Source organism: Zonotrichia leucophrys, chromosome 11 (genome assembly GCF_028769735.1).
Source record: "Zonotrichia leucophrys gambelii isolate GWCS_2022_RI chromosome 11, RI_Zleu_2.0, whole genome shotgun sequence".
Classification (NCBI taxonomy): domain Eukaryota; kingdom Metazoa; phylum Chordata; class Aves; order Passeriformes; family Passerellidae; genus Zonotrichia; species Zonotrichia leucophrys.
The window spans coordinates 3,126,717-3,184,547 of record NC_088181.1 but is presented as its reverse complement, the minus strand read 5'-3'; the positions used below and the strand labels follow the sequence as shown (position 1 = coordinate 3,184,547).

The 57,831-nt window shown below is 44.1% G+C and overlaps 2 protein-coding genes across 7 annotated transcripts; one reads left to right on the top strand and one right to left on the bottom strand.

Moving 5' to 3' along the window:
* Positions 1-3,527: 3,527 nt before the first annotated feature.
* ZDHHC7 (zinc finger DHHC-type palmitoyltransferase 7) lies at positions 3,528-27,741 on the bottom strand. The gene is made up of 8 exons (XM_064723379.1): positions 27,602-27,741; positions 21,291-21,376; positions 18,069-18,397; positions 14,859-14,983; positions 8,159-8,255; positions 7,827-7,908; positions 6,583-6,713; positions 3,528-5,603 (listed from the first exon to the last, which is right to left on the bottom strand). Exons 3-8 carry the CDS (start codon positions 18,378-18,380, stop codon positions 5,427-5,429), a joined length of 924 nt encoding a protein of 307 aa, XP_064579449.1. The 5' UTR covers positions 18,381-18,397; positions 21,291-21,376; positions 27,602-27,741; the 3' UTR covers positions 3,528-5,426.
* A 4,588-nt stretch (positions 27,742-32,329) lies between these two features.
* Positions 32,330-49,298, top strand: LOC135452717 (uncharacterized). 6 transcript variants are annotated; one of them, XR_010441680.1, is made up of 12 exons: positions 32,330-32,609; positions 33,307-33,441; positions 34,246-34,370; positions 34,671-34,739; positions 34,920-35,033; positions 35,735-35,850; positions 36,189-36,244; positions 37,592-37,644; positions 38,351-38,478; positions 39,637-39,793; positions 41,197-41,400; positions 42,132-42,367. XR_010441680.1 is itself a non-coding variant. In XM_064723089.1 (11 exons), exons 1-11 carry the CDS (start codon positions 32,409-32,411, stop codon positions 49,200-49,202), a joined length of 1,080 nt encoding a protein of 359 aa, XP_064579159.1. In that variant the 5' UTR covers positions 32,330-32,408; the 3' UTR covers positions 49,203-49,298. The 6 variants fall into 6 exon arrangements, 5 of the variants coding, with proteins under 5 accessions (XP_064579159.1, XP_064579158.1, XP_064579157.1 ...); XM_064723089.1 differs by lacking the exons at positions 39,637-39,793; positions 41,197-41,400; positions 42,132-42,367 and adding exons at positions 49,023-49,086; positions 49,184-49,298; XM_064723088.1 differs by lacking the exons at positions 39,637-39,793; positions 41,197-41,400; positions 42,132-42,367 and adding exons at positions 49,023-49,086; positions 49,181-49,239.
* The last annotated feature ends 8,533 nt before the right edge of the window (positions 49,299-57,831 follow it).

Genomic DNA, 57,831 nt, shown 5'->3' with positions numbered 1-57,831 from the left:
TTCCTCAGCAGGGCCAGGACTGGCAGCTCTTTGGGTTGTCAGAGGTTGTGACCATGGCCTGTGACCCTTCGCTGTCCCCGTCAGTCCCAGAGCCTTGCACAGCTCCTGTGTGCACAGAGCAGGGCCTCAATTGGGATTAAAAGGTCTATTCCAGCATAAATTCAATTAATTGCACTCCCATTTCTCCTGTTAAGCTGTAAGAAAAATATCATCACAATCCTTTTGAAGGCCAAGGCCTTATTCCCCCACAGAGGCCTTGTTCCCAGTAGGGCAGCCCCTTAATGCTGCCCAGTTCTTTTTTATGATCAGAAATGCCAACATTTTGCTATTTTCCATAATTTCCAGTATATCCAGAGTCCATTTGTGAGCCAGTGGATGGACTCTACCTTGTGAGCACATCTAACAGCAGCAAGGATCTCTGCCTCTCACCATGGCTGCTGCTCTGGTAAACCCCAAATCAAGGCTGACTTATCCCAAACCCTGCTTGTTATCTCCTGCAAACAAGAAGCAAGTGCCCCAAAATACCTTTTCCCAGTACACAGATGTGATTTTTCTGTAGTTTTGTATTTCTTTGTAATGTCTGCAGTGTGGCTCTAAATTAGCCAAGAAAAGGAACAGGCAAGTCTGTGAGCCACTTTTTAAAAAAGGGTTTGTATTTAAAAACAAGGTGCTTCTGCCTTGATGTAAAATTTAATCAGCAGTTCAACAACAAATTAAATAATCTCAGTGGTGACTACACAGCCCCATGAGTTCCCAAATCAACTCCATAGCACTGTCACTGTGCTATGGAGTTGATTTAAATGAATGGAACCTTATTACAAAGCAAATTATCAGATTTCCACAAAACCTAAACTCATTTGTGCACCAACCTGTACCAAACAGCCACTGAGGGATCAGGAGTGGCCATCCTGAGCCCGGGGACACCATGGAGAATTCCTGGTCCAACCCTCTGCACAAATTGCTGTTCCACCCCTCCCTGCTGATGGCAAATTGTGCTGGTGGAGCCCAGAGGGGCTTTGGGGAGCCCCTGGAGCTGCTCAGGAAGCACCTGGAGCTGCAGGAAACACAATCCCAGCCCTGAAAGGGAACCTGGGAGGAGCAGCAGGACTTCCAGAGGAGCAGGAGAATTTCAGTGTTACCATTCTGCAGCACCAGAGAGAGCTGGGAGCCATCAGAGAGCAGCTCGAGTTTCACCTGGATCAGAATGTTTTGTTTTTCTCCTGCCTCTGATGAATTTGAGCTGACATTTTATGCTGATAGGCCTGATTTGAAACAGCTCTATCTGGAGAGCAGGTTCCACTGCAGGCATTCCTGCTGCATGACAGATGCAACTGTTGTGAGCCAGCTCTGCTTCCAGTGCCTCCAGCAGCTCCATCCCATTCCTCTTCCAGACATTAAATGTACATTTATACTCATTAATGGTAAGAAAATAAATCTATGGGGGAAATAAATTCCATATTCTCGTATTTCATCCGGACAGTTTGCCTTTTTCCCTTGAATTCAAAACCAAGTTTCCAAGGTTCTCCACTGATTTCTCCAATACAGATATCTATTTTTCATATTTTTCATTAAAAAGAATCACCTCTGGCTGCAAAGCCTGGCTTTCTCTGGATACTGATGGAATTCACAAACTAGGAAGAAAATAAAGTTGTCAGTGCACCAGTGGATATCAGACTCAGGCCTCAGTGTTCAGCTGGTCTGGTGAAGGTTTGCAGCAACAATAATTCACTGTATAAAGGCCCAAAATAAGAGTTTTGTTGTGACTCTTCCTGGCTTCCCTATCTCAAACCCCACTTAATTAAACCAATATTTTTATGCAAACACACCTTGCAAGTGACTATTTTATTGCAATCATGGTTTGTTAACAAAAGAGGTTCAAAGCCATAATTTAGTAATATTTCCCTTGTCAGGTGCCAGCTACTTACCAGAATGGGGGACCTCAGGCAAGAAAATATTGAAATATTTCTGAGTTATCCCTTTCCTAGCCAAATCTAATATTTGGCATCTTTAACACTGAATTTGGGTCCAATATTAACTTTATGCTGCACTGTAATATAAGGAGAAATTGCAGAAATATTTTGGAGGTGCAGAGTTTTGTTTCTGTTATTAAAAAGCAGCCTGTGCTTGCTTTGATGCCTGCTGGATCATTTCCAGGGCTCTGGTTGGGGATGACAAGAGTGAAGTGCAGGACAGGAGCAGATGTGCTACTGGAACACAGGCAGGAAAAAGAATTTAAAATATATTCAGAACATAAAAAACTATGACTAAGTGAAGGAAGGAGAATAAAAAAAATTAACAATCTCATCAATGAAGAAGCACCAGCACATTAAAATTAATATTGACCTGTAACCCTGTTCAGAAGAAAAAAAATATACAAAACCAATATAATTAATTAATATATTATAATATATTATAATTATTATAATTAATAATAATTACTTAATATATTAACAAAAATAATAAATATACAGAACCAATGCTGGTGCACTTCATTTTAGTGTTATTAACAGATTCCAGAATCATTTTACAGCCCAATTTCTATATTTCAAAACTCCTTAAGCCATTTTCTTTCTTTCTCTTGGGCCTGAAGCCAACAGAGAGAAGCAGAACAATTATAGAAATTCATCATTTCTGCAAGGACAGGCATAAAGAAATCCATAAATGAATTCTTGCTAAGGCCAAGACTTCAGAAAGGATGTCTGGAACAATACTGACATTACTACTAGAAATTAAACAAGAAAATAAAAAGGAGATAAATTGGCAGGATCCATCTGCTGGGATGTCTGTTCCCTTCAGAGAATAAACAAACTCTTCCTTAAAATACATAAACACAACCAAATCATTAACCTGCTCCAAAATAGCAGCAGCACTGGCACAAAGTCCGTGTTCATGGATTTGGAGCTCTTTTCTCCATAGAAACATTAGAGTGTGATACAGACCCAGAAAATATCTCAAAGTGGTTTTTGGAATGATTGCAAAGGGGAAGTGAACAGCTTTGAGTCTCCCCATCCTTTGCTGCCATTTGTTCCTCCTCCCCCTTGTTTGGGTGGACGCTCCCACCCTGCTGCTCTCCAGGCTCAGAACTCTCTTTGCTCCAGAAGCTGCAAAAACAGAGGAAAATCCAACATTTGCACAGAAAATTTGGAGACTCAAACCAGTATTTATCCCAAATTCCCTGGAAGTGCAAAGGTTGGAATATTGAGGTGAGTTTTCAGACTGGAAGTGTTTTCCCACTCACCTCAGACAAACTGGCTGGGAACAAGATGAGCTTTAAGGTCCCTTCCCATGTAAATCTTTCCATGGTTCTTTAATAAAATAAGCAACTACACCAGAGGATGAAGAAAAGGGAATGATCAAGAAGGGCTAAAAAAGTGTAGCTTAAAATTCTTAATAAGCAGAGGAACCTCTTTAATTTGGAGCAGTTAATTAATATAAATACAAATTAATTACCAAAGGATTCAAGACTATTTCCCTGAAGCTGCTTCAATCTAAATATATGTGAAAAAAAAAAACCTGACATGTAGAGAAGTTAATCAACTAAGACTTCAATTCATTAGTTTATTCTTTTTTACATAAAAAAAAAAATTACAAGGTAAGGATTTGAAAAGCCGAGTAAACCGGATTTCACACGCACACATTTGCCAAGTCACAGGGTCCAACCACCTGGAGTGCTATTTTGCTATTTTCTGATTTTCCCATTGAACAATTTACACAGTAAGAGCCTCAGGACAAAGCCAGACACCTTTTTTTCCTCCCCAATCTTTAAGATGTGCAACTGAATCTGCACAGAATCCTGTGGAATTTCCAGCTTCCCCCTCAGTTTTGTTCACAGGACTGCAATTCCAGTGGATTTCCACCCAGGAAGGCTCCAGCATTCCACACCACCACCCTCCCCCGAAAGCAAAGTGAAAACACCCCAGAGGATTGCACGGTTTTGTTCACAGGGCACAGGCAAGAAATGGATCCCTCAGTGCCTTCAGCCACGCCATGGAACAGAAACTGATGGAGCTGGGAGCAGGATGCACGAGGAGATGGAGCAGCAGGGCACTGAGAAAGGAAACAGCTCCTGCAGGGCACAAAGGGTGGAATGCAGAGCTCTGAGCTGCTGCAGGTGGGACAGGTCACCAGTGCCACTGGCTGAGCAAAAGCAAGAACAGGACAATTTTAAGGCAAGTCCCAAAACAGGGAGCTATTTACTTTCTAGGCACGATTTCAAGCTATGCATCAAGGCTCCTGCTTTATCCTTTATATGGTCAGTCATTTATAGGTTAACAATAATACAAAAAATAGTCTAAATGTCATTTTTAAAGAATCAACTTTTAGCTGGATTTTTATTACTTGCAGCTTGCATTTCATTACTTGCAGATTTATGAACATTTTTTAGCACTACTGTTGTTTGTCAGGCCCACATAAAGCAGTTCTAGATCTATATTGCTCTCGTTTCTTCAAAGTAGTTTTGGTTGGAAATGGTTAAATTCAAAAGAATATTGCAGATGTTTCTACATTTAAGATGTGCTGTACTTGAGAAAGGAGGGAAGTTGCCTCTTTCTCTGCTGTCTTTGTCCAAGGGATCATGAACAGCTTTCCCTCTATGAAGGGTCTGTACAGTAAAAAAGGGGCAGAGCAAGACCCTACAAGGACAAAGTGTTTGCAGTGAATGACCCCCAGTTTGTCACTCAGTGTCACCTCACACTGCAGGACACTGGTGCCACTCATCCCTGCACAGTGCACACCTGAGTTCCTCTGCAATCAAAGCAGGTGGAACTGGAAATGCACATCCCAGGGCAGGAATTGAAGCCCAGATAGTGAAAATTGAGCCTTTCCCTAAATGCCAGATGGGATGGGCACTGCCAAACACAGGCCATGCTTTAGGGAGCCTGGGCAGGGTGTGACAGTGCTGGGCAGCACCTGCACATGTGTGGGACACACAGGGACAGCTCTGCTGAAAGAGAAAGGAGAACAGAACAAAGCACAATTCCCTGAAATCTGCACTGACAAGGAAGGCTGTGTCTCACTGGAGATCAACTTCCACCAGAAGGCTCCTCCTAATGATTGACAACTGCATCCAAGGACTTAGACTCATTATAAAAACACACAGGTAATTAATTCCCCAGACATTTATCAAATAAAAAGGGTTTAAAACAAAAAAATAGGGAAGTAATCTCAGAAAATAAATTACAGTAGCATGACAACATTTGGCTTCTTTAGTGTGACCACGTGCTTATCCTGCTGTGAAGATCATGGCAGATCCAGTTCCTGTCTCAGAATTAATGAGATGTCTGTGACGATAAACGTAGAAAACTCTGCTTGCTACAAGCAAATGTCTGATATCAGTTTCACCTGGTCACAGATTATATGCAGACAGCCTTCTCTGGCCCCAAAATAAATACTATATAGGATTCTTGCAAGTTCCAGCATCTTTAGACTCAAACAGAAAACTCAGGTCCTCCTTTCTTCCCTCGCAGCAGAAGCCTCCTGATGCGGAATCCTGCGAAGGGGTTGATCCACAGCAGGGAGGGCTGGCCCCCAAACACAGATTTCATCCCTTCCCAGCGCAGCCTGCGCTCCCACGTTGGCTTTTCACTCTTCAGTCTCTCAATCTCCTGCAAATAAACACAGGCAGGCATGTCCAAGGTTTAGTTTAATCCAATATAAAACCTGGTCGTAAAAACCGGGCTTGCATTTTTATTGTGCTGTTTCATTGTGCCTCAGCTGATTAGTTTCTTACTGTAATTTATTAATTATTAAGGGAGAAGTTAGAAAGTGTTTTAGCCCTGTGGATACAGGGCAGAAGATTTAGAACATTAAATATGCACAAGAAGGTTGATATCTCCACCTCTTTTCCCCAAAACTCCCAGGAAAGCTGATGGATCCACGTGCAATATCCTTCACTACAAGCTGTTTACTCAGTTGATGAAAGCAGACAATGAGGCTCCTGCTCCACAATTACTGCAGACAGGATTACTCTCCCAATGCATTATTTTGATGGTCATTTTTTGTGCTTCCCACTAATGAAGGCTCAATATTTACCAGTTGTTTTGCACTTACTCCTCAGTACAGAAATACACTTGTAAACATGAGAAAATATTGAACAGTCACAGGATTTAATTTCCTTGTGTTTCCAAGCAATTATTCTCTCCATGTGTGACACTGCAGATCTAAGCACAAGGGAGCCAATGGCCCAAACTCTGTTTTATCCTCTGATCAAATGTATCACAAAGAGGTGAGAGTGATTTTCAGAGTAAACCTGAGAAAAGCAGACACTTCCCATGGCACCCAGCAGGAATTTCTACCAGCTGAGAAGGGAAAGTCAAACCTCAACTCAGAAGCTTTGCATTCTTTGTCATTTTTAAACTAAATTATAAAATGTCAAAAAAGCAAATAGTGCAACAACTTCTGTTAGAAAGCAACCCCCAGTAACCCATTCCAATCTTCCCCCAACTGTAGAAAATAAAAATGATGAATTATTGAAGTTTGCAGCTTTCTCTGTAATAAGAGCCTCTCCTCATGCAAATAAAACCACATCTAATCACATCTTCCCAGAATAAATGTTACAGAATACAAAAAAGTCAAGGTTTTTACCGTTTCATCATTGCATATTGAGTGGATTTGGGTGCCAAACATGACTGCAGTGAAAGTGAGAAACAGAAAACCCTCAAGGCACAAGAAGATCATCAGGATCACAGTTACAGGTGGGGAGAAGTCACTGCACTCTGTGAAAATGAAATATTGTGGTTACAAAAAAAAACCAACAGCAAATTATACAGCTGTCCTGTAAGTGTCCTACATGTCTGACACTTGAAATAATATTTCACATTTAAAACAAACTTCTGATTTTGCAGCAGCTTTATTTGCTGATCAAGAAAATAAAGAATTTTATGACAGTAACACTTCTGGCTTCCTATAAAGCACATGGTAACTATTTCTGCAATCCTGCCTCAGGATTTCAAGGCTATCAAATAAATGTTTGCATGTGAGGGGACTGAAGAACTCAGAACTGAAAATAAGAGAGCAGCTTGGAGCTTCCTGCATGGCAGAGGCTGTAAAACCACCCCCACCTCAGCCCTGACTCTAATACAGATGTTCCACCTGGCTGTCATTGCTTTATTACTCTTTTTATTTTAATTCTCCACACAAAGTAATCAAGTTCTGCCTCACACATCTCTGGAGAGCCTCTGATCACCTGATTAACTCAATTATATTTAAAGAGGGATAATGTACAAAAAGGTGAATGTTTCAAATAAAACAAAGTTCTAAGATTCCATTCATTTCATGAAATACTCAGAAAAAAATAAAAATCACAGGGGTTTCCCTGTTACTTCATATACCAAAAGCACAAGAGCAGAATGAGCTCTGGCACACTGGAACAGTAAGAAATACAAGCCAGAGGCCTAAATAAAAAAAAAAAACAATAAAAAAACTGGGATAGTTTAGGGAATTTCCTTTCTGCAGGAGCTCCAGTAATGGAATGAGGAAGAAATCTGTTTAAATTTCAGGTGCCATTCCCAGAACTGAGGTGGGGCACACAGAGCCCAGATTTAGGTGATTTTGTGCTGAGGTGGTTGAGGACCAGCTCAGTTTCCGTCCCACTACAGAGGCAGTGAATTACTACTGTGAGTAAAGGCAGTGAGAATGCCCCTGACAGCCACAGCTCTTACACAGAATGACTGAAGGAAAGGGAGGAAAAACCCAGAAAGGAAAAGGAGAGTGATGGATAAACAGATCTGAAATGTTTTACTGAAAGATGGGACTAAAATAGAAATGCTATGACTTTTCCCTAATATCTGCTGACTATGATAATGAAAATTAAGTATTTATTTGCTCACCAGTCCACTGCCCTCGGACACAGGAGAAGAACTGAAATCCACAGAGTACAAGAGCATGAGCTGAAATTAGGGCTATGTACATCTGCAAACAACAGACAGCATCATTTCACTCACTGCCACTGCATAAAACAAAGCAAAATTCGAAGAAAAACCTTTGAAACAACAACACAAAATTAAAATGAATGTGGGTAGAAATCCCTTGCACAGAAGGAACAAACCCACCCAATTTAACAACACAAACATGTCCTAAAGCCATTACTCACCAAGCACAACCTAAATTGTTATAACCAAGCAAAATTCAGACTAAAATCAAGCTGCTGCTGCTCACTTACCGTAAACAGAACAAAAAATCTCTGATTTTTCTCCCCCACACAATTGTTCACCCAGGGGCAGTGGTGATCCATCTTTCGGATGCATCGCTTGCAAATACTGGAAAAAAGGACAAGAGGCTTCTGCTGAGAAATTGTATTTGAAATTGTAAAAATTGTATTTGAAATTGTAAAAATTGTATTTGAAATTGTAAAAATTGTATTTGAAATGTAGAACCAAGGGCAGCCAGTGGTCACAGCATGATGTGCTGAAATATTTCTTTGACAAACTGCACACAGGGATTTTATTTATATTTCTTTAAAGAAACTGTTTGTTCATTCTGACAACTCAACTTTTGGTTGCTCCAAAATGGACTGTGTACATAAAATACTCCTCAGAATAAAACAAACCCAGAACTTCAGACACCTGCAGCTCAGTATCTCAATTCAGTATTAATAAGACTCTCTCATTCAGTATTAATAAGACCCTTCCCTTCTGGAGAAGTTTTTTAGATAAATATTTCACTTTTACAGGCTTTCAAGTTGTAAATTTTACTTGTGGATAAGAAGAAACACAAGAAATTCAAATCTTCAAGGGAGAAACTTGAGGTCTCAACCAGCCATAAAATTCTAAACTTATGCAATCAAAATCTCAACTAAAGCACAACTTAGAGTATCAAAACTCACTTCCTTAAGAGAAAATACAAATATTGAAATTATATTAATTGAACCAGCACTTATCAAGTAGCTACTTCTCCCTGAGCTCTTGAACACTCCTGTTCTCTGCTGGTTCACTTGTTCCTGCCCAGTTTTGAGTCAAGGCTATGCCCACAGAAGTCAAATAAATACTCCAATAACTCCAAATAAATACTCCAATAACTCCAAATAAATACTCCAATAACTCCAAATAAATACTCCAATAACTCAAATTTACATCTGCCATACAGCAGCAGAGGGCTCAGTTCTGCAGCCAAACGTGAAGAATTACACACCAAAAATGAAACAGTTGCAACATCTGTTGTAGCTCTTCATAACCCAATAGCTTGAGCAATGCTGATATTCCATTTTCCCAGCTTTGTACTTCAGACAGCCACACACTCAGTGCTCCAGATTTTCCCACAGAATATGCAGAATATTAAACATTTTCACTTCAGCAGTCACCAAACCAAATAAGCCTAAAAAATGCAGGCACTGTTATTGAAACCTCTTTGGTTTTGACACAGGCTGATTTAGGTGTGGTATCTACAAGTGCTGCAGTGACAAAGCACAAAGCAAAGCTGGGTTATTGTCACTGGAGAGACAAAACAGGGAGGTGTGGGGAGAAATCAGTGCTCTGAGGCAGAAAATAATTGTTAAGTTGTCACATTTGTATGATTCTAAAGTGATTCAGCACCAGGCAGAACACACCACGTACAGGTTATGGGGCAGAATCCCAAATGAAGCTGCCTTTGCTCTGGCCTATCAAAACCCAGCCCCACATTCCCCCAGCTCTTGTTTTGTGGATATTAAAGGATTCATCCTCTGCTACAAATTATTTTTTAAATACAAGTGTAAATCCCAATAGCAGATAAACACTACAAGCACTCCCTGGTGCAGGAAAAGTGGGTTTCACTCAGGAGGAGACATTCAGGAGGCTCCTCCTAAGACTTTCCTTGCTGCAAGTTCAGCCTCTCATTTCCCTGAGTGCCACAACCAGACAAGGCTCCTGATGTGCCACAGAATCCATGCCAGCACTCTAAAAAGCAATATTAATGTGAAATGCTGAGTAAAAGCTACCCAGGCTCAATCAAGCTGAAGGCTGGAGGATGTGAGGTGGGCAGGACTCCGTTCTGCTCATTCAGAATTTCTCACAAGCCCACACAGAGCTCTCACAAGAGCTCAGATATTTGGAACTCTATTGAAGTTGGAGGGGGAGACGATCCACCTTGCATTGGTCAGCATCGACTCCACTTTATTGATCAATCAGGCACCTTTTATAACAGTGTTAATTCACTTCATGCATATTGCAAAATCTGAGCTCACAATAGGTCAGAGATAACATACCAACCCCTCCCTATGTTTCCAACACCAAGATTTGGGTTCTCAAAATTATTCTTGCTTTCCCAAAACAGCCAAAGATAGAACATCCACTTGTTATGAGAAAGCTGCCTGAGAACTCTGATGTGCAAGGCTCTCAAGGCCTTCATGTTTGTCACTTTTACCTGTAATTAAAAATAACCTGAGAACCTCTGCTGTTCAAAGAAACAGGCTGTGAGAACCTGCTCCTCACAGCTGCCTTCTAGGCCATCCCTGAAAAAATCTCCAACAGAACTCTGCCTTCATTCCTGATCTCACCAACAATCCCACAGCAACGCTTCCAGCAGTGCTTCTGCCTTCTTCCTACCCCATCCCTTAATTTTATTCCTCTTTATGCAGCAGGAATTTGGGGAAATCCCTCCTCCAGCTGCACCCAGGGTTGTCACAAGAGAGAAGCAAACAGAACAAGCAGCTGTGCATGGAGGAAAGTCTCTCCTCCAGGCTGGAATTGCTGCTCCATGAACTCAGGCAGGTGCAATTACAGCTCTGAATGGCAAAGATAACATTCAGAAAGACACAGCTAAAGACTCAGGAGAAATGGGTGTGGGCAACAGATATTCCCTGGGAGCCTGGTGGAAACATCTCAGTGACTTTATTCAGAGTAACAGCTCCCCACACACAACAGAACAGGCAGAAATGAGGACAGCTGTGCTCCTTCAGTGAAAATGAAATCCCATTCACCCAGGATAGGGCTGAAAATGTTAACTGCTCACTAAAACATCACTTCAATTGCATCACTTGATTTCAGAGATGCTTAGCTGTAAATAAAAGGTTCTTGCTCTTTTCCCCAACACTAATGTGTATTATGAAACTATTTTTCTGCCTTAAAAGAACTTCTGTTGCAGTGTTGCACAACAATTTTCGTAACTACATCCTAAGAGTCTCTTCTGTTAATAATTTACTACTGAAAACATGCACTGTGGCTCTCTGAGTGTAAGTATTTCCCAACAGCAACTAACTTCAATTTCCATTTTCAAGCCTCTTCTATCAGCAAATTGCCACTTTAAATACTTGGGACTAGATCATCCTTTTAATGTCCTTGGAATGAGTTTGCAAACCAATAAAAAAAAATTGGCAGCATAATCAAACAAACCTTTTTTCTATTGGGTAAACTCCTGCAGTGATAAATTGAAGGCAAAGAATCAAATTAACAGAAACAAAGACAATTAAACCAGAAATGCAACTGCTGAGAAAAACATGACAGCAGCCTCACAACACCTTCAGGCTCTGCCTTTCTCTTTCAGATATTCTGTGGAGCCAGGGATGCACTGAGCAAGCCCCAAAATGCCTCCTTTATCTTTAGGTAAAATATTTGATCAAGGATTAGAGGATTAAAACAATGCCCAAACAGGTGCTTGGGGAAAAAAAAAAACCCTTTGAAAATATCAGGTATTTCCTTTATCACAGACATTATCCATTCTTGCTCTGCTTTAAAAATAAATGCTGCTCAAATTCTTGCTCTGAAGGAGGCATTTGAGCTCCAGGATCTCTGGTACATAAGACAGAAAAAGAGCTGGAGTATTTCAACAGATGATGTCTTCACTTAGGGCTCCTTCCAAATTAGCTCTGCCTTTCTCTTTCAGATATTCTGTGGAGCCAGGGATGCACTGAGCAAGCCCCAAAATGCCTCCTTTGCCCTTAAGTAAAATATTTGATCAAGGATTAAAACAATGCCTAAGACAGACAAAGCTGGATCCCCAAACAGGTGCTTGGGGAAAAAAAAACCCTTTGAAAATATCAGCTTTATCACAGACATTATCAATTCTTGCTCTGCTTTAAAAATAAATGCTGCTCAAATTCTTGCTCTGAAGGAGGCATTTGAGCTCCAGGATCTCTGGTACATAAGACAGAAAAAGAGCTGGAGTATTTCAACAGATGATGTCTTCACTTAGGGCTCCTTCCAAATGAGCAAATCCTACCAGGACCAAACTGTGGGAAATGCTTTCCACAGATACCTGCAAGGTCTCACCCTGAATATGGGATGAGGAAATGAGAGGCAGCCCATGTGTGCAGGGCTCCCAGCTGTCCCTCACACACACACAGGGGCAGGCCATGTGTGCAGGGCTCCCAGCTGTCCCTCACACACACACAGGGGCAGGCCATGTGTGCAGGGCTCCCAGCTGTCCCTCACACACACAGGCAGGCCATGTGTGCAGGGCCCCCAGCTGTCCCTCACACACACAGGGGCAGCCCATGTGTGCAGGGCTCCCAGCTGCCCCTCACACACACAGACACAGCCCATGTGTGCAGGGCCCCCAGCTGTCCCTCACACACACACACAGGCAGCCCGTGTGTGCAGGGCTCCCAGCTGTCCCTCACACACACACAGGGGCAGCCCATGTGTGCAGGGCCCCCAGCTGTCCCTCACACACACAGACACAGCCCATGTGTGCAGGGCTCCCAGCTGTCCCTCACACACACACAGAGGCAGCCCATGTGTGCAGGCTCCCAGCTGTCCCTCACACACACAGGGGCAGGCCATGTGTGCAGGCTCCCAGCTGTCCCTCACACACACAGGGGCAGCCCATGTGTGCAGCGCTCCCAGCTGTCCCTCACACACACACAGAGGCAGCCCATGTGTGCAGGCTCCCAGCTGTCCCTCACACACACACACAGGCAGGCCATGTGTGCAGGGCTCCCAGCTGTCCCTCACACACACACAGACACAGCCCATGTGTGCAGGGCTCCCAGCTGTCCCTCACACACACAGGGGCAGCCCATGTGTGCAGGGCTCCCAGCTGTCCCTCACACACACAGGGGCAGCCCATGTGTGCAGGGCTCCCAGCTGTCCCTCACACACACACAGGGGCAGGCCATGTGTGCAGGGCTCCCAGCTGTCCCTCACACACACACAGGGGCAGCCCATGTGTGCAGGGCTCCCAGCTGTCCCTCACACACACACAGGCAGGCCATGTGTGCAGGGCTCCCAGCTGTCCCTCACACACACAGGGGCAGGCTATGTGTGCAGGGCTCCCAGCTGTCCCTCACACACACAGGGGCAGCCCATGTGTGCAGGGCTCCCAGCTGTCCCTCACACACACAGGCAGGCCATGTGTGCAGGGCTCCCAGCTGTCCCTCACACACACAGGGGCAGCCCATGTGTGCAGGGCTCCCAGCTGCCCCTCACACACACAGACACAGCCCATGTGTGCAGGGCTCCCAGCTGTCCCTCACACACACAGGCAGGCCATGTGTGCAGGGCTCCCAGCTGTCCCTCACACACACACAGGCAGCCCGTGTGTGCAGGGCTCCCAGCTGTCCCTCACACACACACAGGGGCAGCCCATGTGTGCAGGGCTCCCAGCTGTCCCTCACACACACAGGGGCAGCCCATGTGTGCAGGGCTCCCAGCTGTCCCTCACACACACAGGGGCAGGCCATGTGTGCAGGGCTCCCAGCTGTCCCTCACACACACAGGGGCAGCCCATGTGTGCAGGGCTCCCAGCTGCCCCTCACACACACACAGGCAGGCCATGTGCCTGCACAGCTCTCCTGGATCCCCAGGGAGTTTCTGGGAGCTGCCTACACCCCAGGCATCCTCCAGGGAGCCCTCTGGAGCTGACAGAGCAGCAGCAGCAGCAGCCCTGCACAGCCAGGGATGCACCTGAGCAAAGCCAGCCCAAAGCACACACAGAGCAACAGGAGATGTTCCATCCTCCCCTGTTTATCCACTCCCTTCACACTCCAGATCCAAGATCCCACTCAGAGCTGAGAGAGGAACAGGAGCTCCATGCCAAGGCTGAGGATTTATAAATGGGAGCAGCTTCTCAGCCGTAGCACTCAGCACTGACACACACACACACATGAGGTTTTTAATTTAGAACCCACAAAGCTCCAGAATCATCTCAGAGTCCTGACAAGACTCTGCTCTGTTCTTTTGACAGGCACTAAGGCAGAGATTTCAGTTTAGTACTTCTCACAATTCAAACACATCACTCCCCACACCTAGAGAGCCACCAGAAGCATTTGCATCTTTATGTAAGCCCCGATTATGCAGGCACAGCTATTTTCTACTGGCACACAATAAACACTACAAAAGCATTTCCACAGTGCCTGAACACTCCAAAGACTGGGAATTAAAAATATACATTTACTATCTCCTCCACAGCATGTTTAGTTCAAATGATCATTATTTCTGTCCTTATTCAAATGGATTTTCAGTAAGTGGAAGTGCATTTAACCCATTATTCATACAACTTTGGGAAAATAATCTGCCAATTCACAAATAACTTCACATGCACTGCAAAGAAGAGATAACACAAAGTAATAATTTTAAACTACTCTAATTTTGTTCATTTAAGACTGCAGGAGTCACTTCTTAAATCAGCTCCCTCACAAATTTGAGATTCTTTTCTTTGTCCTGCATTACCCACAGCAGAGCACAATAACTGGAATGATGCACAGGAAAAGATATTCACTGATCTAAATTATTTAAGACACCAGAGCACAGTTATTGAAATAAAACCTTAGAGTTTCTTACTTCTCTCCCCTCATCCACAGTCATTTTTTGTACCTTACACTTACAAAATACACTGCAATGTAGGAATTTGAAAGTTTAGTGGATACCAAAAGAAATTTGTGGGGAAAAAAATGAACAAATATCAGGAATGTTATTCTGCTTTTCTCCAAAAGCAGAACTCTGGCATACCTGCAGTGGTGGGCACGCTCAGGTTTGATACTACAGCACTTGGGACATTTGTAGATCACTTCTCCTGGTTTCAGCTGCAAATTATCCATGTATTCTTTAGTGGCATTTCCTTTGGGCACAGCCCCCTGAAATCATTTCAATTAGAGGAGAAAAAGCTTCTTAAATGGCATGAGAGCATTTAAAAATACATTTCATAGACTTCATACCGGTAACCTCAGGATAATTGCAGAAATAAGTTCATTTATTCAAAGCCAGTCTGCTATAAGCCAGAATCAATTCCAAATGAATAAATTACCTCTGCTTGACCTCAAATTCAGCTTTATTCCAGCAAGACTCATCTCTGGCCAAGTATTAGCTTAATTCCCATAGAATATCCTGTCCCCAGCCCACAGAAATGAAGAGGGAGACACATCTTACCCTGCAGACACAAGCACTGCCCATCATTTCTGAGGAGTTACCCTGAATATTTCTTGTGGAATTTGATTAATGGGTGAAGCCATCCACAAAAATCAGCAACTACTTGAAAGATGTTATTTCAACTGTCTGAAGCCAGGGTTTAACCACCTGCCCCAAGTTTTTGAGAATTTGTAATTTTTCTTCCTAAAATCTTTAGCTTGGACACTGTTAGCAGGACCAGCAGTGGCTCCTTTACTCTTCTTTATTGTGCAGCTTGGTGGTAAAGAGTTGAAGGAACTGATTCAAAAGAAAAATAATTGATTGGGAAAAGAAATTAACTTTTAGTGATTAGTTCTCTGATCTGATTATCACAGAGCTGCATCCTGAGATCAGGATCTAAATTTGGATTAGTAAGGAGGAAATAATTCAGCATCATCATCACCCTGCTCATTGATGGAGATATCTGTGAGGGGAAGTGATTGTGAAACAAACTGGGATGTGGCAGCCAAGTGGATTTTCTGTACAACTGCTCCAGGTCAGCACTTCCTTCACACAGGGAGAGCCTTCTGCAGGTCAGCCTGAGCCAACTGCAACATTCTACAATTCATTCTCATTCAGAAAAACCCCCTGGCAACATCAGCACTTGACACAGACACCTCAGGGACATCGGGGACAGAATAAAGAGCCCAGCAGGAACTCAGATTCCACTGCCAAACACCTCTCTGCTCAGGGGAGTTTTTGTTACCTATGGCCTGGAATAATAAATTTGTGTTTGTGTTGGCCAAGACAAGCCCAGGGCCTGTCCCAGGTGAGCTCTGGGGCTGAGTGCTGCTCCAAACCTGACCAGGTGCTCACAGGGACTTCCCTCAACACTCACGTTCTACTCCTGAGCTGGATTTTGCAATCTGAACGTTCTCACCCCAGTTAATATTTGGTGTAAACATCTCACACTCCCCTGTTCACCTGCCACAAGGATCAGAACCTCAGACCATGCTTTCAAGCATCCTGCTGACAAAAATATACTCTATTTCAAAACCATCTTTCACAGTCACAGCCAGCCAGCAAAAATCTATTTTTTATAGTTACAAGTGTAAATTTAATTCACTTGAGTTTTGAGGCAGTTCATTCCTTTCATCTTGGTTTCTATCACACAGTTGTGCCTTCCATTCTGGGAGTCAGCACGAAAGGAATGGAGGAAAAAAAGCAGTGACTCATCTCAGTTTGGATCATAAAAACACCACAGGTCTAGAAAGAGACCCAGCTTTACCAGCTCATTTTATAAGCAATAAATCCTTAAACCATGAACTCTCTGAGCTGTCACAGTTTGTACAAGTTGTGATATTTCATCACTGGGTGTGGACAGAAGTAAATCAAAGAGCTAGAAAATCATTAACTGCAACACCCTGCTGGGTTTTTCAATGTTTCTCTATACACTGCTACTGGAGAAAAATCTCCATTTTTATCCAAAAATCTGGAGAAAATAGATGTTTTTTCCAGATTTATTCCTTAAAAATAATAATAGATTTTAGTACAAAATCAGCCATTAAATCACTTGAAATCTTGAGGAGTAAAAGTTCTAAGAAATGAGTACTTTCAGGACCTCTTACACCTACAATGCTTCACTGCGTGTTCAGCTTGAATCTCCCTTCCTTTCCAAATATTCAAAGACAAAAATTCAGGAATCACATGGGACAGTGGTTTTTCCATTATGCCAGGTGTGCCTGAGGTTTTGCAGCACATCCACCTCTAAAAGTTCTTCCAAGGGAAGCATGGGAGCATTTCAGGAGATGCAGAAGGATGAAGGTACAAATTTTGATTTTGTATAAATCTGATGAAAAAAAGTAAGAAAAATGAGGACAGAGAAGACTAAACTTTACTATCTACTTCAGGACCTGGAGTAATATTTTACTGGATTTTTTTGAGTCTAACACTTTTATAAATTTTATATTGACTGTTCTATGGTTTCATTAATAGAGCAATAGAAGTAGAGGTACCATCCTGATAATAAGCACAGGTGTCATCAAAACCTTGAGGGTTTTAAATGTAACAGAAGCATTTTGAATCTAACACAAATATTTTGATTCTAACACCAATATTTTTGAATCTAGCATGAGGATTTTGAATCTAACATGAGGATTTTGACTCTAGCATGAGGATTTTGAATCTAACACAAATATCTTGAATCTAACACAAATATCTTGAATCTAGCATGAGGATTTTGACTCTAGCACGAGGATTTTGACTCTAACACAAATATCTTGAATCTAACACAAATAATACATGAATTATTAACACAAATATTTGAATCTAACACAATATCTTATTATGGAATCTAACATGAGGATTTTGACTCTAGCATGAGGATTTTGACTCTAACACAAATATCTTGAATCTAACACAAATATTTTTGAATCTAGCATGAGGATTTTGAATCTAGCACAAATATCTTGAATCTAACATGAGGATTTTGACTCTAGCATGAGGATTTTGAATCTAACACAAATATCTTGAATCTAGCACAAATATTTGAATCTAACACAAATATTTTGAATCTAACATGAGGATTTTGAATCTAACACAAATATCTTGAAATTCTAACACAAAATTATTTTTGAATTCTCAGCATGAGGATTTTGAACTCTGAAATCACATAGGATTTTGACTCTAGCATGAGGATTTTGACTCTAGCACAAGGATTTTGACTCTAGCACAAGGATTTTGACTCTAGCACTACTTTTCCCAGCAGAAGACTTCTCCAAACTTCTGTGCAGATGGATGGGACAATCCAACGCCAAGGAACTCTTGGATACTTACTGGATCAGTCAGCATAGTCCTCAGGTGTGACGACAGAGCCAGCACTGCCAAGCAGTTAAAGAGAACCCCGTTGATCACGGAGTACCAAAAGTCTTTGGAAGGCAGCAACATGACAAAAGTCACTACAAAGTCTGCATAGACCACCAGGAGCCAGGTCATGATGGCACAGACCATGCCACAGCCATCCCTGATGAACCAGACCCTGTCAGCCATGTCAGCCTCCGAGGAGGAGGAGGAGGAGTCGTAGCTGTCATTGTCGGCCAGGAGCGGGTGGTGCTCGACATCGCGGAAACGGTGCCCTGATGACTGCATGGTTTGCTGGCCTCGCCCTGCAGGGACAAACAGCACCACCATCATCATCATCATCATTGGTATTTGCAGAGGAGAACATATGTGGCCCGAAGTTTAGAGTCCGGCTCGCTGAGGGCGAAAGGCCGACGCCCCTCTGCAATTCCTGGCCAGCGCCCTTCGGCGTCTGAGGGCCTCGGGCTGTGCTGGCTGCGGACTGGCTCACACCGCTGGTATAGGGGAGGAACGGAGCTGACCATTTCCCGGGGGTTAAACATCGGTTTATTGAAGGTGTTGCGGGATCCAAACGGGGGAAACCAAGATCATAGGGGGAAAAGGGTTTTTTTGTCATAAGTGTGGGGTGAAACACCCCGGATTATGGCTCGGGTACACCGGTATAGGGACGGTGGGGGTAGGGGGTACCGGCCGGAACCAACAATCGGGTAAAGGTTGAGGGGTAAATGAACTTCACAGAACTGACACTCCATGGAGACCAATAATCAAAAGGTAAAGGAGGTGTCCTGGGACCCCATCCAGCCACCATCTCCAGAGAGGAGAAGGTTCTCGAAACCTGGGAGGAGAAAGGGGGTGATTGACTGGACAGGGAGGAAACAACTTTCACTTATAAGGGAAACCAGGGGAGGAGCAATTACACATCGGCAACTATGAATAGCGGTTACTATGGCAACTTAGCTGACAGGCTGGCACTGGCGGGAAAAACTGGGGGAACGAAACCATTTTACACATAATAGGGGAGAACAATACATAAATTGGGGGAATAACACAAGAAACTTAACAACACACTACCACAGGTATTCATTATTAATGAGGAGATAGAGCACAGCTGGCTCTGGGGTTTTGTTTCTGGGAGATAAAGCATGGTCAAGTTCAAAACAGAACTGGGATTCTTTCCGATCGATTCTGTGAGTGCAGAAAGATGAATATGAAAGAAGGGGGCACAGGTTTTAGGTTTTTGGGTTTTTTGTTTGTTTTTAGTTTTGTTTGTTTGTTTGTTGTTTTGCTTTTATTTCTTATTATTCTACTCTAATGTCATTGGTAATAAATGAAGCAGATTTCCTCAGGTCAAGCCTCTGACAGTAATTGCTGACTGATCTCTCCTGCTCTTATCTTGACCCACAAGGCTTTTTAAAATATTTTCCCTCCCCTCTCTGAGAGAGAGACACAGAACAGCTTTGGGGGTCTCCAGCCAGAGTTAACCCACCACTAACCTGCAAATTCAATGCCTGACAAAGGGATTTTAGACTGGTTTCACTTCCATCGTGCTGTGCTCATACACCACTCCTCCTCTTCTCTCTTTTATCTCAAGCTAAAATGGCAAACTCTTCATTAAATTACAGCTCATGTCTCTTTTAAAACAGCAAATTATGGCACCAGCCTGTTGACTTTTCATTCTGCTCCAGCAAGGGAGGGAAGAGTACAAAGGAACCAGGATGGAAATAAAGCTGTTCTAATACACTGCTCACAACAAACAATGCAGCAAGCCAGAAAGCAGCTACATTTGTTGACAAAAAATGTTATTGTTTTGGAAAAACCACAAGATCTATTGGATAACTTATCAAACAGTCTCAGATCAGCCCAACCTTAAGGGAAACAAATGGTTCTGGTTAAATGAACATGGCAACAGATTACATGAATCAGATTTTCAAAGAACACATTAATTCATTTAATTTCATGAAACTCTTTTAGGGCTTTGTTGTCCTTCCAACGTGCAGCAAAAACCAGACATGAAGCCTCAACAGTTCTCATGAAAACAGAATTATTTCCCAGACATCTCTCCCAAGGAAAGACATGGAATGGCAGAACTGAAGTGCTATCAACAAACATGAGACAAATTAAAACTTAAACATTAGGCCTCAAGAATATCCTGCTGCTTTAAAGGTATACTGTGTTCTAAAAATCCTATTGATTCCTGCTATTAAAGGCCATGGCTGAGAGAAAGCTGAAAGCATTTCTATTGATTTATCACAGGCACACAGAGGTCTCCCTTTTCCCCCCTTATTAATGGCAGCCTGTACATGACTGTAGGGATTATGGCACTGCAATTTCAATTTCCATCCCAAGATATTGAATATGGGATCACTTTGTTCCTCTAGAATGGCCCAAGTGAGCATTACCAGGTGAAGACACTGGCACTGAGATGGTGTTTGATAAAGCTGTGTTGGTCCAAACCCTTTAAAAATCCTTTATCAGGAATCAGAAAAACACATTCTGACCAGGAAATCCAGGCAGGAGCAATCCAAGAAACCAGAAATGAAAATAAATCCATGCAGATGCAGCAGAGAGATGTGAGAGCAACTGCACAAACAGCTCCCAGGACACTGTGAGGTGTCTGAAGGACACATTCTCTGCTGTGGAACAGAACAAACTGAAATCCAGCTCTGCTGCTTGGATCTATTACAATTTCTTGGAGTTAAATTGTATTTTCTGTTCACACATTGGGCTTTTTTTGGACAAAATTCCTCTCTCTCACCAGAATGCAGCTGCTAAGCCAAGGATGAAGATGTCACACACTAGAAAATTACCTTAGGAAAGAATGAACTTTATCTCCTTTAAAAGTAATTTAAGCTTAACTTAACCTAAATATGGCCCCCTTTTCACCCAGTTCAAATTATCCTGATTTTTCTTAATGTTCAGAATTAAAACTACAATCTGTCCCAATTAAGTCAAATAGCACTTTGGGACATCACCAGCCCTTGTGGTCAAGAAAATTTAAGTGCCATAAAAATGCATAATTAGCAGTTGAAACATGAAGATAACCATGCAAATCAGTTATTACTTCATCAAAAAAAAACTTTTAAGGAATGTTTTAAGTATGAAATAACACAGAATTACTGCATTCATTTTGCTTAAATATCTTAAAGACAACAAAAAATATTTTAGCACAATAAAAGAAATCCAAAACAAAACAAATACCTCAAAAATGTTTTGTATGTTATTCTGACATCCTGTCCTGCCTTTGGCTTATCCCTGGTCATTCACATAGTCATGTCTGATGGAATCTGCAAAGACATCACCAACAAACTGATTAGCAAAGCTGCACCAGGAAAATACTGTTAAATACAAATAATAATAATAGACATCAATAATAGAACAGAAAAATATACAGAATAATAATAGAATAATAGACATCAATAGTAGCACTCTGAAACATGCTGCATGTAGCTACAATGAAAAAGTTGGTGTTTTATTTAGAAACCAGGTATTTGAAACCTTGACATTTTTGGCTGTTGACTTTTGGAAATCACCACCTGGCACTTGGAGCAGGATTGCAGCCCAGAACCTTGCATTCCATTGCTATTTGGGGAAGAGAACAGAAGAGGTGTGGGCCTGAATTGCTGTCTGGTTAAAGCTGCCTAAAGAAGCACCTAAGGTTTTCTTATTCATTGGTTTTATTCTCTATTTATTTGAAGTAAATTTTTTTTGGAGACATTGAAATCACTCTTCTTTGCAAGGTTAATTTAATATATTTTGAAAGTAACATAAGGATTCTGACATTTCAGAGCTACACAAAGTAAGTTTATTGAATGTTTCTGAAAGCAGCTTGTAAGAAACAGATACTCCAAACACAACATTACTGTGGAGTTCTTCAGTACCCATTTTCAAAAGTTCCCAGCTCAAGGGGAACTGAAAAGGAGAAGTCTCTTATATAGTTAAATAAACCCAAACATTCTACTGCAAGACCAAATGGTAATGTAAATGTTTATTATGAACATATCAGAATCATTGAATAGATTGGGTTGGAAGGGACCTTTAAATGTCACCCAGTGCCACCATCTACCACGGGCAGGGACATCTCCCACTATCCCAGGTTGTTCCAAACCCCCAAGCACCTGAGTTTGAACATCCCTGACAGAGCTTCACCACCCTCACTGTGGAAAACTTCTGCTACCAAACCCCAACTTGTCGGGTTTTTGGCTGTTTGAAGGGCCTGGAAAGGCCCGGAGTGGCCTTGGGGCAGCCCGCGTATCGAAGGACGAGAAGAGGCTTCAGTTCTTCTTTCGGTTTTTATGTTTATTAATTGTTTATCTAAAAGATTTTCTTTCAGCCCGACAGAGATCTGCTCAGCAGTCAGCCATGAGCACACTGTGTCCGCCCTCCGGACCGTTACCCATGTTTATACCCATTGTTACGTGTACAATATTTATCATTTTTCCCCAATACCATTTATTCTTATTGCCCGGTGCACTTTTAGTAATGACCAATCTCAAAGTGCCACCATCACCAAAGAAGATGGAGGAGAAGAAGAAGAAGAAGAAGGACAGGACACGCCCCAATTCCTCCATCTTACTTCTCTAAACCCCCCTGTACAGAAATCCTAAACCCTGTGTCTCACCCTCTAATTAACCAATCCCTTCACCATTCACCCCGGTGAAACCCTCCTGTCCTCATACAGGTGTCGTCTCCTGTGTAGGATCAAAGTCCAGCCACCAGACACTTCTGGAACATTCCAGGACTCCCGAGCCCCCCAAGGGTGCTCTCGGTGGCTCAGCATCTCAGGACTCAGATCCTGAGATCCCACACCAACTGACCCTCTTTTAGTTTAAAACCACCCCCTTCTCTTCTGTGCCACTGCAGGAAGCTGTGACTGCTTTGTGCTTTGCTGTACAAACAAGCTTTTCGACTTCCCTTAAACTTCACAATATTGTGAAATGCACAGCCATTAAGTTGTCACCGAGGTGGCAGCTGAGCAGAGACAGGAGCAGACAGGCTGAGTGTTGCCATTAATGTGCAGTGCCACCCACCCGTGGGGAGCTGGGGATGGCAGTGACACACTGAGCCCTGCAGGTGACACACTCAGCTCCAGCCACCAGCTGCTCCTGGAGAGCTCACTGCTGACACACATTTGTGATTTGTTCACTCAGCCCTGAACCCCAACTGCAGTTCTGTGCAAATCTGTGTTTGTCACAGCCTCACCAGCTCCTGGAGAGCTCACTGCTGAAAAAGATTTGTGATTTGTTCACTCAGCCCTGAACCCCAAGTGCAGTCCTGTGCAAATCTGTGTTTGCCACAGCCTCACCAGCTCCTGGAGAGCTCACTGCTGACACAGGGACGTGATTTGTTCACTCAGCCCCAAACCCCAACTGCAGTCCTGTGCAAATCTGTGTTTGTCACAGCCTCACCAGCTCCTGGAGAGCTCACTGCTGAAAAAGATTTGTGATTTGTTCACTCAGCCCCGAACCCCAACTGCAGTCCTGTGCAAATCTGTGTTTGTCACAGCCTCACCAGCTCCTGGAGAGCTCACTGCTGACACAGGGACGTGATTTGTTCACTCAGCCCCAAACCCCAACTGCAGTCCTGTGCAAATCTGTGTTTGTCACAGCCTCACCAGCTCCTGGTTTGTGTGCAAGTGTCCCCTCAGCTCAGCTTTGCAGGGATAATGGATTCAGGCATTCCCATGGGATCTGCCCACACCTGGCTCCCTGCAAGGGAAGGGGATCAATGTTTGGAAGCTCTCCCTTTATGAAGAGCTCAGCATCCCCACTGAGATGCTCACAGCTTCCCTCTACTCTTCATTTATTTGCTTCAATGCCTGTCTTAACCAAATTTACTCTTGGAGTACAAAAGGGCAAAGCATTACACTTCAACCTCTAATACATCAAGCAACAGTTTTTAATTTGACCTTGTACAAATCTTTATTCAGCACCAGAAGATAACACCAAATTATTCAGTGTTTCACGCCCAATGTTATGTTTGCACACGTGGTTATATCAAACCTGACCCAACCCTGTTCCACTCTTAGGTGTTATTTGAAATTCTCATCTGACCTGCACCTCACTGGTACTGAAACTCAGGTCTACAATGCAGATGTACTCATGGAATAAAAAACCACACACAACTTTTGAAGAAGTTATGCTATAAACTCATGATCACCAAGATGGCCTTGTAAGATCACTGGGTTTAGTGGGAGAAGGTTGCAAAGGGCATTAGGAAGACAAATGACACAACACAACTAATTGTATCATAAGGCCCCTGAATTGGTAATTAAATTTATAAAAACAGGCACTTCAGGGTTAGGAACAGTCCTTTTCTCTGCTATTTTTTGAGGATGAACAGAAAAACATTGTAGGAAGAAAGAAAACCTTATTTCTCTGTAATTTTTTGAACAAGTAAGAATTTATATACAGGCTAAAAAATCCATCAGCTGTCAAAGCAGAAATTTTTTTGGTTGCCTTTTCCTTCAAGCTACACAATGGACAGCTCCTAAGATTCCTCCCATTTCAGTGCTAACACAATAAAGAAAAAGCCTTTATTTCAATATTTCTGATTTCTCTCCATAGTTGTACAGACACCAACACATTAGAATAATAATCCTGCAGCACTTACATACAATGGATTTAAATTCCACCTGGAAGCAAATCAGAATTACAGCCCTGTGATCTCCCTAAGAGGTTACAGCACAAACATTAACTCCAGGAACTTGGGAGTTTGAAGCAAACCAAGCAGGCAAAGCTCCTCCTGCACCCATGGGCAATTTGGACAGATAAATATCTATCAGAAAATGTCTGCACACAGCCAGGTCTCATTTAAAAGAATCACCTCCTTTCATTACAGATCCAGGCAAGCTAAGCTGCAAAGGCATTTAAAAAGTCAGCTGTGGCTGTTTTGATTCTTTTCCAGGGACTGGTCTGTCTAGCAGGCACCCTCTCAGTAATTTGGGAACCTGGGATGTCCTAAACACAGCCCAGAGAGAGCAGCTGGAATAACCTGTGATGGAGATCCATGACACAGCCCTGCAGTGTTACCATCAACTTATCCCAAATCCATGCTCAGGGGCACAGCTCACCATCTCTCCAAAACCCTGCTGTTGTTGTTCTTACAATATAATAAGTGTTTAACTCTTGGATTTCCCATTTATGCCTTGCAGCCCTTTCCTTGTGCTGGTCCATCTCTGCTCTCCTGCAGGCACACATGAATTCTGAGCACAGAATTAATGGGAGATTATTTGTGTGCACACATTGAAGAGAATATTCACCAAGCACATATTTAACACAGTCAAGTTTCAAGCTGCTGTAACAATTGTCCTTAAGCCAGCCCATCATGAAACACTGGAATTGCTCCTTTCCAGCTGTGGAAAGGGGATGTGCTGCTTCTAAATCTCCTCAGTATACAGAAATACTTCAGCATAACTATGAAGGTCTTATTGGGAAGTTGATCCTCTGATTACTGATGTTTTTTTTTAAACTGAAAGAGAAGAAATTTAGTTTAGATGTACAGAATGAATTGCTGCCTGTGAGGGTGGGCAGCCCTGGCACAGGTGCCCAGAGAAGCTGTGGCTGCCCCTGGATCCCCTGAATTGTTCAAGGCCAGGCTGGATGGAGCTCTGAGCAATCCCATCTGATTTGAGGATGTTCCCAAGGGGGTGGAACAAGATGATCTTTAAGGTCCCTTCCAACCCAATCCATTTCTATGATTTATGTCTGTAGCATCTTTATAAACATCCTCAAAACCCAGAAATGAGAATCCACAGCAAAAGAAGTTATTAAAAAAGCAAGAAAACACCCTGATGCATGCATTCTGAACACATGTTTATACGAAGTATTACAAAGCTTTGCTATCAGACATGGAATAGATTTATGATGCCAAAACACTTTAATAAAAGCACAAACTAATACCAGAGACGTTCAACAGGATATCTTTTCAATAACACATCTTTCACCCTGAGATGTGAAAGTTAAATAAAATGTATTACATATGACTTTGCTGCCCAGCAAAGAACACTATCTGATCCAGCAGGAGCTCACTGGGCACAGCAGCAAGGACAAAAGGCTCCTGGATGAAACAACCTTCACCTGAGAAGGACACGAACACAATCTGTGGCTGGGCTTTGATTTCTGCCTCTGCTGGATCAGGGCCACAGCCTCAAATTCAGATTAGACCCCACAGGGCTGCAGGCTCACACCAATGTCAACACTGGTGTGTGAAAGCTGAAAGTTTTACCTCTTTGCCAACAGCACCTGCATGGATCACACCCTACCTGAGAGAGTAATTTTTTATTTCTAATTTTTGCATTCATCAGTGCACGCTCTGCCCTCACACTCCACTGAGGAGAGCTCAAGTATCACACACAGTGATTGCTCTGTGATACCAACCTGGCAAGCATTTTTATCTTAGCTATTATATCCACATCCACATCCATGTCCATGTGATTCTTCTTCCCAGGTTCCAAAAAATAATGCTATTGGTCAAACTATTCTCACTAGCAACTTCCAATATTCATTAGAAGAACATTCATGCCTTTGTTTCAATTGTTCCTCATGTTGAATTGCTCCTCATTTCATATTTCCACTATATTCTTCATGTTCAGCCATTCAACCACTGCAAAATTCCATCTATTCACTTTCTTTAAAAGCTCTCCACCCTCATAAAAGGCATAAAAAAGAAATCATCAGATCTGTATGATACAAAATATCCCATGCTAAAGGAAAACCAAGAAGGGAGATAGAGTATTTAGAGAGATAAAAGTATTACCAATTCCTTTCAGCCACAAAGAGATCTCAGCTATTTAACTCTAATCTCAAACCACTAAAATTTCACATCAGTTTCATCTCCTAATGAACCACTACGGCTCCTTTTTATCTGCAAATTTTCAAAGCCAGAGAGCATTCACTTCAAAAGAGCTAATTTAAGTCTTTTAATGTGAACAGTCACGGCGACTTCAACCTAATTATGTCTCCAGCAAAGCAAACAGTTACATCACTGTAATTCTGCATCCCGATACCATCACACCAGTGGATATTCAGCACAAAAAGTAACCAGTGATTTCCCAACCCCTTATTTTCACGGCACAGATCACACTCACGCCGTGCCGCACGAACCCACCCTCTCGTTTGAGAGCTATTTGCATTCCCACTTCCTGCAAGCGCCGGGAAATGAGGAAAAGGAGAAGCACAGAAAGCAGGGGAACTCCCGGAGCAGGCGGCAGGGCACGGCCGGGAAGGAGCGGGGCAGACACGGGAGGTGCCCGCTGCCCTTCGGCCTCCGCACCGGGCACCGGGGCACGGCCGCGCTCCTGCCCACAGCTGCCGGGGGAGAATTTTTAATTTTTTAGGGGATGTAAATAACGCGGAAAGCGATGGGAGATACACAAACACCCCACGAAGTGCGCCCACAGCGCTCAGCCGGCCTGAGGCACCTCAGCCCCAATCACCTTCCCCGTTCGCCCTTCCCGGGGCCACCGCGCTCCCTGCCGCGGGGACCCGCCGAGGGACCGCCAGCGGATTTACCTGAGCAGGAGCAGCAGCGGCGGTGGCGGCGCCGCTGCCCTGGCGCGGTGGGGCGCTGGGGCCGGGCCCCGGCCGCTGGAGCTCCGCGCCCGCCGCCACCGCGCCCGCGGCTCCCGAGGCTCCCCAGGAGCCGCAGGATCCCGGAAGCGGCGGGGGCGGCGCTTCCGCGGGAGGCGGAAGGGACGCGCGCGCGGCTCCGCGCAGGCGCGGCGGGCGGGGCGCCCTTGGCGCGGCCCTGAGGGCAGGGCTGGGAATGGGGCTGGAACCGGGCACACCCGCAGCGCCCTCATGGAGCGGGCACGGAGGGCAGGGCACGGGCACGGGCACTGGCACACCCGCAGCGCCCTCATGGAGCGGGCGCGGAGGGCAGGGCTGGGGCTGGGCTCACCTGCAGCGCCTTCATGGAGTGGGCAGGGAGGGCAGGGCCGGGCACACCCGCAGCGCCCTCATGGAGCGGGCACGGAGGGCAGAGATCCTCCCGTCCCACCCCTGCCACCGGCAGGAACACCTGCAGCGCCCTCATGGAGCGGGCGTGGAGGGCAGGGCTGGGGCTGGAGCCGGGCACGGAAGGCAGGGCATGGGCTGGGGCTGGGCACACCCGCAGCGCCCTCATGGACCGGGCACGGAGGGCAGAGATCCTCCCGTCCCGTCCCACTCCTGCCACCGCAGGGACACCCCCAGCGCCCTCTGGAGCGGGCACGGAGGGCAGCCCAGGGATAGGCACACTCGCAGCGTCCTCATGGAGCGGGCACGGGGCAGCCCAGGGTAGGCACACTCGCAGCGCCTCATGAGTGGGCACGGGCAGCCGGTTAGGCACACCCGCAGCGCCCTCATGGACCGGGCACGGAGGGCAGAGATCCTCCCGTTCCACCCCGGCCACCGGCAGGGACACCGCCCGCTGTCCCAGGGTGCGCCATGGTCCGACCTGGCGTGGGACAATTCCAGGGATAGGGGCAGCCGCAGCTAAGCTGGGTGGTCTGTGCCAGGGTGTCCCCGCCCTCACATGGGAGAATTTCCTCCTAACATATAATCCAAACGTACTCTGTCAGTTTGAGGCCATTCCCTCTGGTCCTGTCACTCCAGGCTCTTATAAACAGCCCCATTCCATCTTTCCTGTGGGCTCCCTTCAGGCGCTGCAAGGCTGCCATGAGGTCACCTTGAAGTTTCACTTTTCCAGGGGAACATTCCCAGCTCTTCCAGCCTTTCCTCCAGCAGAGCTTCTCCATCCTCTGATCAGCCTGGAGCCTCCTCCGGGCTCTCTGCAGCAGCTCCAGGTCCGTGATGTCCCCAGGTGGGGACATCACCCTGCCCCTGCAAGAACCAGGCACAAAGGCAGTGGGTACTCAGTTCTTTAATGAAGAATTTGTGCTTTATGTCAACACATATTTTTGTGGTCAAGTTCCATTACAGTCCCTCATTAACTTGTACCTCATCCCTGGCAGTGCCCAAGGCCAGGCTGGATAGGACTTGGAGCAGCCTGGGACAGTGGGAGCTGTCCCTGCCCATGGCAGGGGGAGGAATGGGATGAGCTTTGAGGTCCCTTCCCACCCAAACCATCTGTGATTCTATGATTTCACTTCTGAGAACATCAGGAATGTGATTTGGCACTTAATTCAAGAGCATGTTCAGCAGTTGTTCACTGTGCCTAAACATCAATAGTTAAATTGTTTGATATGGAAATATTATATGACACTAATTCAGGATTTCCCACTGTGTATTAATACAGACCCAGTGGCTCAAAAATACAGGCAAAACCCTTGCAGTGTGTGAGCTGAGGATATTTTTAAAACAAAAATGGTGAAGGATGACAAACAGAAAGGTTGACAACTCAGGCACGCTCCCGCATCCTTTTTTTCTTGTAGCATGACCACCATCTAGTGGGACACGGGCAAACAGTGCACGAGGGTGCTGTGTGCTGATAATGGAATAAAATACAGCTGCTCACGTGCCTGTTTGTCTCCTCTTCTGTGCTGAAATATTGGGGGCTTCTGAAAAGCTTGATTTTGCATATTTCTTCTATTTCCCAACAGCTGGTTGCACATACGAAAGGAAATTTGTCTGTGCCAATGTCTCTGCTCTTCAAGTGTAATTATGTAAATATTTATAGACACAAAATCATAAGAGCTGATCGTTTTCTAAATCTGCCTTCTCCCTTGGTGTTTTCCTTAATGTAACTGATGTTATTTATGTAGGAATAAAAATGAAAACAAATAATATTCTCTTATTTTTTATTCAATTACAGTGTGTTTAACCCTTGAGAAAACTACCATTCTTGTGCTTTTTATCTCAGGCTGGCTGAGATACCAGAATTATCCAGGAGTTACAAAGAAGTTAGGTACTGTGACATCTTTTTTTAGCAATACTGCAGATGTTTAAGACCTTATGCAGAAGCTTAAATTTATGCTGACCAGAAATTCTTAAATTCAGCTTGCTTTTTCTTTGTGTTTTAGCACCGCACATCGGTCACAGATTCCTGATTTCCTCCTGATCTTAAAAGCAAATCAGTTGAGTATTTTCCTCCTCATATTTTTGCTGAACATGTGGAGCATGTTTCAATAGACTTGTTTCAATACACGGAGAGCTGTGTTACACTAAAAACATCCCCAGGCCTTTGGTTCTTCTGCAAGTCCTGATGGTTTGGAACCCATTTCCACCACAATTAAATAATATTGCCAAGATAAATTGTTTGCCAGAGATAACTTCAAGCCCTCAAACAAATTACCTAAGAAATGTGGAAACAGGAGGTGGCACGAAACAAATAGTTTCCATGTCCTGTGCTGAGAGGAAGGAAGGAGCTTATCTCTGGTACAGATTCACACAAAGCCTTCACCGTGGCCTGGGGAGACTCAGGGGGAGGTTGGGAATGCTTCACACATCAGGCATGAAATATTCACATTGCTCCTTCCCTCAGACATGCAAATATTGAAATTCAAATTATTTGTGTAAGGACTCCAGCAATCTGGGGGAGTGCAGCAAAACTGCTCATGGGTTGCATTGGGGAAAAACAAGAGTTTAGAAGAATCTGTCATTTGTTGTAGCCCCTTCCACCACAGGCAGAGGAGGATTTAATTCTGTGCATGTTTGTAATGTCCCAAAGGTTTGTCAGTTATGTGGATCTTTCCCCACTGACTATTGCTTTGTGTCAATAACGTGTTCAGATTCTAGCAAAGAAGAAAAGCTGTTTTTCATAATCCATTCCCTTTGCAGCCTTTCTGTGGGCTGGGCCACCTCTGCCGTGCTGCAGGTGCAGGGTGATAACATTGTGACACATCTCTTTCTTTCAGGCTGTTCTCAATCCCTCCACAGCACAACCTGAAATATAAAAACAACCTTATTATTATTATCCCTCTGACTCTCTGGAAAACAACCTTATTGGCTCTCTGCCTGCTCTAGGTGCTTAAATTTAGGATGTGCCCCTTCAATATTGGCTGAAGCAATGGTGATTTACAGAAATTAATTTCTGAACCTCATTGTCTGAATCTCTGGTGCCTTCTGCCCTTCTCCTTTTAATTTATTTGATGTGGCCCATGGACAGCAATAAAGCACCACAGAAAAGGGGAGCTGTATAAAACCGAGGAATCTTTTTAAGAAGGTAAAAGGAACATCTAAAGTGCTAAAAGGTTTTGAGGGAACAACAGAAACATGATCACCGAGGCAGTGTAAGTGCATATCAGTATCAGGACAAACTGGGAAAAGGGCAAAAAGGAGCAGCAGAGCTCAGGAGGTCATTAAAAACAAGTTACATTCAGAGAAGAAAATCGAAAGAACCATAAGCACTGATCCATTAAACACAAACCAGGGCAGAGGTGGTTATAAAACCAAACTGAGGCACAGTTGAAACAAGGCAGAATAATGCACAATAAATGTTTTTGCAAGTAACAGGGAATCTGCTGAGAAGTTTGGAGAGCTAACAGGGAGTCCAAACACCCAGGAGACAAAGACAGCCCAGGTTCTGAGAGCCACAGCTTTCTCCAAAGTGAGGTTGGCTGCACTTCAGCCTCTCCTGAGAGGCTGGGTTTGTTTCAGTGCAGGGAAATGAGACTAAATGCTAACTGTAGAAGGAATAAAAAAATATCTATTGTACAGCCAGCCAAAAGCCTTCAAAAATATGACTTGTAGAAATGGCACCTGCAATGGTACCTGAAGAGATGCTGAGCTGCCTGCTGTGGGTGGGGTTTTTTGGTCCTTGAGTGAAATGGGCTGCTGCCTGTTGGCTGGAGCTGGCAGTGGGAACAAGAGAAGGACCCACTGATGCCAAGAGCGCAGTAAAACAGGATCAGAAACCGCAGAATCATAGAATAGTTTGATTTGGAAGGATCCTTTTGCAGGTAATCTAGTCCATCTCCTCTCTGCCATGGACATCCTCAGCTAGACCGGGTTGCTTAAAGCTGCGTCCAGATGTTTCCAGGGACTGGGCATCGACCAGCTCTGTTACAACCTGTGTCAGTGTTTCACCACTCTCCTTGTCAAACTCTTATTTCATATCTCTAATCTTAAACGGACTGTCCTTCAGCGATCTGCAGCAAAGAGTTGGGGAAGAGAGCCTCACACCCGCTTTTCCTGCCGCGCATCACTGGAGGCTTTGCTCTAGTGTCCTTCCAGGAGAACTGCCTGAACTTCCCTTGGAGTGCGCAGTAACTAAACCCAGCAAATCCAACTTCCCCCTGCGGAAATGACCGCGATCCGAGCCGGGACGGGGAGCGGCCCCGAGGCGGGGTTTGGGGGCGGCCGGAGCCAGCCCCGCACCGCGTCCCGCACCGCACCGGGCTCCGCTCCCCGCTCCCGGCACCGCGCTCCTCTCCCGGCAATGCCGGCTCTGCTGGCGCTGCTGGCCGCGGCGCTGCTGGCGCTGCTCGGGGCCGGACGAGCGGCCGCCCCCGGCTCCTGGGCTCCGCTGAAGCGCTGGGCCCTGGGCTGCCTCCTGCTCTGCCTCGGCGCCTGCCGGCAGCGAGCGGCCACAGGCACCGCCGAGCCCCGCCGGCCGCGCCCGCTCCGCGCCGACCCCCACGTGAGTGAGCCGGGACCCCCGGTGCTGAGACCCCTTCCCTGGGACCCCCTTCCCACGGACCCGCTTCTGCCACACCCTATTCTCATAGCCTGGCATCCCTGTGTCCCAACATCCTTGGCACTCCCATCTCCCTGTTCCCCTGGCACTCCCATCTCCTGCATCCCCAGTGTTGGAACTCCCATCCTCGGCATCCCCACGTTCCCCCAGCTTTGGAACTCCCTTCCCTGGCATCCTCTCCATGTTTCCCCCATCTTGGAACTCCCATTCCTGGCATCCCCGTGTTCCCCCAGTCTTGCGACTCCCATCCCCGGCATCCCCACGTTCCCTCAGAACACCTTTTTCCCTTTGGATTCAAACTTCCCTGGCCCTACACCACCTCTACCCCACTGCATCCTCTGCATTCCAGCCCTTGCATCCCCCTGGCAATCCCTCAGGTGCTCCAGTTCCCTGCATCCCGGTGCCTGGCACCCCTCAGTGCCCAATCCCATTTTTTTTGAGCTCTCCTTTCTTTTGGCTAAACTTTCACTGCTGCTTTTAAAGCTGCCTGGCTGTTCTTGGTGTGCCTGCTATGAAATACAAAAAGTGAAACCAAAATTTGATTCCTGAGCAGAAGCCTATGGAAACCAAAGGATTGCTGACATTCTCCCCTCCCTTTCTTGTCCCCAGCTGGAGCTGAAATGCATTTCCCTTTTCCCAGGCTCTGGATTCCCTGTACTTCACCGGCTTTGCAGAGACCAACAGCAGCTTTGTGATCGCTCGCCTCGCCCGCCGTCCCGCTGGCCTGTGTGAGATGTGGCTCTTCCTCAGGCTGGATGGGATAGGAGAGTTTGAAGTGAGTGCTGGATGTGGGCTGATGTTCAGGAGCAGTGCTTGACTCCTTTCTTGAACCTCTGATGGGATCCCAAGCCAAAAATTAATGTTCTCTGCATCTTCACACCAGTAAGGCACCAGGGCTGTGTCTAAAGGCAGTGGTGGAACTGGTCAGAACATAAATCAGAACTGGTCAGAGTAGTGGGTATGTCCCTTTTTTGTAGCATCTGACACTCATTCCCCCTTCCCATAATCTGCACAAAACACAACAGTTTCTAAGAAGTGCCTTATTAAATCCCCCAGGAGGAATTTGAGCATCCAGCCTTTCCAATCAGGTGCAGCACATGGTTGATGAGTTCCATTTTATGCTGATGGTTGGTTTTCCCCCCTTTTTTAATTTTCATGCTATAAAAGCCATTTGGAATTGCCTCTTTAAAAGAGAGGGAAAAGCTTTTAGTGATTTTTATGCACATCTGCTTCATTCTTGCTGAAAAGAAAGCTTAATCAGATATCATTAATCAGATTTTTGCCTGAGGATTTTCTTTTTTTATTAAGAGCTGGCTACATAGTAAAGGAGAGAAGACCTGACATAAATCCCTTCGCACTCAACTCTCTTTATATTCACAAATCTCTTTCACTAAGTTGCCATGACCAGGAAAAGCAGGAAAAATCCTATTTGGAGAATATAGGAATAAAAAAAAAAAAGAGAAAGGATTCATGTGCATTATTTTGGGCTTTTAGTAATATTTAGTGTAACAAGACTGCTTTGTGGCATCCTCACAATTGAATTAAGCAAATGTTTTCCTACAATATTTCCTTTTTTTAGCACCCACAGCACCCAAACATGATGGTGAGAGATGAATCCAAAGAGATCTGGAGTGGAGGAGGACTCACTATGGAATACTTGGAGCCCCAAATGTGCTGGAAGATAAATTTTGATGGATTGCTCAGGTACTGCAGCACTCCCTAATTTCATTTATCTACACATAAACCCAAGACCTTTTCAGCATTATCTAGAAATATATTTAATTTATTTTAAATTTAACCAGCTTGAACCAAAAGCTGTTTGGTAACTGAGACACTTTGATTTTTAAGGAATGAAAATAAGTCTGGTGGTGTAGAGTATTATAGATTCTTCTATTTCAATTCCAAACATGCAAGAAACATTTTGTTGTTTGTTTAGGATATAAACAAAATTATAATATAATATAAAATTATAGTGATATAAAATGATAGTGCTTTGCCTTGCAGGAAAGGATCCTACAGACAGCAGTGGAGTGAGGAGGAAGGAGAGCTTGTACCAGTTAAATTCTCTTTGCAGTAAGTTTTTCATCTTTGCTTTGGGATGTACAGTAAGCTCATAGCTCATTTAAAATGCCAAAAATCAGGATTTTCCAATAAAATACAAAGATTGCCTCTGTCAAAGTAGCAAGTGCACAACTTGGCCTTGTATGAGCTGAATGCTAATAATATCTTTTTTTTCCCTCTCTCTTTTTCTAGGTGGGAGAACTCCACAGATGTTTTTAACTTTAATGTTGACAGTAACCCCAGCACATTTGCTCGTGCTTTAGCCCAGGAGCCTTGGACCATCGAGCTCTTCCAGAGGGTCAAAAAGTGAGGGGCAAGATTAATTTCTTCTGGGGTTAATAATAATCTTTCTACAGCTCTCTTCAAGGTCTGATGTGTGTTATAGTTGAATTTGAAGGTAGGTTTAATTAGAAGTGTTTTAATAAAGGACATGGCTCTTGGTTTCAATGCCACACCACACCTGGGGGATCCTGCACACAGATATCTGAGTGAAGCCCTCAGCATCAGGAATATTTCTTATTCTTTCTGTTTTCATGGATTTAGGCAGCTCCCAAGTCAATGATCCACATATAGCTAAGAAAAGGAATATAATCCTATGAGAAAGGAGCTGAAGTGGGTGTTTAAAATACTACAAAAGCTCTGGAGAGCTAAATATATGAGAATCAATGGTGTGAAATTATGTCTATCAATAATGTGTGTGTTTTGGTGATACCTGCTGAGTTCTAAGCAGCAGCTCTTTGGCAGCCCAGCATTTCTTCAAACAAAGGGTGATTTTCTGTTCTGTCAGGGTGAGAATTTGCTGCTGTTTCATTCTCAGGTGTCTCATTATGTAACAGTAACCGGGAAATGTAGAAGTGGTGTGTAAAATCTGGGATAGCCATGGTCCAGATGCTCTGAAATTTCCTTCATTTTGGGAGATAAATCCATCAGATTGGCATTGAGGAGATTCCTGAGGAGAGCTGGAGCTCTTTTCTGTGCTGACCCACTCCTTTCTTTCTTTTTTCCAGGCAAAGGGAGCAGCATTTCCGACACGAGCAGTGGGGCCGGTCTGTTGGAGAGATTGAAATAGAAAATTCTGGGAAAATGGAACTTTCCCTCCAAGGCATTCGGAGCCACTCCTATGGTAAGAGCACTGGAAAGAATTCCCTGCCTTGGGAATGCCCTCAGTGTAGCTGGCACTGGCAGGGCAGTGAGTTGAAGGATTAGCTGTTAAAATAACCAGTTCCATGCCTGGGCATGAAATAAAGACATTCCAGAGGAAATACCATCATTTTCTGGGGACATACATTGCTTATCATGTTATCAATGACTGAATATTTCTTTATCCAAAAAGAAATATATTTTTGGATATTTATTTATTATTTTGGATATATTCTTTATTGTGAAGTCAGATACTGTTAGTTCACATTTCCCAGGAATGGTGAAACTCCAGCTTGAGGGATTTTGGGTTTTTTTTTGCAGGTGTCCGGAACTGGGCTGAGATTCGCCGTTATGTGATGATTTTGGCACACTTTGAAGTAGGTATTAACATGGCAATGCAGGAAATTTTTCTGAGCTTTTCAGGCACGTTTAAGTATCCAGAAATAAGGATTTGGGGACATCCATGGTGGACACCAAAAGTTCTCACTGGTGGCACCATTAGCCCAGATCAGTGTTGAGGGCTTTTGCTCTCTCTCAAAAGCAGAGCTGTGTGTGTAAAAACTGAGATTTTGCTACACTGATTGAAGCAAAACTTGTTTGATAACTTGAAACAGTTTGATTTTGGCTCTTTCAAGAAAAATTAGGCAGGCAGCTTTGCAGGAGAGATTCTCAGCTGCTGCAAGTACCCAGCACTCCCTGCAGCTGCTGCAGAGCTGATTCCCATTAATGGGAAGCCTGAGGTGTTTGAAGCATCCTAAGCCCTCATGACAGCAGTCAGCAAATATTTCTGCCTGTGCTGGGCCACAATTCTCTGCAGTGCTGCGTGGGGGAGAGGCAGAGCTGTGGCTGCTGGGAGCACACAGCCCAGGGACGTGCTGAGGGCAGCCCCTGCCAGCTGCCAGCCCAGCCCAGCAGATGCTCCTGAAAGGGCATTTCCTTTGCCAAGCCAGGCAGAAATCAAAACTCTCTATTATAGGCGGCATCACAGGGGTTTAGACTGAATTCAGGATAAAAGTTCTTCTCCCAGCTTGGAAAATCCCACTTCTGTACAAATCCTGATTTATCATGTGCCTGTGTTTCTTTTACTGACACTGAGCTTTGGCACCACAGTGTGTATAACCATCCTCTCCCTCTTGTCCAGTTTTTCAAGACTCAAAGTGACTGTGGCTGTTCTGCCCCTAATTAAAAGCCAGCTGACTTCATTAAGAAGTTTATTGCAGCTTGAAGCCCTCTTACCCTGAGTGTCTGTGCATTTATAGCATCAGAGGAGTTTTAAATTTGCCTCAGAGCAGCCCAAGTGGAGCATGAAGAGTCCAGACCTAAGCATGGAAGAGAAATTAGTAAAACCAGGAGATTCCAGTTCCTTCTTAATATTTTCCCAATCTGCTGCTCCCAGACATAGGTGAATAGAGGTTAGAAAGGTCTGGTCATAGTACACCAGTTTTGTTCTTCTTTGCAGGCTTTGTTTCCCTCCTGTGTCCTCTTGCTGTGGACTGTCTGTTGTTCCCATTGTCTTTAATTTGTCCTGAATGTGTTTGGTTTATTTTCCTGGATTTGTTTGCAGCCAGATCTTCATGGGAGATGTAGTGAGAGGATTTTAAAGTGTGAAGCCATAACACATTGCATAGGCTGAGTTCTATCCTGTCTTCTTGGTCCAGCCAGTGAAGCACCCTCAGAAATGAATCTGCACAACTCTGGCTGCTTTTTCTTTCTCTCTCTTGCAGGATGGGACTGCAGCACATTTAACAGTTATCAGCATGCCAGCTACCACAACTCAGTAAGTGACCAAAGGACTTTATGTTGCTAAAACCACTCATCTTAGAGGTGGCAAAAGCTGCTCTGCAGGACACCTTTGTGTGAATTCCTGCTTTGAGCCTGTACAGCCCAATTTCCATCCACACCCTCATTTTTCATTTGCAGTTAGTCACAAGGACAGCTTTTACCTTCCCTTGCTTCCCTTCCCTTCAGCTGCTGAGGGCTGATGGAGCTGTCTGTCTGTCTGTCTGTCTGTCTGGATGATTTAGAGGTACAATCTGGGCACTCCCAGCTGTTTGAGAGGGCTCCAGCTGCAGTGGGGCATTCCACAGGAGCCCTGCCTTGCTCACTGCTGTTCTCTGCATCCAGAGGGTTAAAGACCAATGTCCATGGCCCCAAGGCTGCTCCAAGCCCCATCCAACCTGGCCTTGGACACTTCCAGGGATGGGGCAGCCACAGCTTCTCTGGGCACCCTGTGCCAGGGCTTCCCCATCCTCACAGGGAAGAATTTCTTCCCAATGTCCCATCTAACCCTGTCCTCTGGCATTGGGAAGCATTTCCCCTCATCCTGGCACTCCAGACCCTTTCCCAAAGCCCCTCTCCAGCTCTGTTAGAAGTCCCCAGAGCCTTCTCTTCTCCAGGCACTAAAGTCCCAATTCTCTGCCATTGTTCTGGTGCATTTGAGTTTTGGCTGAACTTCAAACCTGCTGCATTCCTGTCCCCTTCAGCCTCACTGTAGGTTATGTGTTTTTTCCTGATGGGAGGAAGGCTGGCATTGAGTGGTCCAACGCCTCCCTGGCTGAGCTGGCTGAGGATGGGCTGATCCAGGAGGAGTATGGAATCAGTTTTACTGCTGGTAAGCTCAACACAGTCCAGCTGCCTCTGCCTTCATTTCTTGGCCTGCAGTTCCTTTAGTGGAGGAAAGAGTGTTCAGTGAGGTTCCTGGGGTGTCCGGTTATCTCGGCTGTTTGAGGGGCCTGGAAAGGCCCGAGGTGGCCTTGGGGCAGCCTGCGTATCGAAGGACGAGAAGAGGCTTCAGTTCTTCTTTCGGTTTTTATGTTTATTAATTGTTTATCTAAAAGATTTTCTTTCGGCCCGACAGAGCTCTGCTCAGCAGCCAGCCATGAGCACACTCCCTGCCCTCCGGGGCAGCCACGTATCTTTATACCCATTGTTACGTGTACAATATTTATCATTTTTCCCCAATACCATTTATTCTTATTACTCGGTGTACTCTCAGTAATAACCAATCCAAAGGTGCCACCGTGGCCAAAGAAGATGGAGGAGAAGAGGAAGAAGAAGAAGGACAGGACACGCCCCAATTCCTCCATCTTACTCCTCTAAACCCCCCTGTACATAAATCCTAAACCCTGTGTCTCACCCTCTAATTAACTAATCCCTTCACCATTCACCCCGGTGAAGCCCTCATCCTTGTCGTCTCCTGTGTAGGACCAAAGTCCAGCCACCAGACACTTCTGGCAACATTCCAGGACTCCCGAGCCCCCCAAGGTGGTCTCGGTGGCTCAGCATCTCAGGACTGAGATCTTGAGATCCGACACTGGGGAAGGCATCATCTTACACCCTGAGAAATCTGCCTAGAGCCATAAAATCTTGGTTTGGGTTGGAAGGGACTGGAAGATCCTCTGGTTCCAACCCCACTGTCGTGGGCACTTCCCTGCTTAAATGAAATTGTAGTTGTGGTGTGTCCTGGGTGAAATGTGTCCACGGCAGGGTCAGGGTCACAGGATCCAGAGGGAGAGTTACAGATTCTGTTTGTGCTAGTCCACATAAAATAGGGATTTCCACATTTTTGGGGTGTCAGAACATCTCTTATGAGGTGGATTCAGCTGGAAATGTGGTTGATCATTTTACTTGATTTACAAAGCAGGCAGAACAATCACTCTTCAGAAAAGCATGAAAAACCCCATACACAAAAATAATAGATATTGGGATTGTTTTGAGATAAAATACTACTGAAAGTTGGTGACATTGTTCCCTTTTTACTCTTCTCAAGGTGGCAAGAGCTTTGATGTTTCTGCAGCTCTGGATAAGCAGGCCTGCCCCGTGGTGTACAATGGCCTGACAGGGAGAGGAGTTTTCCACGAGTGCATTGCAGATTTCCAACTCAATGGGCTAACACCAGGCTGGGGCCTGGTTGAATTTTATTACAGGTAAAATAATTACAGGCAAGAAGAGGTAAAAAACTCCCATCCTCCTCTGTTGACTTGGATGGTTACAGCTCCACAAATATTTAAAGCATAAATGCATTGATTTTTTTACCTGATGTAAAAAAATGTTGCTCATTTAGTGCTTAATGTGTTTATTAAGTTGACAAGCACTCTTATATTATTTGAAAAGGAGTAATTGCACAAAAAGCACTTCATGGGTGCAGCATATAATTTGTTTGTTATATAGGTTTATGTGGGTTTTATGTAGGTCTTCATGTAGGTTTATGAGTTGTAAGATGCTCCATTCTGGACACTCTATTATTAATAGAAAATCTGTCCCATTATAGAAATATAGAGTCCTCACCCCAAACTGAGGCAGTTTACAGGGTGAAACTTGCTCACTCAAGGATTTATTTGGACAGATAAATGTTCAGAAAATCCCCACAGAAATGGCTCTGTTAGGGGCAAAATTATATCCACAAAGAATGTGCTTCCCTTTTCAGGGAAGTGCTGTTTGTCACTCTTTCCCTGGAGCCTTTTCCATATGGAGCCTTTGCTCTCATGAAAGAAAAAGGCAAATTTTGTTGCTTCCATTTTGTTTGCTTTTTAAAATAAACACTAATCCTTGGCTGCTAGAGGAAATGCCATAAATGACTTTTAGCAGATGGAGACCTCAGCTCCTTTGGAAAACCAGACATACTTAAAGCACATCAAACAGGCCAAAAGTGCAAAATACCTGCTGGTTGCACTTGAAGCTGCAGCTGCTGCCAGGTCTGTGCTCCCTCTCCTTTTGGGCTGTCCAAACCTGCCTGGTGGAGGAAATGACCCAGCAGGGAAAGCCTCGGATAAAACCCAAACCGGGCTCGTTCCGCAAGCCCAGACAGCCCCAGGAGCCTTCACTTGGCACTGCTGACACAATTCCTGTCAGCTCCACCTCATATCTGCTCCCAAATCAGCCCCATGGGACAAATGAAAGGGTGAGGGTGTTGTTCTTCCTCCTCTCCACGAGACACCATCTCAGCATCGCTGCTCTTCCCGCAGGGACGAGCCCGCCCAGCCGGTTCCAAACCTGCAGCTTGGTTCCAGAGCAGAGGGCCCTGACCCTGCCACTGATGCTTCTCCCTCATGATCATCTACAGGCTCATCCCAGCAATGCTAGCAAGCAGCAGCTTTCCAAGAAAATGTAATTCCCTGCAAAAACCCAGCACTGGTTTGAGTGTAGAGCTCCTCACAAGATGCTGGGGAGGTCAAGGGTATAAAAGGATTTGGCACTGCTGACACAATTCCTGTCAGCTCCACCTCATATCTGCTCCCAAATCAGCCCCATGGGACAAATGAAAAGGTGAGGGTGTTGTTCTTCCTCCTCTCCACAAGACACCATCTCAGCATCTCTGCTCTTCCTGCAGGGACGAGCCTGCCCAGCCATTTCCAAACCTGCAGCTTGGTTCCAGAGCAGAGGGCCCTGACCCTGCCACTGATGCTTCTCCCTCATGATCATCTACAGGCTCGTCCCAGCAATGCTAGCAAGCAGCAGCTTTCCAAGAAAATGTAATTCCCTGCAAAAACCAGCACTGGTTTGAGTGTAGAGCTCATCACAGGATGCCGGGGAGGTCAAGGGTATAAAAGGATTTGGCAGTGCTGACACAATTCCTGTCAGCTCCACCTCATATCTGCTCCCAAATCAGCCCCATGGGACAAATGAAAGGGGTGAGGGTGTTGTTCTTCCTCCTCTCCATGAGACACCAGCTCAGCATCGCTGCTCTTCCCGCAGGGACGAGGCCTCCCAGCCGGTTCCAAACCTGCAGCTTGGTTCCAGAGCAGAGGGCCCTGACCCTGCCATCGATGCTTCTCCCTCATGATCATCTACAGGCTCATCCCAGCAATGCTAGCAAGCAGCAGCTTTCCAAGAAAATGTAATTCCCTGCAAAAACCCAGCACTGGTTTGAGTGTAGAGCTCCTCACAAGATGCTGGGGAGGTCAAGGGTATAAAAGGATTTGGCAGTGCTGACACAATTCCTGTCGGCTCCACCTCATATCTGCTCCCAAATCAGCCCCATGGGACAAATGAAAGGGGTGAGGGTGTTCTTCTTCTTCTTCTCCACAAGACACCAGCTCAGCATCGCTGCTCTTCCCGCAGGGACGAGCCCGCCCAGCCGGTTCCAAACCTGCAGCTTGGTTCCAGAGCAGAGGGCCCTGACCCTGCCATCGATGCTTCCCCTCATGATCATCTACAGGCTCATCCCAGCAATGCTAGCAAGCAGCAGCTTTCCAAGAAAATGTAATTCCCTGCAAAAACCCAGCACTGGTTTGAGTGTAGAGCTCGTCACAGGATGCCGGGGAGGTCAAGGGTATAAAAGGATTTGGAGAGAAATGAGATCTATTTTTATTAGTGCAGCTTTCAGTTGCTAACCAGGGTGGTCTGGAGGCAATTTGAAGGAAGTCTGATTGCAGGAGGAATGCACTGGGAGGGATCATTCCATGCTCTGTCCTTTGGTGTTTTTCCTAAACTTCCAGCTGCTCCCCACCGTGACGACCAGGACCTCAGGCTACGTGGATCACTGACCCAATTTAGCAGCTCCTCTCTTCTCTCAGATTAGTTTTTGAAATAAAAACTGTGTATTTCTGAACTCTCTGGTTGTTATAGTCATTAAAACGTGGGAAAAACCTGTTACAGGATTTGATAGTTTTGTCTGTGGCTGTGTAAAACATGAAGTGGAAGGAGCAGGAGCAAGCACATCTAAATGAGGTGTCCTCTAGGAACAGCATTAATGGCCAGTGAAATAAGTGGCACAAACATGATTTTTCCTTGTCTGAAGGAAAGCCAGGGTCTGGTAATCCAGTTTACAAAGGGATCTGAATTCCTCATCATTCCCTTGTAGGTGCTTTATTAACCACAGCATCCAGATTAGTCACTGGCCTGAGTTAGGTATTCCCTACCTAGATGAATCTTGCCATTAATTATTGAAAATTAAACATACTTAAAACATGTAAAAAAAATAAATTGAGTGGTAAGTGTGGAGAGAAGAAATTAAGGAAAGACACCTTACAATTAGAATAGTACCACCATTCTATTTCAGAAAACAGTGAAATCTGCGTGCACATATCTGTGTTTTTATAATCCCTGTTTAGGCTGACAGAGGAAGAAATTTTAATAGAATTTAAAGAATAATTTTTCCTTTCTCAGGCAGTTCTTACAGTTACTGCTACAACAACTTTTTCTGCAGAATGGATGCATGAATATAAAATTATTCCACCTGCATTTATGACATGCATGTCCCAGTTTGGGATCTCAGCATCTGAGTCCTGAGGTGCTGAGCCACTGAGACCACCCTTGGGGGGCTCGGGAGTCCTGGAATGTTCCAGAAGTGTCTGGTGGCTGGACTTTGATCCTACACAGGAGACGACACCTGTATGAGGACAGGAGGGTTTCACCGGGGTGAATGGCGAAGGGATGGTTAATTAGAGGGGTGAAACACAGGGTTTAGGATTTCTGTACAGGGGGGTTTAGAGAAGTAAGATGGAGGAATTGGGGTGTGTCCTGTCCTTCTTCTTCTTCTTCTTCTTCTCCTCCTCCATCTTCTGTGGTGATGGTGGCACTTTGGGATTGGTCATTACTGAAAGTGCACCGGACAATAAGAATAAATGGTATTGGGGAAAAATGATAAATATTGTACACGTAACAATGGGTATAAAGATAGGTGACTGTCCGGAGGGCAGACAGTGTGCTCATGGCTGGCTGCTGAGCAGAGCTCTGTCGGGCTGAAAGAAAATCTTTTAGATAAACAATTAATAAACATAAAAACCGAAAGAAGAACTGAAGCCTCGTCTCGTCCTTTGAAATGCGGGCTGCCCCCAGGCCCTTCAAACAGCCGAAAACCGACATCCCAGTTTGGGATGTGCCACTGAACAAGGCTGGGGTGCTGCAAGCCCGGTGTGCTGTGACAGGCTGGTTTTATCAGCACCCTCCTGCAGCTGAGAGAGATCCCCATTCCTTAATTAATTCTCTAATTAATTACCTGATCCCTGTTCTGTGCTCCTGCCCTTGAGCTGCACCCCAGCAGGTGCAGGTGCTGTGCCCTTCCTTCCATCCCAAAGCACCCCTGGATGAGCCAAGCTGAATTTTGGGTGCATTTCTTTTGGGGTTGGCACTGATTCAGAGCTTTGGATTGTAGCTGTGCCTCCACAAACCCTTCTCCAGTTACAGTGGTATTAATGGCCACATTCCTGTGAGCCTTGCACAAACTCAAAGATGTCTTAAATCTGTCTGTGCTCTCGTGGTGTCGAGGTGCTGAAACAGGGAGCTTCTAAATTTCTCCAGACAATGGTACTCTGACAGGAGGGAAGGCCTTATGCCTCTTTTTACACCTCAGAAATCAGTCAAATAGGTAATTTTAGAAAGGTTAGGAAAATAATGATGTTATACATCACAGTTTGTTCCTATTAAGTGTGTGGCTTGTTTTGCTATGATCTCAGGAACATCTGTTCCTTTTTTTCTGTGGAGTTCTTGTCATCTCTTTCCCTTTCACTTATTTCTTCAAGGCTAAAACATTAACATTTAGAAGGTGGAAGACAGGCACATAATAAAGCAAGGTTTTGGAGGTGTCAGAGCATGTAGATTATGAGAAAAAATGTTAATTATGACTCTGGAATCACAGTTTGAGAAATCACTATAAAAATAATTCCCTGTCCAGGCAAAAAATTTAAAAAAAATCCCATCAAGGAAGGGATTGGTCTGGCTATTTCCTAATTCCAGAAACTGGGCTTAGAAGTAGGGATGCTGTGGGGAAATGTGTCTCCCCAAATTACTGGAAATTCATGTTCCTGCAGTGGAGGAGGCAGAGATGAAGCCTTCATCACTCTCCTTTTGTCCTCTTCTTGTTTCTTTTGGTACCAGTGGGTGGAGAATTAGAGCACTCCTGAGTTCAGCTGGGAAAAGTTCAAGCAGGGTACAGCAAAATGATTAATAAAGTTTGGAGCTGGCAGGTTTATTTGCCAGGTGATGAACTACTGGTAGGGTATTTCAGCTCCAAGGACTTGAAATAATTGACTGTGGGGGTTTTCTCCCTGGATTTCAAATTACTTTAGAGCAAGCCTGTGTCCAGGACAGATGGAATAACTTATTTAATTTAAAATAAATCTCCCAAGCCCCACGCTTTGACCATATGAAGTGGTCCTTCACTTTGTGGCTCCTTTCTCAGCGGAAAAATCCATCTTGGGAAGTGCTTCTGCAGCCCAAAAGCATTAATTTTGAGCCAAAAAAGCAATAAATGGAGGTGAGCCCTGGCCAGGAGTGAAATGCAGCATGTGATGTGCATGAAGGGGGGCAGCTGGAGCCGGCTTGGGATGAGCTGCTTCCCCAGCATCTGGAGGAGGGAGCACCTGTAATTCCTGCTGCTGTCACGGCAAAATGCTCCCAAAAAACCCCTGAACCTCCCCCTGGAGCTCCCTGCACGTTGAATTTCAGGATTCAGGCCTTGTAAAGAGGTCATTTAAAGGCTGTCAGCCCCAAACGAAGCATTTCCCATCAATCTGCTCCTGGCTACTGATGTCTAGAATGGTAAATATTTTACTGTGCTTATTTATTCTCCTTCCTTCTTGCAGTTTTTCATGTGTTCTTAGCTATAAAGGGCATTTTCAGTGACATTGTATTTCACTGGCAGAAAGAAAGGAAGGAAAAAAAGTCCTTTTTTCTGTTTGGATTTATGTTGTAGCTTTACAGTTGGTGAAGCAAAGTGTAGCCCAGGGAGCTCTGTAATTTATCAACAGAAATGCACTGTATGGCCAAATTATCTCTGCAAAGCAACTGATTATTTCCAAAGTGGACTTTTCCCTCCAGAAGAACGTGCTCAGCAGCCAAATAACTCAGAGACATTCCAGCCAGAGTGACTGATAACTGCTCACTCCCTTCTCCCATTTACTGGAACCCCAACTCCCTCACATCTGCCATAAAAACCCACATTGCTCTTTCCATCCCAAACTGCTCTTCCCTAAAATCTGACTTTTTTTTATTGTTGCTCTCCCAACAGCCTCTGAGCTCAGGTGTCTAAGCAAAGTCTCTGTCCTGGGGGGCTTTTTGGGTCTCCCCTTTTGAGGTATTTTCCTCCCCTCGTTAAAGCTGTAATTAGTTACCGCATCGATTTTTGCTTTTCTTCGGCACAAAAAAAAACTTTTATTAAACCACAGTGCAAGTGAAGTTCATTCTAATCTGGCCATAAAATTTTACGAGAGGTGTAAATCAAAGGGAGGAGTGGCAGCAAATTCTCTGGAACAGTTGAGCCCTGTTCAGGCTCCCTCAGTGGAGTTAAATCCCTGCAGGAGCAATTAGCCTAACGAGCTGCTCTTATAAATAACGTCACTGATGGAGACATCTGGAGGTGTCTGCTCTGTGCAGAGAGATTTCCAAATGTGCTGAGTGGTGAATGAGCTTTTTTTTTGCAGAGATGCAGATCTGACATGTCCCAGCATGTCACGTTTTTGTCCCTTTTTTCCAAGAAAGATAAAGAAGGGAAAGCAGGAGTGACATTCTCAGCCACAATGTCCTCTCTCATTTCTTGGTGGCTGAGCATGGGACAGCGTGCCTGAAGTGCTGACCCCAAATGCTTTGGTCAAAGAAGGGCAGAAATGGCCCTGGGCACAATAAACCTGGAGAGGTTCATGGCTGAAGTCCTTGTCACAGCCCTTGGGACATCAGAGGCTGGCAAGGCACTTCTGTAGGTGTCAGAAATGGATTTTCAGAAGGAAATCCAGGTGATGGCTCTCAATTTTTCCTTCTGCCACAAATTACGCACACTTGATACCTTTTGAACAACCTTTTTTAGCCTTCAAACCTCCCTTTTGGATTTAGCACAGGAAATCCCACTCTTTGTTGCTTTTGTCACTCCTAAATGCCCTTTGAGAGAGGGCTGGGTAAGTGGTTGATAAAGAATGAAAAAATTAATTCTAAAAATCAGGTTAAAGAATATTTAATAGTGTTTTGCAGAGGTGAGGAGTGGGAAAAGCTGTGAGGTCACACAATGGGTTGTCTTTACTAAAGCATCCAGATCCCAGTGTTTCCTTTCCCACTCTTGTTCCTGCTGTTATTCCAAGGCACGCAGGCTTCTCCCACATGTTTATAAGCTGATAAAACCATAATGCCAGGAATGTTTTCCTTCCCCTATTGCATTAACAAAATAAGTGACTTTGCAGATATAGCCTTGTTTACCTGACTTTCTACACCAAAACAATCATTGTGAATAAATGTCATAATTCATTGAAAGGGGAGAAAAAAAGAGTTTCTTTTCTAAATGCTGATGCAAGAGCTGTGCATCTCCTTGTGGATGAGGAATGTTCTGCTCTGCTGGGCTGGCAGCCCTCGGTGGTGACAGCAGGGCTGACAAAATGCTCAGCCCAAATATCTGAGAATAAATCCCAGCAGACAGTGCTGAGCAATCCATAATTGGACGTGTCAGGCAGCTTCTGAGGACACGGGCTGGGCTCCCAGCAGGGCAGAGCAGCCCCACAGAATGCTTTTCATGGTGCAGGAGGAGGATTTGAGCTGATCCCTTCGGAGATTTTCCCAAAGCCATAAATATGCTCTGCAGGGCACTCGGAGGAGCCGTGTGCTGTGTGAGGCTCTCGGGAGCTCAGGGGATGGGGAAGAGCCCTGAGCCATCACAGCCAATTACACTGAACTCCCCAAATACATCAAGCATTTCATCAAGGCAGATCAAAGGGCCTTTCATGGGAAGGAAGAGCTGTGATCTGCCTTTTACCCACGGGAAAGCTCTGGGGAAGAGGCTGTCTGGCCAATTCTATGGCAGCATTCTTTAGCTGTTAACCCCAGAGTTTGCTCTCTGCTCCTCACAGCCCCTCCTGGGCCCTCCCCAGACCTACAGCAGCATTTCAGCTTTTTGGGATGGGAAACAGAGCAGGCAAGGTGAAAAAAGGGGGGAGAGTCTGCAAAAAACCTCCCAAATATGGTCAAACCTGTAAATGAAACCTGGCAGTACCCACTGTAGATGCTCCTTGGAAATGCTGTGCAATCACCTCAGTAAAATGGTTAAAACTGTGACTGCAAAAAATGATATTGGATGTGTTGGGCTATGAGGAATCCTCAGTTTTCATGCACATTATGAATGTGCCATGATGATAATGCCAAGGTTTTCCCTGCCGATCACTGCTTGCCTTTGGGTTTCATGGTCACAACTGGATCTGCTCAGCATTGAATGGGTATTTAGGGGAGCACCTTGTTCCTGGATAATTGGGTGTTCTGGAGATGATGGAAAAGCACTGAAATGAGTGAGGGTTAGATCAGTTATCCCTCACCTTAATGAACTGTGCAGAAATTGTTCCTTAAACATTATTTCCATCTTTTTATATTTGTCTCAGAGAGAAAGGGACACCTTGGCAAAGCACTCAAAAGAGCCATGGGATGGGTTGGGTTAAGGGAAGGGACCTTAAAAATCATCTCATTCCAACCCCAGCCTTGGGTGGGACATTTCCACTGGAGTCCAGCTCTCCACTCAAACACACAGAGTGATGCTCACAGGAAGAGTCAGGATCTGCATTCACACAGGATCTGCATTCACACAGGATCTGCATTCACATGATGCTTTCTTGGAATAACCAGTCCCGATTCAACCAGAACACCAAACGTTTCTGCTCTGGGGAGGGATTATCAGGTTTCCAGGAGGAGGGTATCCTGGGGAGGGTATCCATCCAGGAGGGTATCCTGCCCTCCAGGATGCTGCTTTCCCTTTTCAGGGAATCTGGGATGTTTCTCTGTCTCTCCCCTTTCAGCCTCCTGAGACTAAGCACTTCCCATTTGTCATCTCCAATGACTCCAGAGGGTGTTTCCTCCAGGACCTTGCCTCTTGGATTTGTTTCTCCTGTCTGATTCACAGACCCCCAGTTTGTTTGATCTCCCAGGGCCAGCATTTCCAGCAGCTCCCTGGGGCTCCATGAAAGGGGAGCGAGGAAGAAGAGTTCACATGTGCTACGCAGAAATCTCCATATTTTAAAGGGTATCCTGTATCCCCGCTGGAACATTTTTAATGGTCCACAAATCAGAAAAGAAAGAAAAAAAAAAAAGAGTTGAAAACCACACTTAAGGCATTCATTGTTCAAAGCCCAGATCCCTGGGACTGCTGGAGGCTCCATGGGGGCGGATCCAAGGAATCCTGTGCTGGGGTGGGCTCTGGGAGCCCCCTCACCCAGGCCTGCTGCTCTCAGGCACTCTCTGTTTGTTTTTCAGGGAAATGTTTCCATTTTTGGGTCGGGAGTCGAGCAGGAAAAATTCCAAGGCGGAATCTGCCAAGGTATTGGGTATGGAGATTAATGCCCTGCTTGTGGCAGGGGATTGCTGGAATGTGTGTCAGAAGAGGTAAAGACTGATTTTATTCCTCTTTAAAGCAGAATTCTGCTCTCCTCGTGACATCCTTTGATGAGACTGGCTGATCAAGCCAAAAGCGATGGCTGGAATTTTCAAAAGTGGCAAACCCATCATTAATCCAACATATTTCAGATTTTGTCTTCCCTTCATCTTCTCCATCAATTCCCTCTGCAATTCCCAGTCACTAACACAGGGAAATGCAGACTCCCATAAATAAACTCTGCTTTTTCCTTTAAGTGTGCTGTTTAATGTGTCTAATTCTTTATTGTTTGGTGGCAGGGCAGTGAGAGGGATCCCCAGGAGCTGAGGAGGCTCCAGCTCTTCAGCAAGGAGCTGCATTTTGAGGCAATGCTATGCAGAGCCTGGATTTAATCTTACCTGGGCTCAAAAGTGTAGTACTGAGACTGAAAAGCCAATATCCCACAAGAATATTGGGGCTGGCCAATATTGTTTAGACAAAAAACATAAACTTGTGAAATTGTGAGAATGGGTTCTCCAAAGATTTCTCCATTATCAGCTATAAATGTTTCCAGACTGTCTTTGTTTCATAAAGTCTTCTTGAAATGGGGTTTACTTATAAAAGTGGTTGTGCTGTAAACATCTGGCAATTCTTGTGCTTCTGACTTAAACAGAAATATTGTTAATTGATACCTTTCGTAATTTGTAATACAAATTACAATTGCAGCCAGGTGTGGGTTGGTCTCTTTGCCCAGGTGACAAATGATGGGACAGGAGGAAGTGGCACTGGGTGTTCACCCAGTAAAGAATTCCTTTTCCCTCTGGGATGAACAAACAGGAGAATCCCAAAATCCCAGAACCACTCAGGCTGCTCTTTGCCTGATCTGCTCCCACAGCCATGGGATAACAGGGATTTTTTGTGTCCACATCCATCCTCGTCCTCCTCCTCTGGCTGAGGAAGCCCAAAATGTGCCAGATCCAGAGGGGACAACGCAGTGAGATGGTGAGGGGACATGAAATTCCAAATATTTGTCTCATTTTAAGCAGGAGCACCAGAATCCATGGAAATGTCCTGTGATTATCAGGGCTCTAGAGACCTCTCGTGGACAAACATTTCCTTCCTTCATGTGACGTGTTTGTTTCAGGGATAAAGTGTATTTATTTGCCAATATTTTTTAACTTTTTTTTACTATTATTATGAAAACTATTATTATTTATATGTTATTATTATTTATTTATTTATTACTATATTTTATTACTAATATATCATTATTCTATTACATTTTATAATCCAATGCAATATAATACAATATATAAATTTTTAAAATATAAATATATATATTTATATATAAATATATAAAGACAATATATAAATATAATACAGAAATATAATATATAAATTATAAATATATAAATATATAATACAATAGATAAACATATATATAAAATGTTTATATATAAAATATATAATACAATATATAATTAAGTATATGTAATACAATATATAAATATGTAATACAATATATAGATATATACAGTATATAAATACAATATACAATTATATTGTACTATATTGTATAATTACAATATAATACAATATAATATAATTCCATTCTATAATATAATGTAATATAATGTATTAATAATAGAATAATAATGGAATGTAATATAACTACATTCCAGGTTATTAATATATTCCATGGTGGCACAAAGGTGGATTCTACTCCTACAAGTGATGATCAAGCAAATAATATCTTAAATATTTTTCCACTTACCCCCTTCACCTTGTCCTCAATTTAATTTTTTTTTGGGGGAGTTTTGCTTTCTGGAGTGGTGTTTGGCAGTGAAAAATCATTTCAGTTCACATTGAATTTGGGTTTTTTAGTATTTTGACTTCTCAGACAATAAAGGTGCTAGAAAAGGAAGAATTAAACCAGCAGCACTACATTTCATTCCTGTGCATTTATTGTTGTCTGTAAATTATTTAGAATGTGGTGGTTTTTTTCCTTATCTGAAAAACTTATTAAGATTCATCAATTTATTGAGTCTTTCCCCCCTCAATTTTAATGCCCATTTTTTGTCACAAAGCAGAAAATTTCCACCAACCAGAGGAAAATCTGGGATTTTCTGAACATTTCTGGGGCTGGCAGGGGGAGTTCAGTGTTTGACACCCACCACTCTTAACCAAGAAATAAATCAGCGACTGAATTTTTATTTATTGATTAAAAACTCCTTTTTTTTTCCCTGAGAAATGTGTAAACCTGGCTGTGCCCAGGCCCTGGGAGGTGACTCCTATGAGATGAGATTTATCCCCAAATCCCCTGTCTGTAGCCATCTGCCAGTGTGGGGATAAATTGCTTTTTCCACAGAGATTATTCGATTTTTTCCACGATCCGCCTCATTTTCCAGCTCCATCCTTTCCTCACTTGGGTGAGTTATTGGTGGCCCTTGATGTTCTCACTTAACAGAAAGCATAAGGAGAAATTTCTGTTTACTTCACCGCCCTGGCTTTGCATGAAAGTGCTGTAAAATTAAAGGCAGACAAAGAATTTCATATTAAGGAGAGGTAATTAAGGAGTTGCTCAGCCCTCTGTGCTTATCTGCAGCCCACTGTGTGCAAGGCAAAGGCAATTTTTCTTTTTAATATTGCAATAACTCTGAGCTCTGTTAAGAGAAAATCCACTGACCATTTGGGACAAAAAGCTACATTTCAAAAATAAATTAAAATCTTGGCAAGCAGCGCTTGATTTCACAGGGAAATTTCAATGTGCCAGAGTGCTGAAAACCAAATGTATTTCAGCTGAGTACTCTTTGATTTTTTTCAGGGAGAAAAAATTCCTTTTTAATTCTTCTCTGCCCTTTTTCAGCAGGGGAAAGGTCTGGCAATATTTTTAAATTATTCTTTGTAGCTTTGGTTGTAGGTGCAAAGAAGGAACGTTGGAACTGGGGAGAGAAGGATGATGATGTTTGCATTCAGGGTGAGCTCCTCTGTTCCCAAACTGTGCTAGGAATGCTTTATATCCTATTTCATACTTTACATATTGTGCAGATTTTAAGTGGATTTTGAAGCAGATTTTAAAGGAATTTAATCTTTCAGCTGGTTGCTCTGCTCAACTTCAAGACCTGCATAATTCTGACACCACTTTTTGTTTGGTTCTTGTCCTTGTCCTGTCTGCAAACCAGTACGACAATAAAAGTCATTTTCAGGCAGCAGGGAAAGCCTGGAGAAATGTGGTAGTGATGGATTTAATTTTTTTCCCTTCTTTCTCCCATTTTTATTCAACACTATCAGCTTTATTCAAGCCAACCACAGACTGGAATCCCAAATCCTTGCCCCATTTTGTTCTCACTCTCTAAATTTTCTCATTCCACTTTGACAAACCACCAGGAAGTCTGAGGTTGGATATTATTTTTTCGTGGTACATCTTATCAGCCAAGTAGTGTTTGTATTGAAACCTACAAGTGCCTGTTTGGATTTAATTTTTTCCCCTTTTTCCTCCCACTTTTATTCAGTGCTCTCCATCAGCTTTATCCAGGCCAACCACAGGCCTGGAATCCCAAATCCTTGCCCCATTTTGTTCTCACTAAATTTTCTCATTCCACTTTGACAAACCACCAGGAAGTTCGAGGCTGGATATTATTTTTTCGTGGTACATCTTATCGGCCAATTAATGTTTGAATTGAAACCTACAAGTGCCTATCTGTATTTCATTTTTTTCCCCCATTTTCCCCCACTTTTATTCAATACTGTCCATCAGCTGTATTCAGGCCAACCACAGGCCTGGAATCCCAAATCCTTGCCCCATTTTTCTCTCACTCTCTAAATTTTCTCATTCTACTTTGACAAACCACCAGGAAGTTCAAGGCTGGATATTATTTTTTCGTGGTACATCTTATCAGCCAATTAGTGTTTGAATTGAAACCTACAAGTGCCTATTTGGATTTAATTTTTTCCTCCCACTTTTATTCAGTGCTCTCCATCAGCTTTATCCAGGCCAACCACAGACCTGGAATCCCAAATCCTTGCCCCATTTTCCTCTCCCCCTCTGAATTTTCTCATTCTACTTTGACAAACCACCAGGAAGTTCGAGGCTGGATATTATTTTTTCGTGGTACATCTTATCGGCCAATTAATGTTTGAATTGAAACCTACAAGTGCCTGTTTGGATTTAATTTTTTCCCCTTTTTCCTCCCACTTTTATTCAGTGCTCTCCATCAGCTTTATCCAGGCCAACCACAGACCTGGAATCCCAAATCCTTGCCCCATTTTCCTCTCCCCCTCTGAATTTTCTCATTCTACTTTGACAAACCACCAGGAAGTTCGAGGCTGGATATTATTTTTTCGTGGTACATCTTATCGGCCAATTAATGTTTGAATTGAAACCTACAAGTGCCTATCTCTCTGTTCACAGCTATTCTGCCTGATACCAAACAATTCCTTGCTCCCAGGCTCCAGGAATCAGCGTTATCACCACTCCTGGAGTATCTTATTTGCTTTGTGATAGGAGAGGCTGAGCGCATTCTGAAATTCTGCTTTCTGGCCCTGCAATTCCATGTGCCACTCTGCAAAAGCAGAGTGAGCTCAGCAGGCAATTTTCCTGTTGTTAAGCCCTGGACCCTAATCTGGAGGAAACAAACCCAGCTCCTCTCGTTTTGGAGCAGATAAGATTTGTGGGGTTGTTAATCACGGGCCGGGAGTTGGGAACGATCGGCGGTTTGATATAAAACTTGTCAACATTTATTCCAGAGAGAGACCATCCGTGCAGTGGGAGCCTTGGGAAGTCATTTTGTGTCTGCTGGATGATAAAGGGCCATTTGAGTGCACAAACAGCCGTGACATCATGCTGAACTCACATGTTCTTTCATCTGCCCCTCAACGAGACCGGCTCTTCTTGGCCGTTGCCCTCGAGCTTTGATTTTGGAAGAGTTTCTCCCCCTCCGTGTATGGTTTAATTTATTTCTTCTTTTTAAAATTGTTGTTATTTAATAGAACGAGCTGCTGTTGTTGGGTTTATTTTTCTCAGAGGGTTTTAATGCTGGATTCAGAGGATTAGCTCCTGGGCAGGTGTAAATCAGCGTTGGGTTGGCCTCCCTCAGACAAGGGTTCAGCTCATGGCGTTCAATCCTGGTGAATTTGTACTCTGAAAACATGAAATTATGTCCTCCCCCATATAAACAGATCCTGGGAGTGCTGAACACATTGAGAGAAGATAATTTTCACATTTTTCCCTTTCTCAGCATTGCTCTTCAGCCTTTAAACCTATTTCATGGGTGGCTGATGCACAAGGCAACCCAACCCACGGACAATTCATGACAGAAATAACTGAAAAATGAGATTATTTTCTTTTTGCTGTAGCTGCCATGAGCTCTTCGAGTGCCCAAGAGCTTTCAGTGTGTGCTTTAACATCACCTTCAATTTGGCAAAATGGGTTTAAACCCTTATAAATACTCCATGAAAATACTCCATGAAAATTATATTTGGTGCAGAAATAAGCTGCCAGCATGGCTTGGAAGGATTAGGATAAATATTTATCTATCTAAAATATATTAAATAAACAAAATAATTAATGAAATATATAAAATATAAGTACAAATATAAACATAAGCATGAATATGGATATAAACATATATAAATAGATATAGATATAGATATAGATATAGATATAGATATAGATATAGATATAGATATAGATAAGATATAAAGATAAAGATAAAGATAAAGATAAAGATAAAGATAAAGATAAAGATAAAATAGATATAGATATAGATATAGATATAGAATATAAATATAAATATAAATATAAATATAAATATAAATATAAATATAAATATAAATATAAATATAAATATAAATATAAATATAAATATAAATATATCTGCTCCTGATGGGAAGGGAGCCCTTGCACAGATACCACGGTGCAATTCCAGCCTCCATGGGACACCCCATTCCCTGCCAAGGGCTGTGATAAGATCACAGAGTGCAATAAACCTCTCCAGTCCCTTCCAAGGGATGAAAGATGGGAAGCAAAGTGTTTTAAGTGCAGCCAGATTGCTGTCCTAGGCTGGGGAGGAGGAAGCAGGAGCTGGGGAGGCTGAAGTTTGGAGCAGTGGTCTCTGAACTGGGTAGGGTTTTGTTTGGCATTGAGGAATTAGGATGTGGAGACTGAAAAAATGTAGATTTTTGTATCTGCTGGTGCTGCAGATGCCAAAAGGCAGAGATGTGGCAGAAGTGAAGGGAAGAAACTGAAATTAGAGCCCTGCAGAAGGACAGAGATTTCTGTGGTTCCTCTCTGTGATTCCTCACTCCAAAAGAAAGCCCAGGAAGATTTTGAGGGAATGGATGGATTTTCCCTGGTTGTTAGAGCAGAGAGGGGCAATGGTCTTGCACCAAAGGTGTCAGGGTGGGCTTGCTTTTTGTTCTTATTGCAAATTCATAAGGGAAAAATCAAAACAGATTTATTTTTTAAATATATAAATTCATTTTAAAATATATTTAAATATATCTAAAAAATTATCTCTGAGCACCAGCTATTGTTTGGTGTGTATTTATTAAACACTGGTTAAATTGCTGCACGGAGCTACTCCTATCCCTGACAGGTTTTGTGTCACCTCTAAATAGAAACTTCTTCAGAAATCATCCTTCAAACCCTTCAGAGCAAAGGATTGTTTTCATTTCCCAATTTTTTTTCTGGATACAACAAACTGTTTTCCATTGCTCCTGTGAGCATCCACTCCCCCTTCCCTGCAATTCTCATGAATTCAGCTGTAATCCGGCAGGAAATATCCCCAGTCTTGACAAATTTTAAATACTAGAAAAACCAAGGAAAGGAGGAAGAAAGGTGGCCTTGAAGATGGGATTTGCCAGGGGCATTTCTCTGTTTTCCAAGAGATGGAGGCTCAAACCCTCCAAGATCACAGCCACAAAGGTCCTTGATTATATCTGACTTCATGAGAATTGGATTGTATTTGGCTGGAATGGTGCCAGCGTTGAGCTGCTTGTTAGCTGAACCCCAAAACATTTTTCCACACCTCAGAGGGGTCTGAGAGGCTGCCCTGAGCTCTGCCCCGTGTGCAGGTGTAAAACAGGAGTGCAGAACCCTGGCCAGTGCAGAAATTCCCCCTCAGCTGCCAGCTGAGCTTTCCCTGCTGCTCACTTCTGTTCCCTGCTCTTATTTGGGAGGCTTTTCCATGAGCTGGCTGCTTCTGAATTCCCTGGTGGCCACCACGAGCAGGGAAATGTCTGTAGTGTGGATAAAACATTTCTGATTTGTCTGAATGAAGCAGCTGCAAATGGGCTTTATCAAAATCCACTCACTGTGTTTCAAGGGATAAGCTTTTCTGTGGGAAGAGACATTCTCTGTTAGTGTTTAATCTTACCAAGGGTTTTTCCCCTCTGGAATGTGCTTATAATTTTGAATTTCACCATTATTTTAATACAAGAAGTGATTTGATCGCTGGCAAAAGCTGATGTAAAACTCTCCACTCTTTGTTAGGAAAAAGGTTGGCCGTTTATGCAATTCCAAATTCTTCCTTTTAAAATAAAATTTACAGCCTCCTGAAATGGCTCCCTCAGACCTCCCAGGCTTTGATTTCTCTCTGAGATTTTGGAATGCCAGGCTGGGAACAGCCTGGAATAATCACACCTGAAGGGAGGTGTTAATGCCCCTGGCACTGCCCGCCACTCATCTCCACACTCAGCAGAAATTTATGTGCCAGCTCTACCCGGGGTTTCACTGCCAAGCTGAGCCCTTCCCTCTCCTCCTAGGAGTGAATCTGCTCCTTCATTTATCACTGCAATTCCTCAGGTCAGATTTATCTGCAGGAGGAGAATGAGGAGAGGGCTGCACACGTGGTGAGGTTTGTCGGATCTCAGGATCTCAGTCCTGAGGTGCTGAGCCACCGAGACCACCTTGGGGGCTCGGGAGTCCTGGAATGTTGCCAGAAGTGTCTGGTGGCTGGACTTTGGTCCTACACAGGAGACGACAAGGATGAGGGCTTCACCGGGGTGAATGGTGAAGGGATTAGCTAATTAGAGGGTGAGACACAGGGTTTAGGATTTATGTACAGGGGGGTTTAGAGAAGTAAGATGGAGGAATTGGGGCGTGTCCTGTCCTTCTTCTTCTTCTTCTTCTCCTCCATCTTCTGTGGTGATGGTGGCACTTTTGGATTGGTTATTACTGAGAGTGCACCGAGTAATAAGAATAAATGGTATTGGGGAAAAATGATAAATATTGTACACGTAACAATGGGTATAAAGATACGTGGCTGCCCCGGAGGGCAGACAGTGTGTGCTCATGGCTGACTGCTGAGCAGATCTCTGTTCGGCTGAAAGAACATCTTTTAGATAAACAATTAATAAACATAAAAACTGAAAGAAGAACTGAAGCCTCTTCTCGTCCTTCGATACGCGGGCTGCCCCAAGGCCACCTCGGGCCTTTCCAGGCCCCTCAAACAGCCGAGAAAACCGGACAGAGGTTTGCAGAGGAGGTGGAGGCACAGCTGGGTGGGCTTTGGGCATTTCTGGCTCGCAGGGTTGAGGAGAAGCTGATGGAGAGAGCTGTAAATGCAGGCAGAGTGTGGGAAAGCTGCCTCCAGCTCTGCTGAGAGCGGGATTTGGGGATCTATCTAAGAACTGGTTTGTCGCAGACATCTTTTTATGAAAAATTCCTTTCCTTAGGATTTTTCCTCCTGAGAGGCCTCAGGAACAAAATGC

What these genes read in the sequence shown, in the direction of transcription:
- ZDHHC7 (XM_064723379.1), bottom strand. Translation starts at nt 18,380, where the DNA reads ATGCAGTCATCAGGGCACCGTTTCCGCGATGTCGAGCACCACCCGCTC. An exon ending in GATTTTTTGTTCTGTTTACG is followed by an intron (nt 7,909 to 8,158) that starts GTAAGTGAGCAG and finishes TGTTGTTTGCAG; the next exon opens with ATGTACATAGCCCTAATTTC. An exon ending in CAATATGCAATGATGAAACG is followed by an intron (nt 5,604 to 6,582) that starts GTAAAAACCTTG and finishes GTTTATTTGCAG; the next exon opens with GAGATTGAGAGACTGAAGAG.
- LOC135452717 (XM_064723087.1), top strand. Translation starts at nt 32,409, where the DNA reads ATGCCGGCTCTGCTGGCGCTGCTGGCCGCGGCGCTGCTGGCGCTGCTC. An exon ending in TGATTTTGGCACACTTTGAA is followed by an intron (nt 36,245 to 37,591) that starts GTAGGTATTAAC and finishes TCTCTCTTGCAG; the next exon opens with GATGGGACTGCAGCACATTT. An exon ending in TGGAATCAGTTTTACTGCTG is followed by an intron (nt 38,479 to 39,636) that starts GTAAGCTCAACA and finishes ACTCTTCTCAAG; the next exon opens with GTGGCAAGAGCTTTGATGTT.